The sequence below is a fragment of the Nicotiana tabacum genome, chromosome 23 (genome assembly GCF_000715075.1).
Source record: "Nicotiana tabacum cultivar K326 chromosome 23, ASM71507v2, whole genome shotgun sequence".
NCBI classification, from domain to species: Eukaryota; Viridiplantae; Streptophyta; class Magnoliopsida; order Solanales; family Solanaceae; genus Nicotiana; species Nicotiana tabacum.
In genome coordinates, this window is record NC_134102.1 from 110,004,882 (window position 1) to 110,076,970 (window position 72,089).

Genomic DNA, 72,089 nt, shown 5'->3' on the forward strand with positions numbered 1-72,089 from the left:
CCATAACGATCAAAGTCGAAGCGTGAGCCTATTAGTGAAGCAAATTCAATGAAGCAACAACTAGTACCATAGAGAAGCGGCCATAAACTAGAGAGCTTTGGCCAATTTGAAAGATCATTTAATGTAGTTGAAATAACTGAATTTTAGGTTGTTCGATCAAGTAAAGGAAACTGAATGAAATTCATAACTGTCTCAATCTTATTTTTTTTGTTTTTCTTTTTATTGTCTGAATATTCAGGAGCTAAGACCATTCCAATGCCCCCTTTCGCCATGCATAAACTAAACCAATAATTAAGATAACAACGAAAATGAAAGCTTCTACAAATACAGATACACCCAATATGTCGAAACTCATTGCCCATGGATAAAAAAATGATTTCAACATCAAAAACAACAAAAACTAGAGCAAACATATAATAATGGATTCGAAATTGTAACCAAGCATCACCCATTGGTTCTATACCCGACTCATAAGTAGAAAGTTTCTCCGGCCCTTTGCTAATCGGGGCTAACACTCCGAAAATTAAAAATGCCAAAATAGGGACAAGGATGGATGTTATTAGAAATGCCCAAAAAATCGTAAAGAAGAAACATAAACACACTCCTATGAATGTGGAAAATATATTGGATTCGATTGGTCGATTCGAATTGGAATTGTCAAGTCATCCATAACTATTTAGCCAAAACAAGAATTCATTTTGATCGAACCGTCTAGTTTGCTTTGTTTATTAGTTTATTATAGGGCATATCTCATTGCAAAATTCATCAACTAGAATCCGATTTTATTTCCATTATACTTATTTCTATTTTATTTAGTTAATAGAACATTCTAACTATATATTACTCTTGTACAAATTCTCTTGTTTCTCTTGTTTTAATCCAGCTTTTTCTCTAAATACGAAAAATTCTAAATTAATTACTTATCTTATTTCTTATTTAAATAGAAATTCTTTAAAGATTTCTATTTTTTCTACAAATAGAATCAGGAGGTCTTTTTGTATTTTTCTTATTTTTTCTTAGTGATTTAGAATAGAACAAGTAATCAAATAGAATAGAAAGTATAGGAATTTCCATCTCAAGATTTAGAAGATCTTGTCTTACTACTATTCCTATTATTATTATTATTATTATTATTATTATTATTATTATTATTATTATTATTATTATTATTATTATTATTATTATTATTATTATTTAATAATAGTATTAGGATTCGAATCCAGGTGGCGGGGTTTTTCTTGATTGAATACAGAAAAAGAAGACTACCCTTTTTGTGTTGTGCTTCGCTAGGTCGAGGTAAGTAAGGTATACGAAGGAAAAGCCTATTTGACAATGAAAGTGACCAAAGGTATTCGTTTTTCAAAAAACTTTAGCTTGTACACAAATACAACATGCCCATACAAATTAATTATGTGCCAGGAACCAGATTTGAACTAGTGACACGAGGATTTTTAATCCTCTGCTCTACCAACTAAGCTATCCCAATTATTCCCAATGTAGTATCCTCATTTTATTAGAGAACTGGGGTCTATGTCAATTAAAAGGACAAAAGTATATTAAATTTTTTATCAAAGCTGGGGAATTTCTTCGATTTTCAAAAAGATGACTTTGTAAGATTCAGCATGAATAATGATATTGATAGGGAATCATTCGACTAGGGATTCCTTGCTCAAAGATGTTCATTTATATGTGTATCATATATATCACAAGACTAGTGATAAGAGAAATCCATTTACGCTCAAATCCATTTCTAAAAGAATAGAACGAATGAGAAAGATAAGGAATTTGGAACCTGTAATGACCCAACCAGTCATTTTAACTTTTAGAACCCCCTTCCCTAAAATAAAACTTCTCGTATGTGCTTTTAATGATTTATGACTTGCAGGGATATTTTGTTCGGGATTTGAAAGTGTTTAGGTTGAAACCGGAACACTTGGTTCCTTAAGTTGGCCTTAAAGTGTTAAGTTTGACTTCGGTTAATATTTTGAGAAAACGACCCCGGAATAGAATTTTTGACGATTCTAACAGCTCTGTATGGTAATTTTGGACTTAGTAGCGTGTTCAGAATTTTATTTGGAAGTCTGTAGTTAAATTAGGCTTAAAATGGCTAAAATAGGAATTTAAGTTTGGAAGTTTGACCGGGAAGTTGACTTTTTGATATCGGAGTCGGAATCCAGTTCTGAAAATTTTTATAGCTCCATTATGTCATTTATGACTTGTGTGAAAAATTTGAGGTCAATCGGACTTGAATTGATATGTTTCTGTACATAATGTAGGAGTTGGAAATCTTAAGTTTCATTAAGCTTGAATTGGGGGATGATTCGTGGTTTTAGCGTTGTTTGGTGTGATTTGAGGGTTTGACTAAGTTCGTATGATGTTTTGGAACTTATTGGTATAATTGGTCGAGGTCCCGAGGGGCTCGGGTGAGTTTCAGACGACTAACGGATCACTTTTGGCCTTTGGAACATTATTGATAGCTACTGGTATTTTCTTCTGGTATCCTTATAAGCAATCGCGTAAGTTGGTCTGCGATCGCGTAGAGTAAGTTAGGCAGAGGTGGATTTGTTCTACGCGATCGCGTGAATGGGGTTGCGATCGCGTAGGGTTAATTTAGGCAGCTGGGAATTTGTTCACTGCGATCGTGTGGACACGTTCGCGATCACGTAGGATTGGCCAGTGTGTGTATCGCGATCGCGTATCATTGTTTGCGATCGCGTAGGGAAAATTTGAGAGGAAGCCGAGCCATGCGTTGTGCTACGCGATCGCGTGAAGAGGGATGTGATCGCGTAGAGTCGGAATCTAGTGCATCGCGATCGCGTGGGACTTGATGCGATCGTGTAGGGTTAATGTTTGGGCAAAAAAATTTGTGCTACGCGAGTCGCGTGAGGAAGTTCGCGATCGCGTAGAAGAAATCACTGGGCAGAGAGTTTAAGTTCTGAAAATGGGACTTCGTCCCATTTTCTATTTTTAACGATTTGGAGCTCGGATTTAGGCGACTTTTGGGAGATTTTCAGAGAAAATAACGGGGTAAGTGTTCTTAACTCAATATTGGTTAAATTACCTGAATCCATCACTATTTTTATCATTTAATTAGTGAATTGAGTTGGAAAAGTTTGAAAACCCTCTTGGATAGATTTGATGATTTGAGGGCCGAATTGTTATCGAAATTTTATAATTTTGGTATGGGTAGACTCGTGGTTGAGTGGGTGTTCATATTTCGTAACTTTCGCCGGATTCCGAGACGTGGACCCCACAGACGAATTTTTAATTAATTTCAGAATTTTATTGAAAATGTAGTATTTTCTTATAGAATTGATTCCTATAATTTTTAGTGATTGTATCGAATTATTTTTGGCTAGATTCGAGCCAGACAGAGTTGGATAATCGTGAAAAAGGCCTTCTAGTGGATTAAATTGGAGTAAGACGAGGTAAGTCTCTTGTCTAATCTTGTGAGGGAGAAATTACCTCATAGGTGATTAAAATTAAATAATTATTGCTAATTGTGGGGGCTACGTACGCACGAGGTGACGAGAGTCCGTGCGTAGCTACTATTAATGCTAAAGTCCGGGTAGTTTAGGACTCAAAGCATGAATTACTTGTGTAAATTATATTCTTTATTTAATTAATATTATTTGATATATATACATATTAATTGTGAATTATTAGATGTTAGGTAAGGTATTAAAGGATGGAAATCCCATATGCTTAAATGTTTTTTTTAAATTAATTAATTATTAAGAGAAATTGTTCTTCCTCCTGAATTTATCTTATAATAAATATACTCTCATTTCGGAGGTACATAAGAAAATGTCCTCATTTCTTGTGGAGCGGGCCGAACGCCTCGGCAGGATAGATGCATCTATGGATCGTGCCGCACGTCCCTCGGCAGTGTACACGATACTCTGGATCGGGTCGTACGTCCTCGGCAGAAATCGTGCTTAATAATAATAATTACACGATACTTTAATAGTTATTTCAGTTTGCGAAGCTAATTGATAAATTGGAGAATCCTTGAAATTTTATGAATTATTATTCCTGCTTGTTAAGGAATTAATTGTTATTCCTGTAAATGAGATTAATTGATAAATTAGAAATTATTTGAATTTAAGGAATTTAATTAATATATTGAGAATTGTTGCATTTGAAGGAATTTGATTATTTTCGCTGCTTAAATAAATTATTGCAAATTTTATAAATCATGCTGATTTAAATACTTTAATTGTATTTCAATTATTATTATTGACCCATAGTGAGTGTCAAAGTCGGCCATCTCGTCTCTACCACTTCGATATTAGGCTTGATACTTACTGGGTACACGTTGTTTACGTACTCATACTACACTTGCTGCACTTTTTGTGCAGGACCTGAGGCAAGTACTAGTGGGGGACCTATCGTCTTACACCCATGTTATCCAGGGGCATAGTGGTGAGTTGCACTTTCTGAGTCGTTCTGCAGCTACTAGTGTCTCTCCTTGTATTTTTTATTCTGTCTATTTTTATTTCAGACAGTATTTGAAGTTTTGTATAATCTACTAGATGCTCATACACTTGTGACACTAGGTCTTGGCACACACATTGGTAGAATTTGAGTTTTATTATTATTTTTGGTTTTAAATTTTCTCAATATATGCTTAAGTTATTAAGTTGGCTTGCCTAGCTGTAGTGTTGGGCGCCATCACGACCTATAGGTGAAATTGGGTCGTGACAGAACCGCTAAGGAAAAGGGGTCGGATAAATAGTTGGGGAGTGAAATAGTCTTTTTGGGGATTGAGGGATTTGAACCCTCACGATTTTTAAAGTCGGCAGATTTTTCTCTTACTATAAATTTTATTGTTGCCGGTATTGACATGTAGAACAAGACTCTATCTTTATTCTCGTCCGATTAATTAGTTCTTCAAAAGAGCTATCAGACTATGGAGTGAATGATTTGATCAATGAATATTCGATTCTTTCTTCAATGTAGAGTCGATTCACACTAATTCTTCTATTTTTTATAGAAAAAATACGGATTCGGGTCATCATTAATCATTTGATATAGTATTCAATACGTATGTATATACGTTTATCCTTCACTTCATTCTTTTTCTTTCTGAAGTTTCGATGTAAAGGTTCCTCTACCAACGCATTTAACTCCATTTATTAGAATAGCTTCCATTGAGTCTCTCCACCTATCCTTTTTTCTGAACCTTTGTTTATTTTTGGAAAATAGGATTTGGTTCAGGATTGCCCATTTTTGTTAATTCCAGGGTTTTTCTGAATTTGAAAATGATCATTTAGTAAGTTTTCATACCAAGGCTCAATCCAATTAAGTCTGTAGCGTCTACCGATTTTGCCATATCCCCCTTTCTTTTTGAGATTAGGATCTCGTTGTGATGTCATTCCTTTTTCTTTTTCTTTCATTTATACTGGAACCATTGAATTCATTAGATACCGATTCCTATCTCGAAAATGTGTTTTCTCCTCTTTGATTTTCTTAACTATCTTCTATAGGAGACCTTTTTTTGTCCAATCAAAAATAATTTTATCATTTCGGAATCCGCAATTCAATATAGATGGATATATACCCCATCTATATGTCTCTCTTCCTGCCATTTTGCCATTCAATTTGGAATACTTAATGGTCGATTCTTTTTTTTATCTTCACTTTCACCTGAAAGCGGAGGAATGTCTCATTAGTTATAACTAATTATTCCATTAAACAATTAGAATTTAAAATAAATATAGAATGAGAGATATATATGATATAGAATCAAATATAGAACTGTAATAAAAAATAAAAAGGATTTCAAATGACAAAAAAAAGAAATGAAAAAGAACATTTACCATTCAAATTGAAAATAAAAATAAAAGAATATTAACAATATTTACAATCACTATTTAAAAGGTCTGCGGCAATCCAACTACGAAGTCCATAGTGATGCGCTCTCATTTCCACTCAGGTATAGTCATCTGCTGAAGTAGGCCACCTGGCCTTTGGTACTCATACTTGACCTGCTGGCAATTTAGACACCTAGCGACATACTCCACTATGTCTTTCTTCATCCGCCGCCACCAATAATGTTGTCTCAGGTCACGATACATATTCGTAGCACTTGGGTGAATAAAATACCGAGAACTGTGTGCCTCCTCTAGAATCCTCTCCCTCAAGCCATCAACATTAGGAATACATAGACGACCCTGGAGTCACAGAACACTATCCTCGCCAATAGAAACTTCTTTAGCACCACCCTGTAGTACCGTCTCTCTAAGAACTGCCTAGTGCTAAGCATCAAACTGTCGGGCCTTGATATGCCCCAATAATGAAGACTAAGCCATAACACATGCAAGAACTCGGCTGGGCTACGAAATATCCAACCTCACAAGTCTGTTAGCCAAGGACTGAATGTCCAAAGCTAGTGGCCTCTCCTCCGCTGAAATAAATGCCAAGCTACCATACTCTCTGCCTTCCTGCTTAAGGCATCCGCGAGCATATTTGCCTTGCCCGGATGATAAAGAATGGTGATGTCATAATCCTTCACTAACTCAAGCCATCTATGCTGCCTCAAATTAAGATCCCTTTTCTTGAACAAATGCTGTAAGTTGCGATGATCAGTATAAACCTCACATGACACCCCATACAGATAATGCCTTCATATCTTAAGAGCATGAACAATCGCGGCTAACTCTAGACCTGTAGCTGCATGGGCCCCACCTCGAGCTGGCTGGGCAGGTGGCGAAGTAACTCGCGCTGTTTTATACGAAGACAATGCTGCATGCATAGCCCAATTAAAGGGAGGATTTATAAAAGGAGATAGAACGAAGCACATTTCACCAAAATTATTCTACGAACACGATCTTCAGAAAAATGGTGGCATCGATGTGCAACAAATCCGTTCAAATGACAATTCAGCAGATTTGTTCACTAAATCTTTACCAACTTCATCTTTTGAGAAGATGGTATACAAGATTGGAATGCGGAGACTCAAATATTTAAAATAAGGTTTTCATCAGGGGGAGTGAAATATGTGTTATACTCTTTTTTTCCTTACTAAGCTTATTCCCATAGGGTTTTTCTTGTAAGGTTTTTAATGAGGCATCTAAAAATGCGTATTACTAAATATGTGTACTCTTTTTCCTTCAATGGATTTTTCCCACTGAGTTTTTCCTAGTAAGGTTATAACGAGGCACATTATCTTTTAATGAACATCCAAGGGGGAGTGTTATGAAAATATTATATTGTGGATGTCCATTCATTACTCCGCTATAGATAATCTTTCTGAAAAAGATTATCCATTTAGTACTCTGTTGAAATTTATCTACAAGCAGCTGATGCAGGCAGGTTGCAAGCAACTCAATGAAATGATTTGCAGCAGCTTCTTATTAAACATGCAGGTTGCAAGCAACTCATGCAGACAACTTACAAGAAGCTAAAGAAAAGCCTTGCAACTGCTTCCTGAAAAGCTTCGCAGCTGCTTCCTTTATTCTATAAATAGAGAAGTTTTCAGTTCATTATGAATATAAGTTTGAAAGTTGAATAATATATAAGTTTCTCTCTATACTTGTCTTTACTTTACCGTCTTTATTTTATAATAAGTTGAATTTTTAGTTTGGATTTTTTCTATTTCGAGCGAGGACAAATTTACATTTCCTAAACTTCTTTAATGGCAAACTTTTAGCTATCAATGTGTACTAAACCCATACTATAGGGGCAAATCGAACTTCCCTTATTTATGAAGGGTCAAAACATTAATATTAATATACAGAATGAAATTGCGGATAGAGCACCACCACTCGCTCAGAGCAAAATTTTTTCCGCAAATCGGCGATCACCGGCTCTCCTCCTCCTCTGCCGTCGCCGCCGCGGTCGTCTTCATCGTTCTAAATGGCGACGCTGTTAAAATTCTATAAACCGTTGCTTCCCTCCCTCATCTCACCTCTCCCAGTTCGCTTCCACAACTGTAAAACGCTCATCGCCGCCGCCAGAAATCGACCGAGGATTCGGTGCCTGAGTACAATGGGAAATTCAAAAGGTAAAGTGAATATAAAGGAGAGTAACGGAGACGCCGTTGACGGTGACGGAACAGAAACTCAATTGCAGAAGCAACAACTATGGTTACACAACACAATGAGCAAACAAAGGGAACTATTTATACCAAAAGTGCCGGGAAAAGTTGGAATGTATGTCTGTGGTGTAACGGCGTATGACCTCAGCCATATCGGCCATGCTCGTGTTTATGTTAGCTTTGATGTTCTTTATAGGTGCTCCCAATAACCACCTTTATTTTCTTACGTACGTGTTAATATGTTTATCTCAATGAATTTCTGGCGCTATTTATTTACTATGTAAAGTACGATTATACATCAACAGTGCAGGGAATCACCTAAGTTCTCACCTCTATACCAAAGTTTTGATATTTTCTAGAATTTGATATATAAATGCACATCTTTGTATATAACAGTTTCAAACTTTCAACATCTGATCGAAGTCCTAAACTTTACTAAGATTTGATTTAGAGAGTGCACATCTTGTTGGTACTAACCCTTTCAAATGTGTCTTGTGTGTATTTATGAGTAACAATTTCAAACTTGTAACTTCTATATCAAAGTCCTAATCTTTTGTGTAAGCTGTTTCATAAAGTGAATATCTTTAGTTTTTTTCCCAACCTTTGTTTTTTTTCCTTTTTAAATTTTTTCTTATTATACATAGTGGGAAGTGAAGGGGAACCTTGGAGCAACGGTAAAGTTTCTTCATGTGACCTATTGTTCACGGGGTCGAGCCGTAGAAGCAGCCACTTATGCTTGCATTAGGATAAGCTATCTACATCACATCCTCGGGGTGTGACCCTTCCCCAAATCCTGCGTGAACGCGGGATGCTTTATGCACCGGGTTGCTGTATACGTAGTGGGAAGGGAAAGGGAAATTTGGGAGGGGATTACAAGGTGCGGAATCCAATCCCCGCCAACGAGGTGAAAAGTCTGGACTGCCAAGATTCCCCTTTCTCGACCTTTTAAAGTAACTATTTCAAAGACACATGCGCACACACATACACACATTCATACACACATTCATACACATATATTAATATTTATGTATACATAAATACATGTATACCTACATAAGTACGTGTGTATAACACTTATGTGTTTTTGTTTCTCTTATTGTGTGGGGGATAGGGGAAGGGAAAAGGAGAGTTAGATTTAAACTCATATACATACATATATACATATATACATATATATATATATGTATATATGTATATATATATATGGCTGTATAAAATACATTTTCATGATCGTGGCTGTGTATGTTTTCTATTTTAAATTCTTTTATTACATAGGGTGAGGGAATGGAAATTGGGACAGAGAGATTCAAACCATTAACTTTGCATGAGAGACTCCTACGGGTACCAATATGCTATAATTGGTAAAATGTGAAATTGTGAGATTCTGTGTATGTTTATATGTATGTAAGTGTGTGTATTTGTATGTAAATCAGGCAGGTAACTCAAACTAATGTTGATAAATACTTTCTTTTTTCTGGTGAAAAGTATCTAGTACAAGAAAAAGTTGCTGCTGTGAAGTAAGTTTGCATGCTGGTATAGAAAAATAGGAAGATTAGAATTATTAATTCCTCAATGATGATGGTCTGGGAAATTAATGTTTTAAGCTAAAATTGATTTTTAGGTCATTTCACTTCAACCTTTTAGGACTTAGTTGTTCTGGGAACCAAATCAAATTTGCTATCTACTATTTGTGGATTCCTAAATTATTTGTTTAGAAGTTTAATTTGAGTGACTAATCGCTATTTACTTGTACCCTCTTTTGCTATGCATCTTCTTGATGCCTTTAATGAAATTCTCTTACTTCATCAAAAAAATTTGAGTAACTAATCAGATACTCTTGCTTTTGTCTCTTTTGGAATATTAGGCAGATACCTGAATTATTTGGGATATGAGGTCAATTATGTGCGGAACTTCACTGATGTTGATGATAAGGTGAGCTACCGTTTTTCTTTCAAGAGTTAATTTTTTTCAGCTTTTCTCGGGCATTGCCTGCATTATGTATTGAGAAAAGGCTAGATCCTTGTGACAACATTTCCCACTTATCTTACTTTCTTCACAGAAATTTGTTTCTTCAAGGCACTATTGAAGTGCGTTCTTTGCCATTTTTTAATTAAATTTAGCCGCTTCGCATCATGCATTAGGCCTCTTCTCTTATCACTGTTTGTTCTGAAATCTGTGAACTTATCTACTCAAGAAGAGATTCGTTTCTTAGTTTGCGGATGTACATCCGTTCAATCATTAATTCTATCTTTTAAGCAATAAAGCTGGGAAAGAAATTGCAGTTTGAAGCTTCTGCAATTTTGGTTATTCAATCTCAAACCTAATACACCAGTACTACTTTCATGTTATATTCATGTCAAAATTGACGATTCTAGGTTCTTGTAGCCATGGAACTTGGTTAGGATTTCCAACTACTTTGTTTCATATGTATGCCACAGCCAAGTATAATAGTTTCAAATTCTGCAGATTATTGCTAGAGCAAATGAATTGAGGGAGGATCCAATTAAATTAAGCAAACGCTTCTGCGAAGAGTTTCACTTAGACATGGCATATCTTCACTGTCTTCCTCCTTCAGTGGAACCTCGTGTCTCTGATCACATGGCTAATATAATCGATATGATTCAGCAGGTTCTTTCTTGATCCTTTGTGCCTTTTTCTGTAATGACTTTGTTGGCTTGAGTAGTTGGGAAAAGTTGTGGCCTCTTATGGAGTTGGAGCATCCCTATTTATGTGATGTTAATTTTATTTTTGTTGCATCTTATTTTTGCTGCTTTTAGTTGAGTTTATTCCTGTTCAGTTGTATAAAATTATATCAGACGTTCCTTTGATGTACTTCTAGCTAGCACCATTTGTTTATTTTGCTTGTCTGTCTCTCTCTCTCTCTCTCTCTCTCTATACACACTCACACACACACACACACACACACCTGTCTTTCTCTCTTCCTCCTTTTCTTTTCTGGACATTAAGATATTTGGTCATAAACTAGTTATCATGGATTTGTGCATAATCATGGTTTCCAAGATTTGCAAGAACCTACTTGGCGGTAGCTAGGAGTGACTACCTTCTTAATGTGGAAAAATGGCACATACGACTTAAAATCAAGTTTCAGTTATATCATTCTATGAGCTAGTTTCTTTTTCTGCCTAGTCTTCCCCTCAGCCCCCCCGCTGTTGAAGTTTCTTTGGTAACGTCTCTTCCCCTACTATTGAGCTTTAACAGTTGGATGTGCTTCTGCCACAGATTCTCGATAATGGCTGTGCGTATACAATCAATGGTGATGTCTACTTTTCTGTAGACAAATTTCCAGAATATGGAAAATTATCTGGGCGAAGATTGGAAGATAATAGAGCAGGAGAGCGGGTGGCAGTTGACACAAGGAAGAAAAATCCAGCTGATTTTGCCTTGTGGAAAGTGAGTTTTATAATTATGCATGTTAAGTTTATTACCTTTGGCAGCATCATGTATTGGATTTTGAGCACATCTTGATAACTTTGACATTCACCGTATCCACTTGTTAAAAGAACAAAGCAAACTGCAAATAAGGGAAAAGGACACTATAAAGCAAAAATATGAAGAGGGTGTGATCATACAATGTGTTTCTATTGTTAAAAATTTTTGTTTCGCTTTCTGCGTGGGTTAGTGCGTGCTCACTTTATCTGTTTCTGATTGATACTTGACTGTTCTTGATTGACTTGGTTTGCGAAGCATTTCAGAGATTGGTATGTTTAATCCCAGGTTCCCTGCACGGAAATTATTAGGTAGTATGATATTTTTATATTATAACAAGTTTTTTTTTGAGAAGGATAACCAGAGACGGAGCTAAGATTTGATGTGTGTGGGTTCTAAATTTTAAAATAAAACACTGCTTTCAAAGGGAATCGAACCCCCATCTTTCCCAGAAAGACCCACAGTCCTTACCATTGAACCAAGACCTCTTTTGTTATTGGGTTCGGCAGTATATATTTATATAGATTTAGTAAATATTTCAATACAAATACAGGGTTTCGGAAAAAGTCACTGGGTTCGCCCGAACCGGCACCCACTACTGTAGCTCCGCCCCCGAGGATAACAAGTTTTTGCAAAATGGAGTTATTTATTTTGTCTTCGGTTTCAGAAACTTGGTAGCATCACAGGATAAATGGGTGCCCCTCTTTACCCCTTGAATGGATACTCTTCAGATGACTTGTTTGGGAAAGTTCATTTGAAGAGCTCAAGTTCAATCATGAAAGAACTCTTAGATTGTGCTAGGATATATCTTTACCCACTGCAATCTTCTTTAAGGCAAAAATGCTCATTTTATTGATGGTCTTGAAGTGTTCTTACATTTATTCATGATGTGATATATGCCAAATGCTAGTTTCATTTCCTCTAGATCTTTCAATTTTGTAAATAAAAGAAAGAATCATATGCAATGTTCCCTGCCACTGGAAGTGGTAACAGAGAAGCAATAATTGATGGTTGAATTGGCACAGGAAATTCTAGCTAGCACTCTGCTTCTTTGAATAGTTCATATGCAAGAAAGTTTACTTGTGGTTGATATAACAATCTCCTGTCATTTAGAGATGATCGTTATCCATTGTTTGAAGGAAAAAGGATGACCATTGTATGAGTTGTATTATCCTGAGTTTGGATTGACTGTTGACAGATTAATGTTTTAATAACCTTAGTATTGCCTCCATTTGTTTTTACTTTTCCCATCTGGTGATCCTTCCGAGCCAATTGTTTCACCTGAGCACTGATGTGCCAAAACCTAAGTTGCTCGGACTCGGGTGCGGTAGAGGTCAGATCCTTCATGATCTAAATTTAAAGATTCGGGGGTACGGATCCAGGTACGGATACGGGTGTGGGGATTCGACTAAAAATAATTCAATTATTTAAAAATAGAGTTATAAAAATATGTCTAAATTATGAGACATTATGTGAAAAACTTACAAGGTATTCCGAGAAGGAGAAAATATTGAACAAGAGTAGAATTTTAGAAGGAGATAAATGGAAAAGGACTGACATAGAAATTTATATATACAGGGTATTCCATTTTATTCCATATCACCCTAGCTTTTGATTTGTTTTCAAAAATCATTGTATCTGTCCCAAATTTCTCCGTTGATTTTGGTCAAAGTACCCAAAATCGGTTGACCAGATCCGACACGGATCCCACACCCATACCCACACCCACGTCGTGTCGACACGGGTGCGGCACTGAAAGTGAAGAGTCCGAGCAACTTAGGCCAAAACAATTTGGAGCTGCTTTCTTTCGACTTCATACGCTTTGATAGGAGAGTGTAACTGAGTCAGTGGTTGTTTGGTTACTGAGGATATGATTTTCTTTTTTTTGAGAAGGTAACATATCCAGTTATTCATAAAATCATCAAGCCAAAATACAAGAGTTACATCCAGTAAAAATAAAAATACAATCCTTGTTCTTCTTACAAGGAGCTTAAAACATCTAAGATTGATTCAGGATCGTCACAGAAAAATTGGGGAAGGCTAACATGTAATTCACACGTCAGGAGGCATTATCGGTCAAGTAAGAAGATTGTCCTACTAAATAAAGCCCGTCTTGCATTTAAAGCTGAATTGACTCTTGATTGGAGAGAAGGTATAAATCACAACTGGTGCTCATCGGAGAACTGGTGCTCATCGGAGGAGATGAGATCTGACTTCGGAGCTTCTAATGGTTTGTATTCTCTCTGCAAGTTCCAACACCACCACACGGCTCTCCTATCACCCGCGACCAAAACCCAGTGACGATCTCCGGCAGAATACCTCACACGCGCCGTCACGCGCCACCTGAAATTAGGGTTCCGGCGAGAGTGTCACTTCACGCGCCGGCGCGTGGGATCATTTCCAACATCTTCCAAGTCTGTTTTTTCTTCTAGGCTGGTCGCCTACCTTTTCCGACTCGGCCGTTCAAGATTTGGTGGATTTTCAGTTACCAGAAAAGTTTTTCCGGCGAGAGCAGTGGTTTTTCCAGCCATCTCCTTCTCATACTAAGGTCGCCTTTTTGATTGCAACCTCAGTCAGAATTAAATTGATTCCGACGAAGTACATTAATATCCGACGAAGTTAAGAACAGGGAGGAAATGCTCTCAGACACGACTTTCGAGGTAAAGTATGAATAAGCTGTTAGGAAGCTTTCTGATCATCGGAGATCACTGGAGGAACTGAGTTAATATATCATATTTGATTAAAACATGGTTCGTGATTATGGTAGCAGTGCTAAAAAGATTTTCTTCACGTCTGGGGACAAATCTTTTGATATCTTTTAGGACTTCTCGGCTCTGAAAGGTGGTACGATTGGGTTGAAAGGAGAAGGAATTCAATGTGTAGAATGACAATTAGTAGGAAGGCAATGCTGTGGATTTGCGATTTAATGCACCTGTCGTCTGCAGCCAGAGCTAATAAATACAATACTTGGAAATTAACTGATCATCTACATAACTACTTCTGTTCTCAAAAGTACAACAGATACGGTAGATTCATAAGTATTGTGGCAGTTCAAGGGGAGAGGAGATCAGTCATTATAATTCCTGAACTGTCTCCTAACAAAGGATGGGGAGGCATAGCTGCAAAAATTGAGAAGTTTATCTTCGAAAACCCAGTCAACATAGTTGTGCAGAATCCTCAAACCCAGGAGATCACATATGCAACAGCAACTAACCAGAGCAAATGGAAACCGAAGCAGGGGAACCTCACTTTCGTACATCAAAGTTAGCGTATCAGCATTCATGGATCTGCTGCTTTAACAGATAACGACACTCTCAGCAGATGTTTGGTTGGATCCTTTGCTGGGAAGACAGAAGTTCCTACTAGGTCAGAGCTAAGAAGATGGGTCGCAGATAGATGGAAGTTACCTTGCGGTGTCCAAATCTATGACCTAAACGAACATCAGTTTCTTTTTTAATTTCCCAACAAGAAGATGGCAGAACAAGTTATGCTTGGGGTCTGGAGATGGAAACAAGAACCCATCAAACTGATTCGGTGGTCGCCAGAGGCCAGCTGCTCTCCGACATGTCTCGTTAGCGAGTCTCTTTGGATTAGGGTTATCGGCTTACCTTTACATTTATGGTCAAAGGAGGTCATGGAAGAGATAGGGATGAAATGCGGCGGATGGGTTGAAACAGAAGAAGAAACGCTTCTGAGAAACCATCTGAAATGGGCAAGAATCAGAGTAAGAGGGCCAATTGAATCAATTCCCAAATGCATTGAAGTGGAAAATGATGGTCTGGTTTTCTCAATGCCAATTTGGTGTGAATCTACTCCGACGGTGACTGTTGATCGGAGGACTACTGAGGAAAGGGATTCTAGGGCTGGGGTCTGTGTATAGTCATATCTGGTGGCAGAAGATGTAGGGGCTAGGGTGGCTGGTCACGTGGGCGAGCATGGGGAAGTGTCACATCCTAAAACTGGACAGCTAAAGGGGCATGCAGAGCATGTGGAGGCTCCTGTTGCTGCTGGAACGAACTCTGGGGCCAAAGACTCATGTTTGGGCCTGACACAAAGGCCATTTATATTGCAGAAAGAAATTGGGCCAGAATTAATTTTGAGTAGCCCACAAAAGCCCACTCCTTTTATGACAGGTTATGGGGGAGAACAAGGGGAGTCATCTAATTTTAAATTGGGATTGTTATTAGGGCATGCTGAGCACGTGGAGGATTTAGTTTTAAATGGGCCGTCTCTTGGGGATAAAGAATCGGATTTGGGCCGGGCCAAAAGGCAGGAAAGTGGGCCAGACCAAATTTTGTGCTTTTTTCCTCCTCTAGGGCCTAGACCAGTGAATATAGTGGATTCTTTCCTCGTTGAGATCGAAGCTAACCAAGCTTCGCAGTCGTGCGATTCTTTATCAATGGTGGATTCCCCCGAGGTTGCAAAAGAAGAGGTTCATGTTAGTTATCAGAGTCAAAATCTTTTACGCATCTCTGAAGGAAACGAAAAATCTTACTATGATGCAGGACCGGATATCGAGGGAGCGGGAATAGAAAACCAAGAAAATTCTGGGTTACATTTAATTCGAGTGGAACAATCTCAACACTGGCCAATTGAAGATGTCCAACCGCTAGATATCCAGATTCAAATGGCTGAGTTAGAAGCTTTATTATGGGTTCACCGAAATGTCATGAAGCTAAGCAAGCAGTTCGGGGTGGACTTTCAGGGATGTGAATGGGAGGCGTGGTCTCTATTCATGAAATTGGACAAGAAGAGGCACGAGAAACGAAAGGAAACTAGTGGCTCTAACCCATATACCCCAAAACAAAAGGGGGTGAATGAAGTCAAGAATCTACAATTTGGCATCAAATTCAAAGAAAGTGGATCAAGGAGCAGGGGAACAAACAACTCTACCAGTTCTTGATGAATGTACAAATTATCTCATGGAACGTGAGGGGTTTGAATGATTTTGAAAAGAGAAGGATGATTAAATCTTTAATGCAAGAATGGAGAGCAGATATCTATTGTTTTCAAGAAACAAAGATGGAAGGGGAGTATGGTGCGGTGGTTAGGTCTTTGTGTAGCAACAGATGGGTAGACTACGTAGGTTTGGAGTCAAATGGGAGGAGTGGAGGTATTCTAATTATGTGGGACAAAAGGGTGTGGGCCGGGGAATTAGTTAATACTGGGTTACATTCCATCTCTTGTAAATTTTCTTCTCTGAATAGGAATTTCTCTTGGTTCCTTACCGGGGTCTATGCCCCAAACTGTAGAAGGGAGAGAGAGGAGCTTTGGTGGGAACTGGGTGCTATTAAAGGAGTTTGTGAAGGTGCTTGGGTGGTTTGTGGCGATTTTAACACTACTAGATATGCTACTGAAAGAAAGAATAGCAAGGGTATTACTAGAGCTATGAAGGATTTTTCAGAAATTATAGAAGACCTAGAGCTTGTTGACCCTCCTTTATTGGGAGGTAGATACACTTGGGATAGGGGAAACAATCATGATTGTTCTTCAAGAATTGATAGATTCTTGTTTTCAGCTGAGTGGGATGAGGAGTTTAACAATATTAAGCAGTCTCTTCTTCCTAGAATTGTCTTTGATCATTGCCCTATTTCTTTGAAATGTGGGGAATGGGATTTCTCAAAATCTTATTTCAAATTTGAGAACTGGTGGATGGAAGTGGAAGGGTTCAAGGAGAGGGTGGCAAGATGGTGGAATTCCTTTGAGTTCACTGGAAGGCCAGATTATATTCTGGCCTGTAAACTCAAAATGTTGAAAGTTAAGTTAAAAGAGTGGACTGTGCTTAATGGGGGGAGCTTGAAGAGGAAGAAGACTGAGCTTTTGAACAAAATTCAAAACTTGGATCTTTTGCAGGAACAAAGAACATTAAATGAGGCTGAATTACTTGAGAAGGCAAGCTTGCACATGGAATTCCAGGAGAATGCAAAGAATGAAGAGATATCTTGGAGACAAAGATTTAGAGTTGTATGGCTGAAACAAGGTGACAAAAACACCAAGTTCTTCCAGAAAATTGCTAACTATCATAGAAGAGCCAATCATATAGATAAGATGGAGGTTCAAGGGGAAGAAATTACTGAGCCACATGCAATTAAAACTGAGATAGTGTCTTTTTATCAGAAACTATATGCAGAAACAGAAATCTGGAGACCAGATTTTAACTTCCAAGGTGAATGGAGCATTACAGGGGAAGATAATGAATTGCTACAAGGAGAATTTGAAGAACAAGAAGTGTTTAAGACCTTGAAGCTATGTGGAGCTGACAAGGCACCGGGTCCTGATGGTTTCTCTATGGGGTTTTTCCATAATTGCTGGGAGATTGTGAAAGAAGACATCATGCATACCATCAGAAACTTCCACAACAATGAATATTTTGAGAAGAGTTTCAATGTTACTTACATAGCCCTTATTCCAAAAAAGAATGGTGCTAAGGAACTCAAGGACTTCAGACCAATTAGTCTTATAGGAAGCATTTACAAGATCATTTCCAAACTGTTGACAGAGAGGCTCAAGAAAGTGGTGGACAAACTAGTGAATGGGCATCAAAAGACCTTCATAAGAGGCAGACAAATCATGGATGCTTCCTTGATTGCAAATGAATGTGTGGATTCCAGACTTAAAGGGCAGGTTCCCGGAATTCTCTGTAAGCTTGATATTGAGAAGGCCTATGATCATGTTAATTGGAACTTTTTACTCAAAGTTCTTCGGGATATGGGTTTTGGTAGGAAGTGGATCAACTGGATATCTTTCTGCATCAGAACAGTCAGATTTTCCATTTTGGTGAATGGTTCTCCAGAGGGATTTTTTCCTTCTGAGAGAGTTTTGAGACAAGGGGATCCCTTATCACCTTTTTTTTTTCCTTTTTGCTATGGAAGGATTGAACCAAATGTTAAGAAATGCAAACAACAATGGTTGGCTGAAAGGTTTTAAAGCTTCAAACAGGGAGGGAGATAGTGTGGAGATCACCCATCTTCTATATGCTGATGACTCTTTAGTTTTTTGTGAGACAAAGGCAGATCAACTAAAGTATCTAAGAGTCATTCTTGTTATATTTGAAGCAGTCTCAGGGCTCCATGTAAATTGGAGGAAGAGCATGTTGTTCCCAGTTAAAGAAGTGGATGATATCCAGGCCCTAGCAGCTATACTGGGATGTGAGGTGGGTTCTCTACCAACTATATATTTGGGTTTATCTTTAGGCTCCAAGAACAAAGCTCAAGAAATATGGAATGGGGTTCTTGAAAGATGTGAAAAAAGGTTGTCAACATGGAAGAGCCAGTATTTATTCTTGGGTGGAAGGGTGGCATTGGTTAATAGTGTCTTGGATGCACTTCCTACATATGTAATGTCTTTGTTTCCCTTACCAAGCAAGGTGAGAAAAAGAATCGATGCACTAAGAAGGAGCTTTATATGGCAAGGAAACAAAGAGAAGGAAGCTATTCATTTGGTTAACTGGAATTCCCTTATCACAAGCAAAGACAAAGGGGGTTTGGGCATTAGGAACCTTAAAGCCCACAATCAGAGTTTACTCTTGAAGTGGCTTTGGAGGTACAATCTGGAGGCTAATGCTTTGTGGAGAAAGGTCATCTGTGACAAGTATGGACAAAATGGGCTATGGTGCTCTAACTCTGTTAATAGTTCACATAGGGTTGGGGTATGGAAGTCAATCAGACTTCACTGGAATACTCTGGTTGATAATACAACCATAAAAGTTGGTAATGGAAGGAAAACACTTTTCTGGAGTGATAACTGGTTAGGACATGGTCCTCTCAAAGAGCTTTTTCCTGAATTTTTCAGCATTGCAACATCACCTACATCCGCTTTAGACACTGCCTGGGGTCAACAAGGATGGAATGTTACTTTTAGAAGGGCCTTGAATGATTGGGAGTTAGAAAGGGCTGTAAATTTCTTTAATATCTTGGAACAATTCCAAGGTCTTGGAGAAACTGAAGATAAACTATGCTGGAATCTTTGCAGGAGTGGAAATTTTACGGTCAGATCCGCGTATACTTTACTCGCTGCTTCAAACCAACAGTTAGAACAATGGCCCTGGAGGAATATTTGGAAAGTAAAGGCACCTTTCAAGGTGGTATGCTTTTCATGGTTAGTTACAAGAAAGGCTTGTCTAACCCAAGAGAACTTGAGAAGAAGAGGTTTTCAGCTATGCTCTAAATGCCTATTATGCGGTACAACTATAGAAACTAATAGCCATTTGTTTCTTCACTGTCCTTTTACCGACCAACTGTGGCAACTATTTCTTAATATTGTGGGCCTTAAATGGAGCATGCCAGCTAACACTTGTGATCTGTTGAAGTGTTGGAATTACAATGGGGGTATAGTGAGACAGAAGAAATGGTGGCGATTGGTTCCTGCGTGCATATGGTGGACAGTCTGGAAGGAGAGAAATTTAAGAACTTTTGAAGACAGAAGCAATTCTTTACAGAACATCAAGATGAAGTGTTTACTTTTGTTTTATTTCTGATATAAAGAAAACTGGGTAGAGGAGGCAGAATCATTAGTAGACCTGATAGGTGCACTGTAATCTTAGGTTGTCATAGCTGGTTTCTGTTTCTATGTAAATATGGCTTGGCACTACTCTAGTGCTGTTTTATTTATTAATATATATGTTACCATTATCAAAAAAAAAAAAGGATTCAGGATCATCTATATACTCTGAACACCAAAAACTAAAAAGAAGAATGGCAAATGAACTTGTAGACTCCAGAAGGAAAAATAGAGAACCCGGCTTACTATGCAAGTTAGATCTTGAGAAAGCTTTCGACCATGTCAATTGGGAGTTCCTGGACTTCATTATGATGCGGATGGGGTTTGGGGAAAGATGGAGGGGATGGGTAAAGTTCTGCATTTCCTCAGTCAGATTCTCTGTCCTGGTTAATGGTAGCCCGTGTGGATTCTTTGGCAGCTCCAGGGGTCTCAGGCAAGGTGACCCCCTATCCCCCATGTTATTCATTCTAGTGATGGATGCTCTGAGCAAAATGATGGATCGTGCAGCGGGCGGAGGCTTCTTGACAGGATTCTCAGCTCCGATTGGGGTGCTCAGTGCCCGAAGAGTCTCACATTTGCTTTTTGCGGATGACATACTGATTTTCTGTGATGCCGATATGGATCAGTTGACCTACCTGAAGCAGGTCCTGCAGTGGTTTCAGTTAGTATCAGGACTCAAAATCAACATCGGCAAATGTGAGATTTTCCCGGTAGGTGAGGTTACTAATTTTGATGCCTTGTCTGGTGTTGTCAGATGCAAGGTGGGCTCCCTTCCCACTACTTACCTGGGCCTCCCTTTGGGCGCTTCATATAAGGACACTACGGTTTGGAATCCAGTGATCGAGCGGGTTGAAAAAAGATTAGCAGGGTGGCAGAAACGATATTTGTCAAAAGGAGGTAAGGAAGTGCTTATCAAAAGCACTTTATCGAGTATGCCAACCTATTACTTATCCCTGTTGCAAGCACCGGTGAGCATCACAGAAAAACTGGAACGACTTCAAAGGAACTTTCTATGGGATGCGGCGGATGGAACTAGAAAGTTTCATCTAGTGCATTGGCAAATAGTCACTTCCCCAAAGAAGTGGGGTGGACTTGGAGTTAAAGATCTTAGGGTATTTAACAGAGCTTTAATGGGAAAGTGGCTGTGGAGATTCGGGGTAGAAGAGCATGCTCTATGGAGGGAGGTCATAGTAGAAAAGTATGATTCAACGGGAGGGGTTGGAGGACCAAGGCGATCACAACACCTTTCGGGTGTGGCATGTGGAGGAGTATCATGAAGAATTGGGAAGCATTCAGTGGCAACATCACTTACAAGGTGGGGGATGGAAGGAGAATCAGCTTTTGGAATCATAGGTGGTGTGGAGAGGATTCTTTGAGGGTCTCCTTCCCCCAAGTCTTCAGAGTATCAAACCAGAAGGAACTGATGGTTGAACAGATTCGCAAGGAGCATGAAGGGGGTAGTATGGGACCTCTCATTTAGGAGGAACATGCAAGATTGGGAGATTGCGGAGCTTCAAGTTTTGTTGGCACTGCTATACGGGCAAGACATGCTCCAGCCATTCTGCGACTCTTGGAGATGGGGCTTGCGTGGCGATGGTTTGTTCACCGTAAAGTCCTTTTATCAAAGTATGTTGGTGAGAGAGGAGACCACTTTTCCATACTCCTCGATCTGGATTCCTAGGGCGCCCACGAAGGTGTGCTTTTTTGCATGGCTAGCGGCAAGGGGAGTGATCTTGACTGCTGAAAATCTCCGAAAGAGGGGAATTACACTTGTTAGTTGGTGCTACATGTGTAAAAGCTCAGGAGAAGAAGTTGATCACCTTATGTTGCATTGCCCTGCGTCCTCAGCTTTGTGGAGGGCAATCCTGAATCTCTTTGGTGTCCAATGGGTGATGCCAAGCACTGTAAAGGAAATGTTATATAGCTGGGGCGGTTTTCGTAGAAGAAGAAAGCAAAAGGCGTGGAAATTCGCTCCGTTAGCTCTCATGTGGGTAATATGGGGGGAGAGAAATAGGAGAGCTTTTGAGGATATTGAGTCTCCTTTTTCACATCTTAAGAATAGTCTTTTATCTTTGATCGCTTTTTGGTGCACTCACTTAGCCCCTACTTGTATAGAAGATTGGGCGTCTTTTGTAGAGAATCATGTTCTGATGTAAATTCTCTACGTCTTTGATATACTTTGTGTACACGGGAGTTCTCTCCCTTTTGATTAATACAATTTACCTTATCAAAAAAAAAAGAAGAAGAATACAATTCATCTTGCTCTTCAGTAGAGAGCTGCTTGTATCTTCAAAACATCTAGAATTCCTCTCTTTCCAGATTGTCCGCCAAACAGTTGCTGGACAATTTTCTATCTGTCCTTGTTTGTGGTAAAGTTTGTCCAGCATGATAAAAGTTCAAAGTTCTCCCTGGCATTACTCATCTAGAACCTCTGAGATTGATAAACAAATCCCATAGCTGGCTAGTCACTTTACAATATAGAAACAGAAGGCTGATTGTCTCAGCATCATGTCCACAAAAATAGCATCTTGAAACAATAGGTATACCTCTTCCTTAGATTATCCTGAGTGAGAACAGCTTCCTTAATCACCAACCAAGTAAAACATGCCACTTTATATAGAACCTTAACTTTCCATATGTGCTTCCAAGGCCATAAACTGAGTTGAGATCCCATCTGATTCAAATCTTTGTATGAAGAGCTAACTGTATAAATCCCACTGCTATGTTTTTGCCATCTGAGTGTATCTTCCCCCCTCCAATAGTCATCCTTTGCATTTTCCCAAAGTGTTATAGAAGTCTGTTATTCTGGGCATCTCCCAATCATATGAGCTATTTAAGCTGATGTTTCTCAACCTCTGCTACTATTTAAGAATTTTATATTCTCATGCAGTCTGCAAAGGAGGGAGAACCTTTCTGGGTGAGTCCCTGGGGTCCAGGAAGACCTGGATGGCATATTGAGTGCAGTGCCATGAGTGCTGCATACTTGGGATATTCTTTTGACATTCATGGTGGCGGGATGGATCTTGTATTTCCTCACCATGAAAATGAAATTGCCCAGAGCTGTGCTGCTTGTAAGAAGAGCAACATAACCTATTGGATACACAATGGTTTTGTCAACATCGACTCTGAAAAAATGTCAAAGTCCCTGGGGAACTTCTTTACGATTCGGCAGGTAGATGGGGGACGACACTCATGCTTTTCCTTCAGAATTGATGTGTGGAAGGTTATCTGTTTTTTTCGTTTCAGCTTTCTAGTACTTGAGATTGCTTCATGCTGTCTTTCTTCAGGTGATTGATCTTTATCACCCACTGGCCCTGAGGCTTTTCTTAATTGGGACACACTATAGATCTCCCATCAATTACACGGTTGCGCAGATTGAGAGTGCATCTGATCGCCTTTTTTACATCTATCAGGTACTTTGATTTTAAATCTCTAAATTGTCTGGTAAATTAACATTAACCTATTTGGTGACCACTCATGCTGCAATTGTCCTTGTTCTTTTTATGTCAATTCATTTTTGTGAAATTGTTGTCTGGCATGGTAAATAAGTGATAAGGTGCATTTAGGAGTCAATTTCTATGTGGATTGGTCCTTGTAAAAGAAAAGAAGTTTACGGGGCATGTAGGTGTCGCCTCAAAAAGAAAAAGATGGCTGGGATAGTAGAAAGACGGAATACATAGTCTTTTTTAGAAGGTAACGGATTTCAATATATTAATAAAGTAATCCTTAGCGCAAAGGTTGTGCTAAGGAGTAACATAGTTACAAGACCCAGAAGATGACAAAAACTAAACTTGTAACAGCTACAAGGATCCAATCAGATATACGAGAGACTCTACATCTTGTACAAGAGCTTCTTTACCCAAAAAGACTGAATACATAGTTCAAGAACTTCTTTGTTACAAACAAAAAGGCTCGTTCTGTCCAAATTCAGCTCTAATTTCCTTTTTCAGATTCCTTGTTTCAATGACATCCGAGAGCAGTTATTTCTGTGACTTTGGTGTTTGCTTACGAACTTATCTTTATATCAGCCAATGCACAGATATTAACCCCCGTCTTGTCTTTGTTCATAGGCTTTATATGATAGTCAAATTGTTCTCAGCCAGCGTGATGAGGCAAGTCGGAAGGATTCCATTCCTGCAGGAACTGCTAGTTGTATAAATAAATTCCAAGATGAATTTTTAGTTTCGATGTCAGATGATCTTCACACTCCTGTTGCTTTGGCTGCTATGTCGGATCCATTGAAATTGATCAATGATCTCTTACACACTCGAAAGGTATTTTTGCTTCAACTAAAATACCAATCAATATCCTCTCACCTGCCCAAAAGTTTGTAAAAGCACGTCGAAATGTGGTGTAACTAATGTTTTCTTTTTACTTTAATACTTTGTCATGGAAAAGTATTATTGAACTGCTTTTATTGTTTTCTTTTTCTATAAGTTAATCTGATATAAAGAGACAGATGATTGAAGATATTACAGTCCCTCATTAGCATAATTATTTTGGAAAGCGAACAAAAGTTTTGGGAGATTAATCATATGCCAGCACAATGGCCTATTGCCATCTGGCTAAAGACGAGTCAAGTTTCTGCATTCAGAAAAGATGAACATGTCATTGAGTTCCTTTCATCTTTTCTTCTAATTTTCACAGGCTTCAGCTAGTTCAAAGGTTAAAAACTTTCTCCTTTGGCCGCCGCATTAGAACTTTGAGCTCTATCCTCTTTGCCTCGGACAACTAGATCAGTGTAGACAATAATCACTGACAAAGCAGTTTCTTTGTGCCACATAACGGGTCATCTAGTTAACTACAGTAACAATGTTTCTGGGCCGCACATACTTTATCATCTGCTAAACAACACGGAGGGAGGTCCTTCTAATTTTCTGTAAAGATCATATAATTGCAACTCCTGAAAGCTCTACCATTCTACAAGATTGACGCTATTAGGTGCTTGGTTAGTCAGTGACAATATTGTAAAGGTTAATTGATAATATGCCATGTGTAACCAAGCTAGTGAGAGAACTTTCTAGGTATAGAAAAAGGAGAAAGCTAACCTGCCCACCATCTGGCTATACGACATTCTCAGTTGATAGGTGAATGATAAATCACCACGACAGGAATGTCTGGAACCCGCAAAAGGATGCAAAGAGCTGCCTGTACTTGGGAGGTTACAATGAATAGATTTGGGGTTTGAGGCTGAATTTGGTTAGTAGCTTCACAGCATGATGACATTGTATACATATGCTTCTATTGCGAGTGCCAGGTTATCTTAATCATTGTTGTTTATTATGGATGAAGGCTATTCATATGTCAAACTTTCCTTTTTCTTTTAACTAAAGAAGATTTTATTGATGAGAGGGAATCCTCGTGAAGAAGGAATTACAAATGTGCACAGAGATTGATGTCCTGAGTTCATAGAATGGCTCTGTTCAGTTGTGTTGCAAATCAGTTATCACGTCACTAAAGTGGCGATTGCCCTTGGTCTACAGATATATTAGAATATCGCAGATTGAGTTTTCTTGTATAGTATTTATTTTCTTCAGAAGTCCAACTTCCTCTCAAGCCAGATACAGCAAAGGTTTGTCAATAGAAGTATCCTGCCACATTTTTTTTAAGAAGCCCCAAAACCTCATTTCAAGCAATTTATAATTGATGTTAGAGCAACAAATTTTTACAACCCCAAATAGCCTGCTCCAAACGTCATATACAAATGTTTTTTTTTGTATGCTAAATGTACAGTGTAGGAAAATGCCATTATGGCCTTCATTGTTTTGGTGGCATGTGAGGCAGACATCAGGAGTGATTAACTCTTTCCATCTGCATATTTTTCACAAGTCATTTGTATTTCTATTCATAGCAAAAGGCCACGCGGCCTTTGAATACAGAGGCCTAATTGAAATCAAGAGCTGGTAATTTGTATCTATTCTTAGTTTAAGTTGGTCATTTGGCAATGGTGAGCTCCTGAATGCCTGATTCTGTTGTGAACATTAATCCCTTTTGTTGAAGAACTAGAGTGAATTTTACGGTCAATACTATAGAAACATTATATATCTGACTGATTAGAAAAAAACAATTCGTATGTCTAAATCAAGGTAAAAGTGGGAGAAAACTTATCTCCACATATTTTAACTTGTGATAGGTGCCATTGAGATTATCCTTTCCAGACACTACTAGGATCCAATTTCCATTTTTATCATTTGTCTATTACTAGAATTTATGTGTTGCACATGTATGGTATAACTTCCCTTCTCTTTGCATCTCCTGGTCAGATAAAATTTAAGGCAAAAGTTTCCTTGACAGTGACTTTCCAATTTGCTGCAGGGTAAAAAGCAAGGACTACGAATAGAATCGCTTGCGGCTTTAGAAAAGACTATAAGGAGTGGTCTAGAAATTCTGGGGCTTGTACCGACCAGTTATGAAGAGGTGTGAAATTTTATTTACTGTCATAAGCATTGTATTTTGTAAGCTGTAACTTTCTTACAGAGGAATTGCTGGTCTCAGTTGTGGTGCAGTTGGTGCATGCTATTTGCAGATGATATTGTGCTAATAACTGAGGGGTGTAAATCGTTTCTCCCCTCTAATCTTGCCTAAATTATCAAACTTTCCTTCCAATTTTACTCTCTAGACATTTTCCCGTTATATCTTAATATGTAGTCATTGATGGATGATTTTATAAAGTGATGTCAATTATCAATCGCTCTCTATGTATATTCTTTTATCATGATAATTTTAGTTGGTTTTCTTTAAATTTCACGGTAAGTGCTTTACCATTATTCAGATGATGAAATCTCTTCTGAATTGTATGCAAAAGCTCTTCTATAAATTACTGCAATGTACTTGTCATTCAACATTATGTAGCTTTTGGATGATAATTATATTATGGAATCTCACATCTTAAGCATGGTGTTGGTCTCTGTAGGCTTTGCATGAATTGAGGGAGAAATCTTTGAAGCGTGCAAAGTTGACTGAAGATCAAGTTCGCCAGAAAATCACAGAGAGGGATACAGCAAGACAAAATAAAGAATATGAAAGATCAGATGCAATTCGAAAAGAATTGGCTGCTGTAGGTATTGCTTTGATGGACAGCCCTGAAGGCACCACTTGGAGACCTGCTATACCACTTGCTTTGCAGGAAGAGCAGGTTGTAGCCCCTTGAATCTTTTCATATATTTGCAATAACCTGCCATGTTAAGTTTGGCAGACCAAGTTTACTTCCAATCCAAACTGCGAATAGAGTTTGGCTGTAGCATCATAGTTTATTAATCCTTCCAACTAGGAAAACTCAGAAGCTAAGTAAATTCTGTTAGTAGCAAAGTTGCAAATTTTGTAGAAATATGTTGATTTATTCTTTTAATGCAAGTCCGAGTTTTTATATATGTTGACTCCCCTTGATTTCATCACGTGTTTACTTATTTATATTTTGACTCCCCTTGTTAAAAATCCTGGCTCCGCCATTGCTCCCACAACACAACAAAAAAAGATGCTTTACCTTGAAGGCTTCCCTCTTTCATCTTACCTGCATTCTCCTAAACCCCCAAGGACGCCAAAACAAAAAGGAATGGCCTTTATTTGATTCTACGGAAAATGGCCAGAACTGTCCCTGAAGTATTGAAATTGGTACAAAACTGCTCTTCATCCACTTATTTGAATAAAAATGCCCCTACCGTTATTTTTTTGGCTCAACATTACCCTTATTACTAACAGAAAATTCATAAAAAAAGAAAATTTAATTAATATCCACGTGTCACTGTCCCATTGGCCTAACATAAACCCCAACCCGTAACCCGCCCAAATATTGACCCGCCCCAATTTTAAAATATAACTCTCTCTCTCTTTCTCTTTGCTATTTCATTTTAGTGAGCATTTACTTACGAGTGTATGTCTACTATTATTCATGAGGCAAACTCAAAATTGAGTTCTCTATTAGAATTATTTTTATGGAAGATGAAAGGAATTGTCATATTCTTCTTAATGCAAAAAGTTTAGATTCTTTTTGTTTATGCAATGAGTGTTCTTTATTATATAAGTTTTCTTTATTTAAAATTTGTGGAGGGTTTCTTCACTATTTTTTGTCGTTCCTCTGTGAAAATTTGAGGATGTTTTTTTCAATTTTTTTTTATTGTTTATGTGATGTGTATTTCTATTTTTTTTTATTTCACTATTTATTCAATTAATATGTAAGCTTTTCTACTCCGTGGAACGAGTATTGTGCAATTGTCACATTTCATACACACTGGGTTCATATGATGTACTAATAATAGTTAACAATTTTTTTAGATAATTTCTTCACTGTATTTGTTTTCTTATTTTGATTGTTATCATGGATTCAATTTTCTCGATTAGATTACTGTGTTAAGTCTAGTAAAAAAAGGATTTTCTACTCATAATTTGTAAATGAGATAGGCTACTGTGTACGTTGTTATTTCCGGCGGATCCGTTGGTGAATTCCGTCCAAGTAGCAACAAGGCAGAGAGAGAGAGAAAGAGAGTTGTGTTTTAAAATCGAAGCAGGTCAATATTCGGACGGGTTAAGGGTGAGTTTAGTTATATTTTAGTTGAAGTTTAAGTTAGGCCAATGGAACGGTGACACGTGGATATTAATTAAAAAAAAATTTTCCCAGAATTTTCTGTTAGTAATAAGGGTAATGTTGAGCCAAAAAAATAACGGTAGGGGCATTTTTATTCAAATAGGTGGACGGAGGGCATTTTTGTACCAATTTCGATATTTCAGGGGCAGTTTTGGCCCTTTTCCGTTGATTCTAAAGTTTTCTTATTAGCAGCATACATGTTTGACAGCAAAGATTCAAGTCGTTGAGAGACCTCAAATTTACATGAATTAGAAGCATTTTTTTCTTCTTATTTGGATACAATCTGAAGTGCAAGCAGATACCCGAGTTATAAGCATCTGAGCACAAATATAATAGAGCATGGATCAGCAGATTAGTGGGTGTTTGTAGATAGTACTAAATATAGGTGCCATTCCGAGCTCTGATACACGTACCTATTTGTGCATTAAAATATTACTAGTATTAGTTTTTGAGCACGACTAGTAGCAGAGATCTCGGCCAATGTTGAAATCTAAACAAAAGCTGTCTTGGCCATGGTGGTACTAATCAAGTAATAATCAGCTATTTTCAGTATAAATTTTTAAATATTAACGCCAAATGTATACTGTCTTTGACACGGCTATGAAAAGGCTTCTAGTCTTTTCAACTTTATAAGGAAGATGTTTCATTAATTTCAGCATAAATTACTTATACAAACGGGGTGTATATAATTTAAATGCTAAAAATAAATGACAGCTAACGTTGAAATTCATTTGACTCTATTTTCATTGGATATATAGTTATGACAGCAAACCGTTTCTCATTCTCTTTTTCGTTCTCCAACCCTTCCCCTTCCTTTTCACTTTCGACGGCGAAAGTGTAATTGTGATTAGGGGTGTGCATGAGTCGAGTTGGTTTAAATTTTATTAAAATCACACCAAACTCACTACATTGATTTGGGTTTGTTCAGTTTTGTTGCTACAATTTTGTGCATAAATATTATTTTGGTCTCACTTTGTTAGAGTTATAGATAAAGTTTTGATAAGTGAATATATGTTTAGTAAAAATTTAAAAAAATTGGTAAACATATGATCTATTAAAATATTATTAAGGGAGATTTTTTTAGTAACACATGATAATTATTTTCGTAGTCTAGCAATAATTTTTCATTGATGTATATTTTCAAGCTTAACCAAATTCTAATAATTAAACGCAAAAATCAATATGAAACTTAAATAATGACATGTCTATTTAATTTTAAAAATTACCGATAAAATATCATTTCAAATTCAAAAAAATATAAGAGTTTGTCACGCCCCAAACTAGGGGAGGCACGACTGGCACTCGATACTATATTCGATCGAGTTAGCCACTAAACATACTAGCTAACTAGACTGGGGGCCCAACAGATCGGGCAGCACAACATCTGAAATACTAAGCCTGGATCGTAAGGTTATGGCATGAATAACAATAAGCCATATAAACATAGGTAGACAAGCCAAAATAATAAAATACTAGCTGGCTGACGAGGCCGCGACTGAAGACATACATGCCTACACACCTATATATACATGCCAAGCCTATGGGCTGGAGACTGAAAGCAGCAAAAAGAAACCCAGAATATTGTGTCCACAATAGCCTCTAAGAGTATCATAAGCACTGTCGGGATAAGGCCCCAACTATATCCAAACTGTACAACAAAAGTAACCATCCTATGAAAGCTCCAGGAAGAGGTGGAGCTTACCAACTCACAGCTGAACCCCGAAATCCTAGCGGAGGGGTCGATCAGAGTCCCTACCTGGACCTGCACGCACGAAACAAAAATGCAGTGTCCCCAGGCAACGGGACATCAGTACGAATAAAAATGTACTAGTATGTAAGGCAGAAAGTAGAATCATACATAGCTGATGTAAAAAGGTAATAAAGATACCACCTGACACTGAAACTCTGATAGCCTCCATGGCCGACATCCGACCTCATAGTAATAAAATATGCATGGTATGCTCGTGTAATCGTATGTCGTGAATACATATATATTGATGTAAATGCATGACATACCCAACCAAATGCTAGCAATGGCGGTCTCTCCCGATAGCTAACCGGTATCATATTGCCAACCTGTGGCCATCTGTACAATATATATAGTCTTTCGGGCAAATAGGCTCCTTACCTCCGATTATAGCTCGAAGTCCATGCATAATATGTCATGTATGATATGAACTTTGAATGCACATAATAGGCCATAACAAGAACTTAGCCAACCTTGGCTCATTGGTACTCTTATTCTCATAATCTCATAATCACCTTCGTATCGCATACAAATGTCTCGTGGAACCTCATATCTTTTTTAATAAGTTTGAAAACTTAACTCGACTTTTAGAAAGATAACTTAAATCTGAATATGTTCATAAAAAGCTTAAGGTGCTTCACTTAGTCCTTATACCTGATTTCTTGATAATTAGTAAAAGAAAGTATTTAAAAAAAAAATCAAATGTTTTAGTAGTTTAAACATAAAAATTATATGTGAGAATTTTGAAATCGACGTGTCACTTTAGAGATTTTAAAATACACTTTAACAAGGAAGAAGGACTGATCGCAAATACTAAATGCCTTTATTTTTAAGTTACACAACCCAAAGACGAATAAGAATTCATATATATGGACATATATTTAAGAAAGCCGACAAAATGACATATATAGATGTCGAATATCCTTTTTAACCGAACGAGTGGAATATCAACCTAATAGCATCATGAAAATACTTCAGCTACGATACCAATGCCTTTCACAGAAGGTCTTTCTAGCAACAGAATAGTAAAATATCACATTTGGCGTCTTAGGAATTTCCCAAAATTCGTGCTAAAAGGAAGGACGAAACTTAGCCTTTACATACCTCTCCAACGAACGTCCGAATGCCTGTAGTTCCTTCACGAAAGTTGTTCCTTACGTCCTAAGCTTCGAAACCACTATATATATGCAGCTTATACGCACCTATAAACAGTTCATAAATGAGTTTAAATCGGCAGATTTGCCATATGACCCTAACTTGACGAAACGCCCGTAGAACTTTGTAAAAACGATCATAAAAGAGTCCCAAGATGATTACCTTGGCAAACCAAGTATAAATCCTGAAGAACCAGCAAGAACAACAATTTCCCATCTTCCAAAAATAGCTCCAAACACAGCTAATAGAAGGGAAAAACGATTGCAAAGCGTAGAGATTGCGCTTCTAGGCACGGGGCCAAACTTTAACGATAGAAATCGTTAAAAACGCACCTTAATCACTAAAGAATACCATGAAACCCTCTCTTAAGCTTTCTCACTGTTTTGGGACGAAGATGAAATATTTTGGGGTCTTAAAAGTCGGATTTTCCGACTTATACCACTTGTTTGACCCGACCCAGTTTGCGACCCGATTTCAGCCCGGACAGTCCGCGGTAAAACAGTCATAACATTTTACTCCAATGTCGGTTTGATGTGATATTTCTTTGGTTGCAAACTAGACTTGTAGACCTTCGATTTGGTAGGTTGTGGATCCCATAACTCTTTATATATTGGGAGAAATGATCTGATACATTTGACCCAAAGTTTAGAAAATTTATTAGAGAAATTTACGATAACTTTTGCCGACCTTTATTTCGCAACTTGCTTGACTCCAAAACTTAACATGTGACCAGTGTGATATTATAATACCTCATAAAATATTATTCTTAGCATATTATACACTCTTAGTCTTATCCCACAGGTGCAAGTTAACTTAAACTTTCCGAACGCGCGGGGTGCTACCCGAGCCATTTCTTTAACCATGAACCTTTGTTTAAGGGATTCCTTTGACTTAAAGCTTTAGTTTAGTTCCTTGATATTACCACACATTTTCAGTCTTATTCTCCCAATGTGCTATACCCAATCATATATACCTAATATAACCACGCCACGTTACGTATATTACGTAAGAGAAGAGAGAAACACCTGGGGTCTCACAGTCTCCCCCCTTAAGAACATTCGTCCGCGAATGGGTCAAGTCAATTCTTTGGTTTCATTTCTTGTCCGCTAATACGTTATTTGCGAGGCTATATTTGTTACATTTGCAAAGCATAAATCAAATTCTGAAGATTCCAACTACTAGGCTTCGTATAGCTATCTCGCAATAAGAAATTTAAATTGCACTTTCAAGTCATTTAAAATCCAATTAAGTTGCTGTAAAGAAATAATTGGCAATTATTTAAATGCAACTCACCTTAATTCGTAAATAGGTGGGGGTACTTCTTCCTCATTTCCTCCTCAGCTTCCCAGGTCATTTCCTCGATATTGTTATTTCGCCATAACACTTTCACGGAAGCCACTTCTTTAGTTCGAAGCTTCCTTACCTGCCGATCTAAAATAACTACTGGTACCTCTGCATAAGATAAGTCTTCAGCAATGTAAATGTCCTCAATGGGCGTAATACGTGAAGGATCTCCAATGCACTTCCGCAACATAGATACGTGAAACACAGGATGGACTGCTTCCAATTCTAAAGGAAAATCAAGCTCGTACGCCACCCTACCAATCCTCCGAATAATCTTATACGGTCCAACATACCTGGGGCTGAGCTTCCCCTTCTTTCCAAATCGCATGACGCCCTTCATAGGCGATACTTTCAGGAAAACCCAATCTTCTACATCAAACTCTAAGTCTCGTCGTCGAACATCTGCATAAGACTTTTGCCGACTTTGTGCTGTACGCAGCCGGTCTCTAATAAGTTTTACCTTTTCCATTACTTGCTGGACTAAGTTAGGACCTAGCAACTCTGCTTCCCCGACCTCGAACCAACCGATCGGTGACCTACACTTCTGCCCATATAGTGCTTCGTAAGGAGCCATCTGAATACTAGCTTGGAAGCTGTTATTATAAGCGAACTCAATAAGAGGTAGATGATCATCCCAACTTCCTTTAAAATCTAGCACGCAGGCACGTAACATATCCTCAACTGTCTGAATAGTACGCTCTGCCTGTCCATTAGTTTGCGGATGAAAAGCGGTGCTAAGATTTACCTGCGTGCCTAGACCCTTCTGAAAATATTTCCAAAAATATGCTATAAATTGAGCCCCTCGATCAGAGATAATAGATAATGGCACTTCGTGAAGGCGAACAATCTCTCGAATGTAAAGCTTGGCATAATTCTCGGCTGAATATGTCGTCCTGACTGGCAGGAAATGAGCAGATTTTGTAAGCCTATCAATAATTACCCAAATAGAATCATACCTCCGTGGAGTGCGAGGAAAACCAGTGATGAAGTCCATATTTATCATGTCCCATTTCCATAATGGAAGCTCAATACACTGAGTTAGGCCTCCAGGCCTTTGATGTTCGGCTTTAACTTGCTGGCAGTTAGGACATTGGGCTACCATCTCCGCGATATATTTTTTCATTCCATTCCACCAATAGATCTGTCGAAGGTCCCGATACATCTTTGTCGCTCCGGGATGAACTGCATATCTAGAATAATGGGCCTCCAAAAGAATCTTGGCACGGAGCTCTCCTACTGACGGTACTATAAGCGGCCCTGGTATGTAAGGACTCCATCTCCAGTTAGCTCAAATAAAGGTTGTCGCTGCTGTGGAATACTTTCCCTCAGTTTTATAAGCTCAGGATCCTCGTGTTATCGCTCTTTCACTTCAGTAACAAAAGAAGATTTTGCCATATTCTGAACGAGAATGCGTCCACCCTCTGCATCTACCAAACGCACCTGCAAACTAGCTAGCTGGCATAGATATTTGGTCATCTTGACCTTATCAGCTTCAACATGGCTTAGACTGCCCATGGACTTCCGGCCTAGGGCATCAGCAACAATATTAGCTTTGCCGGGATGATATAAAATATCAACATCATAGTTCTTTAGTAATTCTAGCCATCTTCTTTGTCGTAGGTTCATCTCCCTCTGTTTAAATAAATACTGAAGGTTCTGGTGGTCGGTGAAAACATCAATATGAACCCCATATAGATAATGCCGCCAAATCTTTAGGGCAAATACAACTGCGGCTAACTCAAGATCGTGCGTAGGATAGTTCTGTTCATGTTTTCGCAACTGTCTGGAGGCGTACGCGATAATCTTACCATGCTGCATAAGAACACAACCTAGGCCAATTCTCGAGGCATCACAATATACAACATAACCCTCGGTGCTATCCGAAAGAGTCAAGACAGGTGCCGTAGTAAGCCTTTTCTTTAGTTCCTGAAAACTTTGTTCACATGCCTCAGTCCACTGAAACTTAGCTCCCTTATGTGTCAGTTTCGTCAATGGTGCAGAGATAGAGGAAAATCCCTCCACAAACCTTCGGTAATACCCTGCCAAGCCTAAAAAGCTATGAACCTCTGTCGGATTCAAGGGCCTCGGCCAAGTCATCACAGCTTCAATCTTTTGGCCATCAACCTTGATACCATCGCCGGTAATAACATGACCAAGAAAAGCTACAGAAGTTAGCCAAAATTTACATTTAGAGAATTTAGCATATAACCTGTAGTCCTGGAGAGTCTGCAATACAGCTCGCAAGTGGTCCGCATGCTCGGCTTCCGATCGTGAATATATCAGGATGTCGTCAATAAACACAATCACAAATTCATCCAAGAATGGTTTGAATACCCAGTTCATAAGATCCATAAAGGCTGCTGGGGCATTTGTAAGCCCGAAAGACATGACAAGGAATTCAAAATGGCCATACCTCGTCCTAAATGCTGTTTTTGGGATATCAATATCCCTGACTCGTAGCTGATGATAACCGGATCGCAAGTCGATCTTCGAAAAGCATTTGGTACCTTGTAACTGGACGAACAAGTCATCAATCCATGGAAGAGGATACTTATTCTTGATAGTGACTTTATTTAGTTGCCTGTAGTTAATGCACATCCGCAAAGACCCATCTTTCTTTCGAACAAAGAGCACCGAAGCACCCCATGGGGATGTACTTGGCCTAATAAAGCCTTTATCGAGCAAGTCCTTCAGTTGTTCCTTCAATTCCCTTAGCTCTGCAGGAGCCATTCTGTAGGGAGGAATGGATATAGGCTGCACATCAGGAAGCAAATCTATAGCGAAATCAATTTCCCTTTCGGGGGGAATTCCTGGAAGCTCGTCAGGGAATACCATCGGGAATTCATTCACAATAGGAACCGACTGAAGAGTCGCTGGCTCCTTATCTATATCCCTAACATGAACCAGATAGTATATACAACCTTTAGCAATAAACTTCCGAGCCCTAAGGTATGAAATAAACTTACCCTTGGGCGTGGCTGCATTACCTTTCCATTCAAGGACAGGCTCACCAGGAAAATGAAATCGGACCAACTTTGCACGACAATCAATATTAGCATAACAAGCTGCCAACCAATCCATACCCATAATGACATCGAAGTCTAGCATAACCAATTCAACTAAATCAACAGAGATTGGACGGTCATTAATTAACACTGTACAATCTCGATAGACATGATTAGCTACAATAGAGTTGCCAACGGGCGTAGACACCTCAACTGGCTGTGGCAACAACTCAGATCTCATGTCAAGCTTACCAGCAATAAATGGAGTAATATATGAAAATGTAGAGCCGGGATCCATCAATGCATAAATGGCATGAGAATGTATTGTCAATATACCTGTGACAACATCTGGGGATGCCTCTGAATCCTGTCGGCCTGTGAGTGCATAAAAGCGGTTCTGGCCACCACTAGAACCTGAGGTGTCTCCTCCACCTCTCCCCCTACCACGGCCCTGAGTAGACTGTGGACCTTGTTGGGGAGCACAGACTGAGGGCGAAGAGGCTGCTGTGAATCCTGAAGGCTGAGCTGGTGTACCTCTGCCTAACCCCGGGCACCGGCTAATATAATGTCCTGTCTACCCGCAATGAAAACATGCACTCGAACCCTGTCTACATTGCCCGGTGTGCAGCTTACCGCACTGAGTACATGAAGGAGTAAGTTTTCTCATCTGTGCAGAACGCTCCTGTCGACGGCCCTCAGGCTGGCCTGAGCTCTGCCCCGGTCCTGACTGAATATAACGATCAAACTGCTGGCCCTGCATCTGTGGTGGGAAACTACCTACTGACCGAGGTGGATATCGATGGAGTGGGGGCCTAAAATCAACTCGTGGCTCCCTATAAGACCCTATAGTACGAGCCCTCTTACTCTGCTCCCTATCCTTACGAGTATCACGAATCCGACGGGAAAGGTCCTCTGTAGTCTGAGCGAAAGCCTGTATGCGGGAAATATCTACATCATCCGATAGGGATGCAACCCTACAGTCTCTAATCAGATGATCCCCCAAACCATCCACATAATGATGAACTCTAGCCCTCATGGTACGTACTATATCTGGTGCATACCTTGCCAAAGAATTAAACTTATGGCTATAATCCTTCATACTCATATCCCCCTGCTTTAGGCTAAGAAACTGGTCAAGACGGGCCTCCCGAACCTCCCGTGGTAAATAATGGGCTAAAAAAGCCTCAGAGAAGTCCTCCCACTCTGCTGGCGGAGCATCAGGTCCTCTAGATCTCTCCCATGCCTCATACCATAGGACGACTACATCACGTAGTCGAAAAGAAGCCAACTCCACAGCCTCGGTGACGGAGGCATGCATCACCCTCAATACTCTATACATATGGTCTATAAAGTCCTGGGGATCCTCAGTGGAACTGGATCCTGTAAATAATGGAGGGGCCAAAACTCTCGTACCGTCGAGCTTCTGATCCGATCTCTCCGGGCATCTGCTCCTGACTCTAGCTGTCGCTCATAAATAGAAACCATCCTAGTCAGCAACTGAACAGCCTCCCTCATCCCCTGCTCCACAGTCTCTGATGGGGGAACAATAGGTGCTGGAGGTCCTGTGTCTCTAGCTGCCTCAGGTACCAATGGAACTGGTGAGGCTGGGGGTACTGTATCTCCCTGGGCTCCAACAAGTGCTGGGGAAGCTGAAACTAGGGGTACTGGAGACTCACTGTGAGCCTCTAAGGGAAATCTATCCCTCTGACCCGGTGGGGAACGACTGGTACCTTCTCCCGGATCCATGCCTATCTCTCGCTGTGCCATCTCCTGAGCGTAGGTAGCCTGTTAAATAGGAAACACAAAGCACGATTTAGATTTCATATGTTCTTATAACTTCGCTCTATAGCACGATCTATTTATTGAAAGAAATGTAACTATTCCTAAATGCCTCATAGCCTCCTGATTATAAGTGTGGTACACAACACACCCATAAGCAAGACTCTACTAGACACGACTTGTGGACTCCCTGGGATACGACCTGCTCTGATACCAAGTTTGTTACTCCCCAAACTAGGGGAGGCACGACTGGCACTCGATACTGTATTCGATCGAGTTAGCCACTAAACATACTAGCTAACTAGACTGGGGTCCCAATAGATCGGGCAGCACAACATCTGAAATACTAAGCCTGGACTGTAAGGTTATGACATGAATAACAATAAGCCATATAAACATAGGTAGACAAGCCAAAATAATAAAATACTAGATGGCTGACGAGGCCGCGACTGAAGACATACATGCCTACACACCTATATATACATGCCAAGCCTATGGGCTGGAGACTGAAAGCAGCAAAAAGAAACCCAGAATATTGTGTCCACAATAGCCTCTAAGAGTGTCATAAGCACTGTCGGGATAAGGCCCCAACTATACCCAAACTGTACAACAAAAGTAACCATCCTATGAAAGCTCCAGGAAGAGGTGGAGCTTACCAACTCACAGCTGAACCCCGAAATCCTAGCGGAGGGGTCGATCAGAGTCCCTACCTGGACCTGCACGCACGAAACAAAAATGCAGTGTCCCCAGGCAACGGGACATCAGTACGAATAAAAATGTACTGGTATGTAAGGCAGAAAGTAGAATCATATATAGCTGATGTAAAAAGGTAATAAAGATACCACCTGACACTGAAACTCTGATAGCCTCCATGGCCGACATCCGACCTCATAGTAATAAAATATGCATGGTATGCTCGTGTAATAGTATGTCGTGAATAAATATATATATTGATGTAAATGCATGACATACCCAACCAAATGCTAGCAATGGCGGTCTCTCCCGGTAGCTAACCGGTATCATATTGCCAACCTGTGGCCATCTGTACAATATATATAGTCTTTCGGGCAAATAGGCCCCTTACCTCCGATTATAGCTCGAAGTCCATACATAATATGTCATGTATGATATGAACTTTGAATGCACATAATAGGCCATAACAAGAACTTAGTCAACCTTGGCTCATTGGTACTCTTATTCTCATAATCTCATAATCACCTTCGTATCGCATACAAATATCTCGTGGAACCTCATATCTTTTTTAATAAGTTTAAAAACTTAACTCGACTTTTAGAAAGATAACTTAACTCTGAATATGTTCATAAAAAGCTTAAGGTGCTTCACTTAGTCCTTATACCTGATTTTTTGATAATTAGTAAAAGAAAGTATTTCAAAAACAAATCAAATGTTTTAGTAGTTTAAACATAAAAATTATATTTGAGAATTTTGAAATCGACGTGTCACTTTAGAGATTTTAAAATACACTTTAACAAGGAAGAAGGACTGATCGCAAATACTAAATGCCTTTATTTTTAAGTCACACAACCCAAAGACGGATAAGAATTCATATATATGGACATATATTTAAGAAAGCCGATAAAATGACATATATAGATGTCGAATACCCTTTTAACCGAACGAGTGAAATATCAACCTAATAGCATCATGAAAATACTTCACCTACGATACCAATGCCTTTCACAGAAGTTCTTTCTAGCAACAGAATAGTAAAATATCACATTTGGCGTCTTAGGAATTTTCCAAAATTCGTGCTAAAAGGAAGGACGAAGCTTAGCCTTAACATACCTCTCCAACGAACGTCCGAATGCCTGTAGTTCCTTCACGAAAGTTGTTCCTTACGTCCTAAGCTTCGAAACCACTATATATATGCAGCTTATACGTACCTATAAACAGTTCATAAATGAGTTTAAATCGGCAGATTTGCCATATGATGACGAAATACCCAATGTGCTATACCCAATCATATATACCTAATATAACCACGCCACGTTACGTATATTACGTAAGAGAAGAGAGAAACACCTGGGGTCTCACAAGTTTGATAGATCTTGACATATGATTATGAAAGAACAAAGAGGTTGATGCATTTCAATAAAATTTGATAAGAAAGTGATGATACAAGTCAGAATCAACCATTATTTAACGTAAATAAAAATAGATGCATTTTATAGTTGTTTTAAATATTATATCCCATTAGAGGATCATAAATATTTCTAGATATTTTTTAAAAGAAAATGTTATATAAAGTTTTAAAAGTATATATTTATATGCCGGTTTGATTCGTTTTTTTTTTACTTAATACCAAATCAAACCTAATCGAATTATTTAATCGATTGTTGGTTTGACTGTTCCATTTGGTGCGATTTTTCGGTTTGTTTAGAACACTAATGGTAACACTCATTTACATTTTTATCCATCAAGTGTGACCAAATCTCTCTTTTCATACAGTTTTAGATAAATATTAATATGCAGAATTTGGTAATGACTTCAATTTCAGTGGAGAACCCTACTTACCTAAGGTACCTAGTTTCAAAAGGAAATAAGGGGGGAAAAGGAATGTAATTGTTTTTTTATTCTATTTTTCTTTTATTTTCCTTTTTTTCCCCATCTTGATGCAGAAAAGTAATTTTATTAATATTAAATTTGACAACATCTCTCTCTTTGTGCAGTTTTAGATAATATTTAATGAGCAGAATTGTTATGGTAAATACTAGTAATACTGAATCATCTCTTTAGGAAACCAAATTTAAACGTACCTAGCATAGAACCTCCTTTTCATTATATATGTTACCTAAATCATTCCCACATAAAATATCTATAAATTTGAAGTTGTTAGGCATCGGAAAAACATAATAATTCAAGTAAAGAAATACACAAACTTAAGAGTCACTAACACAAAATTTTCAATGGCAGCATTCACCAAAGTCCTTGGCTTAGTTCTTTCTCTTGCTTTCATTGCTGAAGGTATATATTAACCTTTCTTATTCTTCTTTTATTCCTTCTCTCTCTCACACACAGACATTCTTCTATCTCTCAAATACTCAAAGCAGAAATTAGATTTTCTCTTCTCTTTATATTATTTTGTGATACTTTTGATTATGTTATGAGAAAGGTAGCCTTAGAGCAAACAGTAAAGTTGTCTCCATATAATCTATAGATCACGCATTTGAGCTATAAAATCAGCCACCGGCTCTTGCATCAGGTATGATGCTTGCATCACACCCCTTGGGATGCAACCTTTCATGAACGCAGGATACCATATTGGCTTTATATATTATTATTATTATTATTATTATTATTATTATTATTATTATTATTATTATTATTATTATGTTTGTTATTGATAATACTGAATAATTGGACAGTCTTAGCATTAATATATGATTAATTGAAAAATAATCACCCTTCATCCAGTTTTTAGATGATACTTATTACTTTTGGTACCTTAGTAGTAGCAGTAGGTGCAATCGCACTATTCTATTGCCTTTAGTTCGGACTTCGGACCCATATGTATGAAACAAATTTTAAAAATACATTGATACTTAATTAAAATCATCTGACTCTAAAATACCCAAAATATTCAAGAATTAGAAGAAAATGAATACAAACAGCTAATTAATTCTTTTCTTCCTTTTTCAGGAATTGATGAGGGTTTCAGATGCAATCCTGGAATTGTTATTAGCCAAGAAAAACTTAACGGAACTGTCAACGGACAACAAGTATGGAATGCAACTGTGGAAAATACATGTGATTGTGTTCAACTTCATGTTTCACTAAGCATTCCCAATTTCGATTCTGCCGTTAAAGTTAACACTGCCGTTATCTCCAAATCACATGATGATATCTATGACGTTAATGGAGGTCTTCCAATTTACCCACACAGTGGTGTCTTCTTCACTTATGCTGGCCAAAATCTTAACGTTACAACAAATGATCGCACAGAGGCTTGTTCTTGAAAATATTATTATAGAGAATTTATTTTCCTTGATTTCTATTGGTTTATACTGTAAAAGAAAAATTATTTCTGCTTGAGGGAAATAAATTAAATTGCTTTGTATTGTTTAAGTTTAAAATGGAGTACTAGAATGATTTGTTGAGTTTGCTGTTTTATGGATGCTTTATATATTTCCAAATAAATTAAGTTTGTTACGGTAACATTGAGTTTGATTTTTATTAAAATATATTTGTCCTTCTATCCCAAAGATACGTGAGCACACATGAAACTAGTGTTTGAATATAGATTTTGTTGGAAAAAAAGTTAGGTGAGCGGAAGAAAGTTTTTACCAATAACTTCCCTAAATCATTTTTGGGAACTTAATTTTTTTCCCCAAAAATTGATCATATTCTTGAACAAAAAAACTTTCAAAGTTTTTCGAAAAAAGTAGCCAAAATCTATAGCCAAAGGGGAGCTTTATAAAAGGTGGTTTAAAATGGTTTTTTATGTCCTACATACCCCTAAAATACACTAGTTGGGGTTAAAACTACAATCTTTTAAAATCTATGAAGACTGCGAAAAGTAAAGTAAATAGAAGAAAAAGACTCATACAAGCGATACCAACTAGTTGGGTTAAAACTTTGTGTTGTTTATGCACCCGCATTAGTCTAATAGTTGCCAGGAGTTGTTTTATATATTTTTCTTGAAGATTTGTGTATATATCAGTAGAAAATGCAGAAAACTTTTAAGGTTAGATAAATTTTGAATATTGGAATGATATATATGTCTAAATGAAGCGAAATGGATAATGAGGATTTATACAGTTCACCTTAATTAACTTGAGATCGAGGCTAGTTATGTTCTATTCAAAAATAAGTTTTTCTTTTGACTGTTATTTTTCGCAAACATCTTAAATAAATGCTGACAACGAGAAACAACAATCTATTATTAATTCTACTTTTTATAATTGCTTAACTCCAAAGTTTTCATTCTTCTTCTGATGAAGGAGAAAAATTTACAGATCTTTCCGACGCTTGGAAAATTGTTTGTTCCTTTCTTTTTTATTTTTCAAAAGGAAGCTTATAAATATTGCAGACATCTATTGTTTTTCATGCCTTCCGGTGCAGGTGTTTATCCTTAATTTCACAGGCTATTTGGAAAATATTTATCTACATTTGATGTTGCTGTACGAAACCATTAGAGCGAGCTCAAGTTCCAAATTTGCATTTTGAAACATTAGTTTTGATTATGTTCATTTTGAAACTTGACATCCTTTTTGCATGATTAAGATAACAATGGAATATATGTTTTAAAAAAAAACATTAGTTTTGATTTAGGAAGTTAGACCTCTTGTAAATTGATTAAGGCATTTGGTGAAAATTAAATTAAATTAGTCTTGGCCATGCTGTACTAATCGCGTCGCATTGGCTAATGGCTATTTCCAGTACGATCTTTCAGATAACATGACATGAATAATTGGCGTTAAATGAATATTGTTCTATCTCTCTATAACAACATCCTTATATAATAATCATTTTCTATAAAAGTCAAGTTTTATCCGGAACCTATTTTTATGTTATATTTTATCTCTATATAATAACTTTTTATCTATAAAAACAACATCCATCTTTACAACAATACGCTTTTTATTAAATTACCCCTTTATAACATTCATGTATAATTTGTAATAAGATCACTAATAATAAGTTTAAATTTTTTGACCTCAACCTACTGCCACTTGGACCGAGAGATTCAATTGTTAACCTCTTAGATTGCTTTCAAGGGAAAACTATTAGGTATTCTTTTGCTGAAAGTTTAGACACAAATCTTTGCTGATTCAAGCGTTATATCGCCAGTAAGAGACTGGAATCTACTAAACAAGCTACAATTACGTAGTTTTTCCATCAATCTTGAAATAATTTAATCTTCTAGTAGCTTTACAATGTATGTGATGCTAGGCTAGAAATCCGTATTTTAGTCATAGTTTGTACTCTAATCACTGTATTTTACTTGTGTTTGAGCTTAAATAATAGTGAATTGCACTTATTATGTATTTTATGTCTTGCAGGAAGTGATTCTGAGTTGAAAAGATAATCGGTGCTAAATCGAACAAGTTGGAGCTTTGAAGTATGAGTTTGTCTAAGAAATTAAACTGGAATCGCGTTCGGGGGTCGAGAGCCAAGTCTGGATATCAAAACACGATGAAAAAGAATTGCTCTATTAATATACACAGCCGCGCCGCATGGGGCGGTGCGGTAGTGGATGGCTAAGCCTATCAGAAACAAGTCCCTGTAATTGTCCACTGGCGCACCGCGTGGGGCGGCGCACACTGCGACGTGCCAGTGAAATTTTCGTAGAGTGTTTTCCTGTTTCGGTTTGGAAAGGGTAGTTTCGTCCGGGCCCACTCCTACATGGTTTAAATACACCAAAAATACGATTTTGAGGGGACTGTTTTTGGAAGTTTTGGGAGAGCATTGGAGGCTACAGGACATAGAATTTTATCATCTTTCCACCAATTCAATACGAGAGTTTGGATTGTAACGTTAGATTGATGTTTTCTCGCTCTTTAATATTTTTTGTGATGACTTCTTCCATAATTATAGAGTAGTTTACCTTAGGGTTTGACATGATCTGGTGACTTGGTTGTTGTTTATGGATTGACTAATATTTAATTGCTTGAATTTATTGGAGAAGCTTTAATATAGTTGTGATTTTATTCTTTATAGTGTTTAATCGAAAGAGGAACATCTTATTGAATATCACTGCAGCGTATGTCTTAGTTTATTTTGGTGATTCTTTGAAGTGATCGAGAGAGCTTCTTGAGTTACCGTTTAAATTAAGATTGACAAATTTTCGCGAGAAGTTTCTCTTAGATTAGTCCTACGAAAACAGTGACATTTAGAAGGGAAATTCACAACTTCTACAAGAAGGACACTGAAACAGTTTTCGAGGCTTGGGAAGATTCAAGGAGATAGATAGAAAGTGTTAGCATAATGGGATTGAATTGTAGATGCAACTCCAGGACTTTTGGTATGGACTGACATCTTCCTCATGACGAACTCTGAGTACTGCAGTTGGAGGTCCTTTAATGAAGAAGACTCCTGAGGAGATTGTTGTAATTCTTGATGAGTTCTCTGAATATGCTAACCAATGGCCTGCTGAGATTAATGATAGAAGAAAATCAGCTGGGTTCATTAAGTAGATTCTAACGCATCAGTGCAAGCCCAGCTAGATGCCTGACCAAAGAAATAAGAAAGTTGACCTTAGCCAAGATCCAAAGCCAACCATCATTAGTTTGTGACTTATGTGGAATGAGTCATCCAACGCATGATTGTCAGGCCTCAACTGTAGATGAAGTGATAAATGCCGTGGTAAGCTTTGACAGAGGCAACTACCAGAGTGGTAGTAATTTTAACTCTATGGAGTAGAGGCACCCAGGCTTTTCTTGGAGTTCACCAAATGGTAGTCTAAACTTATGGCAGCTGAATAATCCGAGACTCTAAGGACAAGGAGCTCCAGGATTTTAGAATCAGCAGAGGCAGCAATACCAGCCTCCACATTCTAATCAATCTAGCATGGAAGATCTAATGACGACTTTCATTATTAAGACCAATGAGAGATTTGAAACTCATAGTGCAGCTATTCGAAACTTAGAGATACAAGCGGGCCAGATTGCTAGACTGTTATCTGAGAGGTCTCCAGGAACCCTCCATGCAGATATTGTGAATACCTAATTTTTGACCATGCTTAAATTTTCTCCACTCATCTCCCCAATACATAACTTTCCACTTCCCCCACTCTTACTCTTTACAACTCACACTCCCACTCTCTCTTACACATACAACAAAAAGTCAAAAAAGGGAGGAGGAAAGAGGGGGACAACGAGGGGAAAAGGGTATGAAAAGAGGAGGAAGGAATCATCTTGCACCCAAAAAATCAGTCTCTAAAGCTCATGAAAGCGTGGTCACTTTCCATCTAACTTCAGCCACAAAAAAGCTCCCCAAAATCTGCTGAAATCAGCCCTAAAAAACCACCAATTTCCAGCCCCAAAATCACGCCAAAACATCCCCAAACTTTGCACCAAAACACACCTGAAACCAAGCTCTAAAACCAGCTTCATCTCCACCTCATTAAGCTCCAAAAATGCTGCCCTCAATCACCCCAAACCAGTCCCTCTTTTTTGTCAAAAAATGACACCCAAAGGCAGCCCAGAAACATCCCCGAATAAGCTGAAAATATCACTGATCGAGGCCAAACCTACACCACTATAGAGTAGCGAGGATGGTCGATGCAGTTTTACCCAATGAGGTCGGGATCGATTTCCACAGTGAGTTAATTTGGCTTGGAGTTGGGTATCTAACTAATCTAGATGTGCGTGTTGTTCCTAATTGCACTTCCAAACATTGTTGCGATTGATTCTATTCTAATTTTATACTATTGTATGCTAAGTGTAAGCTAAGTACAATATTTTTGGTGAAAGTTTTCAAGTGTTAAAAGGCACTAGGGAAGTGACTTCTGCCTAGGTGAGTATCTAATGGGTATCAAGAATCTAGGACAATCTTGTTATGATTGGGGTCGTGATATAACCATCACACATAAGTTCTCACTCTATACCTCTCGGTAGTTTGAGTGACTTTGCCCGATTTTGCTTTCTCAAGCCCAAATGGGTGTTCATACAATACAAGTGAAATTGGCTCAAGTAGGGTATTACTATCTCTAGGTTTAACCCTTTAATTGGGGCTATCAATCTCTTGAGTTCACACCAATTCCTTGTTAGCCTAATTTTTCTAGACTTTGTCCCTCTTTCTCAAGAAGAGCCTAAGTCATAAAGGCATGAGCCAGTGTTTGCAACCACTAATTCTACAATTTTAGCATGAATTAGGTTAAATATCACTAACCCATAAATAATTAAGCCCTAAAATTCAAGACCCGTTAAATACCCACACTAGGGTTGGGTCACAACCCTAGCTATCTCATAATAACAGCAGAAATCAAAGATAAAAATGAAATATAAGCCATAATATTAAAGTACAAGATGAAAATCTAAAGTTTGAAGGTAAATCTACTCTAAAATTTCCCAAAAAGGAAAAAATCAGCCGTTCACGTGATCTCCTCAACAAAACTTAACCTAAAATTGATAAAAGGATCTATTTATACTAGGCTGGAATTTCTGGACAAAAATGCCCCCTACGTAGGATTCGCGAACGCATAATTCTGACCACGTCCGCGCTTGAGCTTTCGCGGCCGCATAATAATGAGCGCGGTCCGCGTTTCTTCAATGCTGGGCTTGGATTGGGCTTAGTTTTGTGGATCGCATAATTTCAACCGCGTCCGCGTGTGCTTCCATCGCGGCCACGTAATTTGGACGCGGACCGTGTTTTTCAGTTAAGCCCGACTTGCAGGGTCTCTGAACCTCAAGATGTGCTCTCAGCGGAATTCCCTTTGCGTCCGCATAAGATCAATTCGCGGCCGCGTAATTTGGATGCGGGCCGTATTCTTTATTTGAGCCCAAACTGTAGAGTCTCTGAACCTCGAACCACACTCTCAGCAAAAATCCCTTCGCGGCCGCACCTTTCCAATGCGACCATCGGTGATTTTAGTACTCAAAGCAGCTTCTATGAATCTACTTTCGCGGACCGCGTAATAGTGGCCGCCTCAGCGGTGGTCCTTACGCGGCTGCACTTTTCTGCCGCTCTCAGCGCTCCAGTCTCAGCCTTGGATTCGTGCAGGTTTGACTCCTTCATGAATTGATTATGGCTTCTTTGCCTCATTTTGACCAAACCCTGCAAGCAAGCACATTAAGTTAGTTTTCGGGAATACCTTTACGCATTTTGACCCAAAACCTAAGCAAAAGAGAGCAAATAATAGGCTAAAACTCCTAGTTATCAACTCCCCCAAACTTAAGCTTTTGCTTGTCCTCAAGAAAACAAGGTAATTCCAACCTCCACAAGAAAAAGAAAGGAAAATTTCAGCTTTCCTAAGGTGACTTCATCAAGCATCAATTGGGACTAACAATTACCCTCAACACAAATGCATTATCAACAACATCATGCTATGACTTTTTGAGTTCCATTGTTCTAATGTGACACAAAAGCATCAAGAGTTGACTCAATTCATCAAGGAAGCTCGCCTCGCTCTCTCACGTAGGTCATTGTGGATCCCAAACTCCTCCTCTACTTTCCATGAGCAAATCTCACTTTATAGAATGTGACACTCAAAACAAGGATTGTAAAGAAGTGCGCTCATCACTCTAAAAACAATGCCACAAGTCCGGCTCTAAGTACCATAAGCTTGCCCCTTATGTAACCACTAATGTAAGCTCACTCAACTTGAAATCATATAGGGCTTTAGCGGGAAGTAATGAAGGCTTTTTGGATCAAGGTAGGACATAATGAACTATGATGGTTTCATCTTTCCTTAAGCACTCCATTTTCTCATTTCGGTTCATACTTTCTTAACTCTTTGAGTCATTTTCTTCTTCCTCAGGGGAACTAGAGAGACACATTGTCACTCTTTATTGTTCATGAAAATCATTTTTCTCCTTTTCTCATCATTCCATGCCTTTCAACATTATTTTCTTTGAATTCCTTCAACCTTTTCTTTCTTTTTGACATATTTCTTTTTAACTCTTCATCCTTTTCTTTGCCTTTCCTTTTCATCAATTCTTTTTGTTCTTTGTACCTTTCATCACTTTGAAATTCCTCGTCTCTCCCCCAAACTTATGTTTTTGCTAATTGCTCATCATGAATGCTAAGGAAAGATTGGGTGCCAAGAGAGGGTCATTATAAAACGGATGAAGGCTTGTAATGTGGCTATTGAATGAAAAAGGTTTAGGCTCAAATGGGCTGACTAGGGATATCATATTTGTAGGCTACGAAATCTTTCACAGTTCAAATGGGACCAAGAAGAGCCTACAATCACTTCTCAAGTCGAGCTACACTTAGAATTTCGCCTAGACAAACATTCAGGGCAAGTTCTAGACTTATTGGCACGGGACTTGGACTTGCAATTCAATACTTCACCTCTCTCTCAAGCTAATGGACTGTTAAAGAGAACAGAGTCAAGGGCCCACAACAACCCTAGCTAAGATTGAAGATCACAGATGGCTCAAAGAAACCACTTGATGATAGTTTTAGTCAACTCAAGAGTCTAAAGGTCACAACTAGAGCTATTCTTTGTCAATCAACTTGTTTCTAACCATGAGGTCGAAGGTAAATGTGTTAGTACCAAGTGAAGCCTGCTTGAGACACTTTTATTCATTACTACTACATATCAGAGCAAAAAGAAAAACAGACTCAATCCCTTAAAAAGGTTGTCACATCATCCATCATTGGGAAGAGCCACCCGGTTCACTCAATATCCACCTTTAGAAAGAACAGTGGCATTAAGAAAACCAAAGGCTTATTGATCACGCAAAAAATGTGAAAAGAAGCTAAAAACTCAAAAAGAAGCTACTAAAGGAAATAAGAAGCTAAGCTATTAAGGAAAAATACAAAAGAAGTTATAAAGTAAACTACGAAAAGTAAAATGAATATGTACAATAATGGAGTGAACCGAATATATACAAAATAGAGATGAATATATACATGGAATGGTAAAGTTATATACTTACCAAAAGTGAAAAGTAACAATGATAAAGTTATATACATACCAAAAGTGAAAAATAACGAAAGTGAAAATAACGATAAGTAAAAATAAAGAAAAATAGTATCATAATTATTACATGCCAGTCATCAAATCAAAATAAGACCACCAATATAAGTAAAAGAGAGAAAATAATGCTAAAAGCAAAAATAAGAATAGGGACGAGATAAAGAGTAAAGAAAACTCCCTATGTGGTCTCTGCCTGCATGGGGTCAGGCTCACTAGTGGGGACCTCGGACTGCATAGGGTCATCAACTCCCTCCGGGTCCTCCAACTGTATCTCCAGGTCCTCTGACTGGGGCACCACAAATCCTCTCACCGGCTCTCTGTCAGCCTCCTGCTCTGATGCCTGTGCTGTCTGTGCTGCAGGGGCAGTCTCCTCCATAAGCAGGTCCAGTGGAATATCTCCGGTAGAAGTGAACTTCTCTACCTCCTTCTTCAGCAGCTCCACGGACTCATTTGAAGCTTGAGTCTTCTTTATCTTTTTGACCTACTTGTCCAGCTCCTTGATCACCTTCCCATGATTATCTAATGTCTCCATGATTTTTTTTTGGTTGTCCAGGAGCTTCTTCTGGTTGTCCAGAAGCTCCTTCAATGAATCCTCCATTGATGGAGGTACCTGAAACTGTGCTAGGGCTGCCTGTGCTGCGAATGCACTGGATAAGACAGACAACTTTGATGTAGCTACCTGCAACCAGTTGTTGACGCTGGATAGCGTCTGAGAGACCCGCAGTGAAGTCTGAGGATATGCGGAAGATGAGGGCACAGATAATATGGCTGTGACAGATGGCCCGGATGAGGGAGGTGGCATAGCAGCCGAAGAACCCTTCGTTATGGAAGGCTCGGAACCAGTGTCCACTACCCTTGGCTCTTCAGACTGGCCAATGGAGGTAGTGGCTTTGCCTTTGGACTTCGGGTTGTCTGCTCCCTGAAGGCTGTACCAAGAGAAGGGCTTTTTCGGCTTCACCTTCGTGTCAAAGTGTCTCCCCTCAACCCCCTGGTCCTCTTGGTACATAGTGATGAAATTGGGGTAAGGGTAGGAACTTTTTTCCTTCCCGGTTGCCTTAGATATGTTCTGGGCCATGAGGTTCCCTACATTTATTGGGTACCCCGCCATGATGGACGCTATGCGGATCGCCCGGGAGAGTGGAATGTCACTGTCATGCTAGCACGGATCAAGGCGGCTGTAGACGAAGGTGCACTACCCTTTGGCTTCAAAGCTAAGGGTGTTTCTGGCAATTGAGACTCCCGGTGTAAGCCAGGCCGGTGTTGTCCATGGTATGGCTATCACCTCTGCTAACCATGGATGGGCTGCTTCATCTAATGCTAACTTCTGTATGTATAGAGCAACGTCTACATCATCAAACCCGACATATGTATTCAAAGTTTTGCCATCGAACCAGATCTTCTTATTTAGTACCTTAGTCACATAGATACCCTTTTTGATGTGGGCAACATTGGCGTAGAATTCCTTGACTAGGTACTCATTTGCTTCTGGAAACTTACTAGTGAAGAATTTCCACCCACTCTTTCATCAAATTGTCTCTTCACATTCAGGTTGTGAGGGAGAAGGTCTCTTTCTATGAAATGTCGCTCAAGGTTGAGCTTCCTTTGTGGCCACCATTCCCGAAATTTGTGGTAGGCCTTCTCACTCACGAACCTATCTTGCCACACTACCGGCTTCCTTGATCTAATCAACTCCCCCTCATGGGTATCACCTCCTCTCCCGTCATCCGGATCCTCTTCTTCATCATCAATATCAATAGGAGCAGTTGTTGAGGCCGGAGTTGCAGCAGGTGGGGGAGATGGTGCTGAAGTCTCACTACATTCTTCTGAGCCATTAGATAACTCAGATGAGGAGGTGTGTTGATTGACAAGACGGAAAGGTTGAGATTGAGCCTCGGGTTGTTCTGCAGATTCTCCCTCGAAAATCTCCCGGGAAGGGAGGTATTCACTAGTGTCCGAGGAGTCAGCCTGAGGTCTCACAGGTGGGGCCTTTTTGCTAATAATCTTCTGAGGTGCTAAGGGTGCAGTCTGCTTCCCTTTGCCTTGGCCTCGGGAGGATTCTCCCCTCCCTTTTGATTTGTCGGAACCACCACGAGATTGCACCATTATCTACACACACAATTAGTGATAGATCATTAGTATTGTGGTTCAATGAATCCATAAAGAAATGTAGATGAAATGAAATAGTGATTCTTAAAGCAGGGGTCTGATGACAGCGTAAAAAGGAGCGCGACCGCGGAAGGGTCAGCGCGGTCCACGTAAAAAGGAGTGCAGCCGCGAAAGAGTTGGGACCAGACTACCAACTCTCTGAACATTGGTTTTCGCTGACCACAAAATAATGGGCGTGGCCACAAAATAACAGACGCGGACCGCATAAAAATGAACGCGGCCGCGAAATCAATTTGTTAATTCTCTGAAGCTCATGAACGCGGTCTGCGAAATTATGGATGCGGCCGTGTAAAGTTAACCACTGACCGCGGAAAAATCACCGCGTCCGCGAACATATAAGCCTACCCAGTTCACACAAAAGCATGAACACAGACCGCGTAATTTGGACCGCAGTCCGCAAAATTCAAATCATACTTGCACTGGTGAATTATTTAAGACTTAAGGTTTCACTTAGTGCAAATATTTATGCAATTAACAGGCATAATGAACAACCCTATCCCCCATTAGGCATTAAACATTACCCACATGTAATTTTAGCATCAATCAAACATCATTTTGAAATCATGACATGTGTTAAACCCTAAAAAAAGAAAAAGTAAAACTAGAAGCAAAGAAAATCAAAAGATGAAATTAATGTAAAGATTTGTGCATACCAGATGTGGATTTGTAGTAGGAAATTGCTTCTTGATTAATAAGATATGAAATTGAAAGTGTAAGAAGGGGAAGATGAACATTGGTCTATTTCGGTGAGAGTGTGGGGTTCAAAAAGTGTAAAAGTCCTAAGGACTTCCTATTTATACCAACCCCAAAGGTCCCACTGACTTACCTGAGCGCGGTCCGCGCTTTTTACCTTTCGAAGAGCCTTTTTAGAAACAGGTCTGCTGAGAGTGGATTAACGGGCGCGACCACGTAAGATCAATGTGGACCGCAAAATTACGAACGTGGATGCGAATATAACTTCAAAGAGTTGATATTCTAGACTTTTCAAGTCCGCGTCCGCTGACAATTTGCGACCACGCGAAAAGCTCTCGCTAACCGCAAAATTTTGAGCGCGGTCCGCGTAATTCCCCACACTTAGGCAAATTTTTCCTGCAACAGTCCTGTACTGCACAAACAATTCCTACACAAAGCTCATAAATAGTTAGTTCGAAATAAAGCCTAATCTAAGAAGAAAATCAAAAAAGAAAGAAAAATACATAGGTTGCCTCCCAAGAAGCGCCTGATTTAACATCGCGACACGACGCATGTTACCAACATCATTGGAAATTGATCAAGGCCACCACATGGCTGTCATCAAACTTGCTGAGGTAATGCTTCACTCGGTGCCCATTAACTCTAAAGATTTCACCATTTTTGTTTTTCAAGTCAAGAGCACCTAACGGAGTCATGTGCACCACCTCAAAAGGGCCACTCCATTTTGACTTGAGCTTTTCCGGAAACAGTCGTAACCGAGAGTTGAATAGAAGAACCAAGTCACCCTCCTTGAATTCTTTGTTCCGGGCATAGTTTTCATGTAAGTACTTCATCTTGTCCTTATACAAGGACGAGCTGGAATAGACATGAAACTAGAATTCATCAAGTTCATTGAGTTGCTCTACCCGGAGATTGCCTTCTACATCCCATTCAAGGTTTAACTTCTTAAGCGCCCACATGGCCTTGTGCTCTAACTCAACCGTAAGATGTCATGCTTTCCCAAATACCAACCAGTACGGAGACATACCAATTGGAGTCTTGTACGCAGTTCTATAAGCCCACAAAGCATCATCAAGTTTTCTTGACCAATCCGTCCGGTTTGCATTGACAGTTTTTGATAATATGCTCTTTATCTCCCTGTTGGAGACCTCAACTTGTCCACTAGCCTGGGGATGATAAGGGGTTGATACCTTATGATTGACACCATACTTGGAAAGTAAAGTGTCGAAGGCCTTGTTGCAGAAATGAGAAGCCCCATCACTGATGATCGCCCTAGGAGTGCCAAACCTTGTGAAGATATTTTTCTTTAAGAATTCCACCACACTCCGTGCCTCATTGTTGGGCAAAGCTACAGCTTCAACCCACTTGGAAACATAATCAACAACAACCAGAATATAAGTGTTACCACACGAACTCACAAAAGGCCCCATGAAGTCTATGCCTCACACGTCAAAAATATCGATCTCAAGAATAGTTGTGAGAGACATTTCATCCTTCTTGGAAATTCCACCAGCTCTTTGGCATTCATCACACCTCTTAACAAGCTCACTTGCATCTTTATACAGGGTAGGCCAATAAAATCCATAGCTAAGAACCTTTGAAGTAGTTATCGCCCCACCATGATGACTACCGTAGGGAGAGGAATGGAAAGCATCAAGAATATTCATTTGCTCCTCTTCTGGGACACATCTCCGGATCACACCATCATTGCAAATTTTGAAAAGATAGGGCTCGTCCCAATAATAATCCAAGCTGTCCCGTTTGAGTTTCTTTCTTTGGTTAGAAGAGAGCTCACTCAGGACAATGCCGGTCACAAGAAAGTTAGCCACATCGGCGAACCAAGGCATACCATTCAAAGACACGGAGAGGAGTTATTCATCCGAGAACGAATCATTAATTTCGAGGCCATCGTGGGGCCTCCCCTCCTATTCTAAGCAGGACAAGTGGTCCGCCACTTGATTATCACTTCCTTTTCTATCAATGATTTCAAGGTCAAACTCTTGAAGCAGAAGAACCCATCTTATCAACCTAGCCTTCGAGTCCTTTTTAGTCATCAAGTAATGGAGTGCCGCGTGATCGGTGTGCACAATCACTTTGGCACCCATGAGATATGGCCTGAACTTTTCCATGGCGAAGACAATGGCTAATAACTCTTTCTCGGTCACCGTATAATTGACTTGGGCATCATTCATCATTTTGCTTGCATAATAGACCGGATGAAATATCTTGTTGACCCTTTGCCCCAAAACCGCTCCTACCGCAATATCACTAGCATCGCACATGAGCTCAAATGGTAAGTTCCAATTGGGTGTGGTGATGATGGGAGTGGTTGTCAATTTATACTTGAGAATCTCAAAAGCTTTCATGCAATCTTCATTGAACACAAACTTTGCATCCTTTTCTAGCAGCTTGCACAAGGGGTTCACTACTTTTGAGAAATCCTTGATGAACCTTCGGTAGAACCCTATGTGCCCAAGAAAGCTCCTAACTCCCTTGACGGAAGTAGGAGGAGGGAGTTTTTAAATAACTTCAATCTTCACTTTGTCCACCTCAATACCGTTCTTTGAGATCTTATGGCCGAGGACAAGGCCCTCCTCGACCATAAAATGGCATTTTTTCCAATTAAGCACTAGGTTGGTCTCTTCACATCGGGCCAACACTTTGTTAAGATTATCCAAGCATTCTTAAAATGAGTCCCCCAAAACACTAAAATCATCCATGAACACTTTGAGGAAGTCCTTCACCATATCCGTAAATATTGCCATCATACACCGCTGAAAGGTAGCCGGTGCATTACACAAACCAAACGGCATCCGTGAGAATACAAATGTGACATACGGACATGTGAAGGTGGTTTTCTCTTGGTCTTCCGGTGCAATGAGAATCTGGTTGTACCCTGAGTACCCATCCAAAAAGCAATAGTAGGCACGCCCGGCAAGTCTGTCCAACATTTGATCAAGAAAGGGCAATGGAAAGTGGTCTTTACGGGTCACTTTGTTCAGCTTTCTGTAGTCCATACATACCCCCCATCCGGTGACAATACGAGTGGGGATCAACTCATTTTTCTCATTTTTGACCACAGTCATACCCCCTTCTTCAGCACACATTGTACCGGTGAAGTCCATGAACTATCCAAAATAGGCTACACAACCCCTACACTAAGCCACTTGATAATTTCCTTCTTGACGACCTCTTGCATAGCCTCGTTCAACCTCCTTTAATGTTCCATGGAGGGTATGGTATCATCATCTAGTATAATTTTGTGCATGCAAAAGGAGGGGCTTATACCCCGAATGTCAGCCAAACTCCATCCAATTGCCTTTTTCCTTCTTTGAAGCACCGCAAGGGTGGAGTCTACCTGCACGTTAGTTAGGCAAGTAGAAAGAATAATAGGTAATGTGGAAGAAGGGCCTAAGAATTCATACCTGAGGTGTGAAGGCAAAGGCTTCAACTCCAATGTTGGTGGCTCCTCGATTGAGGGCTTTGTTGGTGGAGTCTTCTGGTTTTCCAAGTCCAAGGAAAGTTTACGGGGCCCATATGAGTAGGATCCCATTCCTTGCAATGCATTTTCACATTCAACCAAGCCTTCATTTTCATCATCCTTATGGTTTAACAACACAACTTCCAAAGGGTCTTCCATATTGATCATGGCACTCGTGTCATCAACTATCACCTCCATCACAAGATTCACAAAAGAGAAAACTTCATTGCTATTTGGTTGCCTCATTGATTTGCACACGTGGAATACAACTTTTTTATCGCCCACTCGGAAGGTGAGGTCCCCTGCTTCCACATCAACCAATGCCTTCCCTGTTGCTAGGAAAGGTCTCCTCAATATTATAGGCACCTCATAGTCGACTTCGCAGTCGAGAATCACAAAATCAACAGGCAAAATAAACTTATCGACCCGGACTAGAACATCATCAATAATACCAAGCGGCCTTTTCATTGTATGATCCGCCATTTGTATTCTCATGGAAGTAGCTCTTGGTTTCCCAATACCTAGTGTCTTGAACACGGAATATGACATCAAATTAATACTTTCTTCCAAATCACACAAGGCTTTTGCAAAATCGGTGCTACCAATGGTGCATGGAATTGTAAAGGCACCGGGATCTTCAAGCTTTGGAGCCATCGAGTGCACAATGGAACTCACTTGATGAGTCATTTTGATGGTCTCACAATTCATAGATCTCTTCTTAGTTACCAAGTCCTTCATGAACTTGGCATATCCCAACATTTGTTCGAGAGCTTCCACTAAGGGCACATTGATTGACAAACTTTTCATCATCTCAATAAACTTCTTGAATTGGTTTTCATTATTTTTCTTTGCAAGACTTTGAGGATACGGTGGAGGAGGCCTTGGAAAAGGGGCCTTGGATTTAGGCACTACCATTTATGGTATGTCTATCACGTGTTCCCTAGACGGGTTCACATCATTTTGAGTCTCCTCCATGTTGTCATCAATATCGATCCTCACTTCATCATTCACATTCTCATCACTGGCTTGAATCTCATCATCTTCTTGCAACACAACATCATCACTCACAATCGTCTTTGGATTAGAGGTACTTGCATCTCTACCTCTACCGCTTCTTGTGGTCACCGCCATAGCATGGCCTGTATTGTTCCCACCCTTCGGGTTTACTACCGTATCACTTGGTAGTGCCCCCTTAGGGCGAGTATTCAATGCTTGAGAAATTTGACCCATTTGTACTTCCAAGTTGCGAATAGAGGTAGTATGGGAGGCTATTTGGGCATCGGAGTCAGCATTCCTTTCCATTATTTGTTTGAACATACTCTCTATCCGCCCCATCTCATTGTTTGAAGAACTTTGCCTTGAGACGAATATGGAGGCGGATTGTTGGGTTGTTGATACATCGGTGGCCTTTGAAAGCCCGACCCCCGGTTGCCTTGATTATTATTATTCCAACCCCCTTGGTTTTCATTACCGCCCCAATTGTTGTTGTTGTTCCTCCAATTGTTCGAGTTGTTGTTGCCATTGTTCCAATTTCCTTGGCCTTGGTTACCCCAATTTTGATTGTTCCCTTGCGATCTCCATTGTTGATTTGGAGAATTGCTCTGTTGACCTTGGTAGTTATTGACATATAATACTTCCTCACTTTGATCATCATAAGAATCGTCTTGATTGTAACCACTACCACTTTGCTCATATTGATCTTGATTGTTTTGCACTTGTTGACCACGCTGTATCCTCTTGTTGACCATGACATTTACCCCTTCCATGGCATTTACTTGATTTGTCCCTTGAACTTGCTGAAGCTAGGCCTTTGCTAACTGATTCATAATAGTTGTCAACTCAGCTATGGCTTGTCCATGATCATAAAGTTCCTTGTGAAGATGGATGACATTAGGGTCACCCTGAGGAACATTTTCCCGACTCTGCCAAGCTGAGGATGTGTTAGCCATCTCATCAAGTATGTCACAAGCATCGACATAAGGCATTTTCATAAAATTTCCCCCAGCTAGCTGAAATACCACACACTGGCTGGTCGTGTTGATGCCCCTATAGAATGTCTGTTGAATCATTGCTTCAGTCATATCATTGTTTGGGCATTCCTTGACCATTGTCCGGTATCACTCCCAGATTTCATGTAGGGGTTTGTTAGGTTCTTGTTTAAAGGCTAAGATCTCATCCCTCAATGCTTCTATATGACCCGGTGAGAAAAACTTGGCTATAAACTTTTGTGCCAACTCATCCCACGTGTGTATGGAGTGGTTGGGTAGCCTCTCGAGCTAGTCCAAAGCTTTCCCTCTAAGTGAAAATGGGAAAAGTCTCAATCTCAGAGCGTCCTCCGACACGTTCGTCTGCTTGCTCCCCCAACATATGTCTACAAAACCCTTTAGATGCTTGTATGCGTTCTGATGAGGAGCTCCGGTGAAAAAGCCCCTTTACTCTAATAGGGTCAGCATGGCATTTGTAATTTGAAAATTGCCTGCCCGAATCTGGGGCGGGACAATTGCACTTGCGTAACCTTCATTGGGTAGCACCTGGTGTGCTGCCCGTGGAGGAGGTAGGGGAGGGTTTGGAATGTTGTCATTAGCTTGGCAGCCTCTTCTTTGGACTTGAGGTTCTAGATTAACCTCATCCTCAACATTGTCATCTACCTCCTCCCCCGGAAGAACATGTCCGAGAGCATCATTATGAGCCATTTGGTACCTAAAGCGATTGATACACAAAAGTTAGAAAAACAGAAGAAAAGAAAAACAAGACACAAAAATAGTTAGATAGATAGCCAACACCGTCTAACTCCCCGGCAACGACGCCAAAAAGTGATCGAGGCCAAACCTACACCACTATAGAGTAGCGTGGATGGTCAATGCAGTTTTACCCAACGAGGTCGGGATCGATTTCCACAGAGAGTTAATTTGGCTTGGAGTTGGGTATCTAAGTAATCTAGATGTGCGTGTTGTTCCTAATTGCACTTCCAAACATTGTTGCGATTGATTCTATTCTAATTTTATACTATTGTATGCTAAGTGTTAGCTAAGTACAATATTTTTGGTGAAAGTTTTCAAGTGTTAAAAGGCACTAGGGAAATGACTTCCGCCTAGGTGAGTATCTAATGGGTATCAAGAATCTAGGACAAGCTTGTTATGATTGAGGTCGTGAAATAACCATCACACATAAGTGCTCACTCTATACCTCTCGGTAGTTTGAGTGACTTTGCCTGATTTGGCTTTCTCAATCCCAAATGGGTGTTCATACAATACAAGTGAAATTGGCTCAAGTCGGGTATTACTATCTCTAGGTTTAACCCTTTAATTGGGGCTATGAATCTCTTGAGTTCACCCCAATTTCTTGTTAGCCTAATTTTCCTAGACTTAGTCCCTCTTTCTCAGGAAGAGCCTAAGTCATAAAGGCATGAGTAAGTGTTTGCAACCATTAATTTTACAATTTTAGCATGAATTAGGCTAAATATCACTAACCCATAAACAATTAAGCCCTAAAATTCAAGACCCATTAAATACCCACACTAGGGTTGGGTCACAACCCCAGCTATGAGGTCTAGCTACTCATAATAACAGCAGAAATCAAAGATAAAAATGAAATATAAGCCATAATATTAAAGTACAAGATGAGAATCTAAAGTTTAAAGGTAAATCTACTCTAAACTTTCCCAAAAGGGAAAAACCAGCCGTTCACGTGCTCTCCTCAACAAAACTTAAACCTAAAATTGATAAAAGAATCTATTTATACTAGGCTAAAATTTCAAGACAAAAATGCCCGTGCAGAGGATTCGCGGATGCGTAATTCTGACCGCGTCCGCGCTTGAGCTTTCGCGGCCGCGTAATAATGAGCGCGATCCGCGTTTCTTCAATACTAGGCTTGGATTGGGCTTAGTTTCGCGGACCACATAATTTCAACCACGTTCGCGTGTGCTTCCATCGCAGTCGCGTAATTTAGACGCGGACCATATTTTTCAGTTAATCCCGACTTGCAGGGTCTCTGAACCTCAAGATGCGCTCTTAGCGGAATTCCCTTCGCATCCACGTAAGTTCAATTTGCGGCCGCGTAATTTGGAAGCGGGCCGTGTTCTTCATTTGAGCCCAAAATGTAGAGTCTCCGAACCTCGAACCACGCTCTCAGCGAAAATCCCTTCGCGGCCGCGCCTTTCCAACGCAGCCAGCGGTGATTTTAGTACTCAAAGTAGCTTCTCTGAATCTACTTTCGCGGACTGCGTAATAGTGGCTGCCTCAGCGGTGGTCCTTACACGACCGCATTTTTCTGCCGCTCTCAGCGCTCCAGTCTCAGCCTTGGATTCGTGCAGGTTTGACTCCTTCATGAGTTGATTATGGCTTCTTTGCCTCATTTTGACCAAACCCTGCAAGCAAGCACATTAAGTTAGTTTTCGGGAATACCTTTACGAATTTTTAACCTAAAACCTAAGCAAAAGAGAGCTAATAATAGGCTAAAACCCCTAGTTATCAACCACCCAATCACCAGCAAAACAATTGCGAAAATCAGTCCAAAATAACACCTGAACACACAAATTTCGATCGAGCTCGAGTTTCGTCGATAAGTTTTCCATTCGAGCTCCGGTGGCGGTTCGAGTCTGTGAGCTATTTCATAACAATTCTTCATTTGCTTATCCATTGTATTCAACGACGTTTTTGCAAATAAAGTTTTTCTCGAAGAAATTGGTCTTCTTAAAGATTTAATACTAAAACTCTTATTCATCATTCAAACTCTAGATTTTCTTCTAGTTAATATTTTATTGAGATATTTGTTTGGCTTTGAGTTTATTCTTTGCCCTCAAATGAGTGCCTTTGTTTAGTTTAAACAATGATGTAACGACCCAGCCGGTCATTTTGAGTATTACAGCCCCGTTCCCCTATTTACTGCTCAATTTATGCTTTACAGATGATTTATGACTTATCGGGTTAGTTGGTTCGGGTCCGAAAAGAATTCGGAGTGAAACGAGACACTTAGTCTCATAATTGAAAATTTAAGTTAGAAAAGTTAACCGGATATGGACTTATGTGTAAACGACCTCAAATTTGAATTCTGATAATTTCAATAGCTCTGTATGGTGATTTTGGACTTAGGAGCGTATCCGAAAAATTATTTGGAGGTCCGTAGTGGAATTTTCCACGATCGCGTAGGTTCATTTTCTGGGCAGAATAATTTGTGCTACGCGATAGCGTGAGTTGGTCCGCGATCGCGTAGAAGAAATCACCGGGCAAAGAGTTTAAGTTCTAAAAATGGGACTTCGTCCCATTTTCTATTTTTATCGATTTGGAGCTCGGATTTGGACAACTCCTGGGAGATTTTTAGAGAAAATAATGGGGTAAGTGTTCTGAACTCAATATTGGTTAAATTACCCGAATCCATCACTGTTTTTATCATTTAATTGGTGAATTGAGTTGGATAAGTTTGAAAATCCTCTTGGTTAGATTTGAGGATTTGAGGGCCGAATTGTTAGCGTAATTTAGTGATTTTGGTATGGATAGACTCGTGGTTGAGTGAGCGTTCATATTTCATAACTTTCGTCGGATTCTTAGACGTGGGCCTCACGGGCCATTTTTGAGTTAATTTTGGATTTTTATTGAAAAATATAGTATTTTCTTATGGAATTGATTCCTATAATTTTTAGTGATGGTATCGAATTATTCTTGGCTAGATTCGAGCCAAACAGAGTTGGATAATGGTTGAAAAGGCCTTCTATTGGATTAAATTGGAGCAAATTGAGGTAAGTCTCTTGTCTATTCTTGTGAGGGGTAAATTACCCCATAGGTAATTAAAGTATTAATTGTTGCTAATTGTGGGGCTACGTACGCACGAGGTGACGAGGGTTCGTGCGTAGCTACTATTAATGCTAAAGTCCGGGTAGTTTAGGACTCAAAGCATGAATTATTTGTGTAAATTGTATTCTTTGTTTAATTAATATTATTTGATATAAATATATATATTGTGAATTATTAGATAAAAATATTAAAGGATGGAAATCTCATATACTTGATTTTCTGTTTAAATTAATTGATTTTTTAGAAAAATTGTTCTTCCTCCCGAATTTATCTTATAATAAATATACTCTCCTTCCGGAGGTACATAAGAAAATGTCCTCCTTTCTTGTGGAGCGGGCCGAACGCCTCGGCAGGATAGATGCATCTATGGATCATGCCGCACGTCTCTCGGTAGTGTACACGACACTCTGGATCGGGCCGTACGACCTCGGCAGAATCGTGCTTAATAATAATAATTACACGATATTTGGATAGTTTATTGCAGCTTGTGAAGCTAATTGATAAATTAAAAATATTTGGAATTTAAAGAATTAATTATCTCTGCTTGTTAAGGAATTATTGTTATCCATGTAAATGAGGCTAATTAATAGATGGGAAATTAATGCATTTGAAGGAATTTAATTATTTCTGCTGGTTGAATAAATTATTGTTAACTCTGTGAATCATGTTGATTTAGATATTTTAGTTTTATTTCAATTATTATTATTGACCCATAGTGAGTGTCAAAGTCGGCCATCTCGTCTCTACCACTTCGAGATTAGGCTTGATACTTACTGGATACACGTTGTTTACGTACTCATGCTACACTTGATGTACTTTTTGTGCAGGATCTGAGGCGGGTACTAGTGGAGGACCTATCATCGCACATCCATGTTATCTAGAGGCGTAGTGGTGAGCTGCCTTTCTGAGCCGTTCTGCAGCTATCAGTGGCTCTTCTTGGATTTTTATTCTGTCTATTTTTATTTCAGACAGTATTTGGAGTTTTGTATAATCTACTAGATGCTCATACACTTGTGACACCAAGTCCTGGCACACACATTGGTAAAATTTGGAATTGTATTATTTTCTTGGATATAAGTTAATTAGTATCTTTTCTAATTTCTTTAATATTGCTAGAAAAAAATATTTCTTAGAAAATTATTCTAAAAATAATTGATATATGTTTAATTGGTTCGTTAGCTTGCCTAGCTGTAGTGTTGGGTGCCATCACGACCTATATGTTAAATTGGATCGTGACAACATGGTATCAGAGCCCTGGGTTCTCGTAGGTCTCACAAGTTATGAGCAGACCTAATTGAGTCTTGCAGATCGGTGCAGAGACGTCTGTACTTATCTTTGAGAGGCTATAGGGTGTTAGAAAACTACCTTTCTTCATATTCCATCGTGCAATTGATGTAGTACTAAATATCCTTCTCTTATTCTCTCACAGATGGTGTGAACACGCTCTAATGAGGTTCCAGACCAAGGAAGAGCTACTCCCCCAGTTGCTAGAGTCCGAGGGAGGGCTCCGGCCCGTGGTAGGGGGAGAGGACGTCCCAGGACTGTTCCAGTTATGCTGCCAGTGGGTCCAGCAGAGAACCCCATTGTTGAGGAACAAGGTGAGATGCCTGTGGCAGAGCCAGCTCCGGTGGATTTCACATCTTCATCGGGATTTCAGGATATCATGGGTCGTATGCTGCAGTTCTTAGACAATATGACTCAGGCCGATTTATTTCCGGCAGACCCAACCATATCTCAGGCGGGCGGGGGAGCACCGACCCTTACCGCGCGAGCTCATGGACATGCAACTGCTATATATCAGACCCAGGGTGCACTACCTATGGGTGGAGCCCAGCCAGTGGCAGCAGCTACACCTGAGCCCAGGCTAGCTGCAGCCGCTGATCCTTAGAAACTATTGGACAGATGGACTAGACTACATCCTCCTGTCTTTGGGAGTGAGCGACATGAGGATCCCTAGGATTTCTTTGATCGGTGCAAGGATAGACTGTATAACATGAGGATATTGGAGTCTCATGGGGTAGACTTTGCTACTTTTCAGCTAGAGGGCAGAGCCCGTAGATGGTGGCAGTCTTATGTTCTTGGCAGACCAGCAAATTCTCCTCCCATGACTTGGGACAGGTTCACCCGTATCTTTCTGGACAGGTATATTCCACCCTCTCAGAGGGAAGAGTTGCGGTTTCAATTTGAGCAGCTCCAGCAGGGTCAGATGTCAGTGACCGATTATGCGGCGAGATTTTCTGAGTTATCTCGCTATGCACTTATGATACTCCTTACTGAGGCGGAGAGGGTGCGGAGGTTTGTTGTGGGTTTACATATTGGCATTCAGGCCACTATGGCTCGAAAGGTTGAGATGGGTACTTCTTATGAACTAGTCATAGAGATAGCCCGCAGGATTGAGGGTGTACGTCAGCGGAGCCGAGAGCATATTACTAGAGATAAGCGGTTTAGGCATTCTGGAGAGTTCAGAGGTGCTCCGTCTGGGGGCAGAGGTCAGTTCGTGAGAGGGCAGTCCAGCAGGCCCCCATATCCAGCATCACTGCCTCCTGGAGGTGCTCCAGTGCGACCCTATCTCAGTGTTATACCAGAGAGTTCTTATCGCCCACCAGCTATTCAGGGTCATCCCAGTGGGTATTCAGTTCCCCAAGGCCAGACACTTAGTCAATAGGCCATTGCACCAAAGAGTTGTTACGAGTGCGGGGATCCCAGTCACATACGGAGATTTTGCCCCAGGCTTCGGGGTAAACTAGTGCAACAGGGTCAGCAGCCTATGATTATCGGACCAGTTGCTCCACCAGTTGTCCGACCACCAAGAGGTGGAGGACAGATGGGTAGGGGCTGTCCTAGAGGTGGAGGTCAGCCAGGTGGAGGCCAGCTAGTTGGCGCTCTAGCTCAGTTCTATGCTTTTTGGGCCAGACCAGATGCAGAGGCCTCAGATGCCATGATTACAGGTATTATTTCTATTTGCGGCAAAGATGACTCAGTATTATTTGATCCAGGATCTATGTATTCATATGTGTCCTCTCTATTTGATCAATTTTTGAGTGTTTCTTGTGAGTCCTTGAGTACTCTCGTTTATGTGTCCACTCCTGTGGGCGATTCTGTTATTGTGAATCGGATCTACCGGTCCTGTATTATTACAATCTATGGTTATGAAACTAGAGCAGATCTCCTATTGCTTGAGATGATCGATTTTGAAATTATTCTGGGCATGGACTGGTTATCTCCATATCATGCTATTCTAGATTGTCATGCCAAGACTGTTACCTTAGCTATTCCAGCATTGCCTAAGCTGGAGTAGAAGGGTTCATCTGTTAGTTCATTTAATCGAGTTATTACTTTTATAAAGGCTCAACACATAGTTGAGAAGTGTTGTTTGGCTTATCTAGCCTATGTTCGGGATACTATTATAGAGACTCCGGCTATTGATTCAGTGCCTATAGTTCGGGAGTTCTCCGATGTATTTCCTTCAGATCTTCCAGGCATGCCACCTGATCGTGATATTGATTCTGTATTGACTCGGCTCAAGATATCCAGCATATATCTTTCCCCCCGTATCACATGGATCCAAAAGAATTGAAGGAACAACTTGAGGAGTTACTAGCCCAAGGGTTCATCAGACCGAGTGTATCACCTTGGGGTGCACCGGTATTATTTGTGAAGAAGAAGGATGGAACAATGAGGACGTGTATTGATTATCGCCAATTGAACAAAGTCACTATTAAGAACAAGTACATGTTGCCGCGTATTGATGTTCTATTTGACCAGTTACAGGGTGCTAGGGTGTTCTCTAAGATCGACTTGAGGTCGGGGTGCCATCAGTTGAAGATTCGGAATTTGGATGTTCCAAAGACTACTTTCCAGACTAGATATGGTCATTATGAGTTTCTGGTGATGTCCTTCGATTTAACTAACACCCCGACAACGTTTATAGATCTGATGAACAAGGTATTCAGGTCATATATTGATTTGTTTGTCATTGTCTTCATTGATGACATTTTGATCTACTCACGCAGTAAGGAGGAGCATGAGCAGCATATGAGAGTAGTGCTTCAGATGTTGCGGGAACAAAAGCTATATGCTAAGTTCTCTAAATGTGAGTTTTGGCTAGAGTCTATAGCATTTTTGGGGCATATTGTATCAGGCGAGGGCATTAAGGTTGATCCCAAAAAGATTGAGGCAGTTCAGAATTGGCATCGTCCCACTTCGGCGATTGAGATCAGGAGTTTTCTCGATTTAGCAGGTTATTATCGTCGGTTCGTGGAAGGTTTTTCAATCTATTGCAGTACCTTTGACCAAATTAACCCAGAAGGGTGCTCCGTTCCGATGGTCCGATGACTGTGAGGTGAGCTTTCAGAAGCTCAAGACAGTGTTGACTACAACACCAGTTTTAGTGTTACGTTCCGGTTCAGGGATGTATACAGTGTATTGTGATGCTTCACGCATTGGCTTGGGTTGTGTATTGATGCAGGAAGAGCGAGTTATTGCTTATGTTTCACGTCAGTTGAAGCCCTACGAGAAGAATTATACAGTGTATGATTTGGAGTTAGCTGCGATTGTTCACGCTCTTAAGATTTGGAGGCATTATTTTTATGGGGTGTCTTGTGAAGTTTACACTGATCATCGCAGTTTGCAATATTTATTCAAGCAGAGGGACCTAAATTTGAGACAGCGCCGATAGCTTGAGTTACTAAAAGATTATGATATTACTATCCTGTATCATCCTGGCAAATAAAATATGGTTGCAGACGCCTTGAGTAGAAAGGCAGAGAGTATGGGTAGTTTGGCTTTCATTTCAGCAGAGGAGAGGCCAATGGCTTCAGATATTTAGTCCTTGGCCAATAGACTTGTGCGGCTAGATATTTCAAAGCCCAGCCGAATTCTTGCATGTGTTGTAGCTCAGTATTCACTATTTGAACAGATCAAGGCTCGCCAGTATGATGATCCGCACTTAATGGTTCTTCGAGAAACGGTACTACGGGGTGGTGCCAAGGAAGTTACTATTGGAGCAGATGGTATTCTGCGACTCCAAGATCGTCTATGTGTTCCTAATGTGGATGGATTTAGGAAAAAGATCCTAGAAGAGGCACACAGTTCTCGATATTCTATTCATCCAGGTGCTATGAAGATGTATCATGACCTGAGGCAGCATTATTAGTGGCGATGAATGAAAAAGGACATAGTTGAGTATGTAGCTAGGTGTCTAAATTGCCAGCAAGTTAAATATGAGCACCAGAGGCCAGGTGGCCTACTTCAACAGATGATTATACCGGAGTGGAAATGAGAACACATCACTATGAACTTTGTAGTTCGGTTGCCACGGACCTTGTAGAAGTTTGATGCAGTTTGGGTCATTGTCGATAGGTTGACCAAGTCGGCACACTTTATTCCTGTTGTGACTACGTATACTTTAGAGAGGTTGGCCCAGATATATATTTAGGAGATAGTTCGGTTGCATGGTGTGCCAATTTCTATCATATCATATAGAGGCCCTCAGTTTATTTCACATTTTTGGAGAGCAGTATAGAGTGAATTGGGACCCGTGTAGAGCTCAGCACAGCCTTTCATCCGCAGATCGACGGGCAGTCAGAGCGGACATTTCAGATTTTGAAGTATATGCTCAGGGCATGTGTGATCGACTTTGGAGGTCAGTGGGATCGTTTCTTGCCTTTGATCGAGTTTGCTTATAATAACAGTTACCAATTCAGCATCGATATGGCTCCATTTGAGGCTTTATATGGTCGGCGATGTCGTTCACCCATCGGATGATTTGAGCCCGGTGAGTCAAAGTTATATGGTACTGATTTAGTGAAAGATGCCTTGGAAAAGGTAAAGTTGATTTAGGAGCTACTTCGTACAGCACAGTCCAGACAGAAGAGTTAAGCAGATCAAAAAACGCGTGATTTATCATTTATGATGGGTGAAAAAGTTCTCTTGAAGGTTTCGCCGATGAAGGGAATTATGAGATTCGGGAAGAAGGGAAAATTAATCCCAAGGTTTATAGGCCCATTTGAGGTGTTGAGACGAGTTGGGGAGGTTGCTTATGAGCTTGCATTGCCTCCTAGTCTATCGGGAGTTCATTCGGTTTTCCATGTATCTATGCTCCAAAAGTATCATGCCGACCTATCACATGTGTTAGACTTCAGCACAGTTCAACTAGATAATAGTTTGGGCTATGAAGAAGAACCAATAGCCATTGTTGATAAACAGGTTCGCCAGTTGAGGTCCCAGAGGATTTCTGCAGTAAAAGTCCAGTGAAGGATCCAACCAGTCGAGGAAGCAACTTGGGAGGCCGAGGAAAACATGTGGAGCAGATATCCACACTTATTTAGCACTCCGGGTATAATTCTAAACCCGTTCGAGGACGAACGTTTGTTTAAGAGGTGGAGAATGTAATGACCCAATCGGTCATTTTGACTTTTAGGACCCCGTTCCCCTAAATAAAACTTCATGTATGTGCTTTCATTGATTTATGACTTGCGGGGATGGTTGGTTCGGGATTTGGGAGTGTTCGGGTTGAAATAGGAACACTTGGTTTCTTGAGTTGGCCTTAGAATGCTAAGTTTGACTTCGGTCAACATTTTGAGAAAATGACCTCGGAATCGGGATTTGACAGTTCTAATAGCTCCGTATGGTGATTTTGGACTTAGGAGCGTGTTCGGAATTTTATTTGGAAGTCCGTAGTTAAAATATGCTTGAAATGGCTAAAACATGAATTTAAGTTTGGTAGTTTGACCGGGGAGTTAACTTTTTAATATCGGTGTCGGAATCCAGTTCCGAAAATTTTTGTAGCTTCGTTATGCCATGTATGACTTGTGTGCAAAATTTGAGGTCAATCGGACTTGATTTGATAGGTTTCGGTACCGAATGTAGAAGTTAAAAAAATCTTAAGTTTCATTAAGCTTGAATTGGAGGATGATTCGTGGTTTTAGCATTGTTTGGTTTGATTTGAGGGTTAGACTAAGTTTGTATGATGTTTTGGGACTTGTTGGTATAATCGGTTGAGGTCCCGACGGGCTTGGGTGAGTTTCAGACGGCTAACTGATCATTTTTGGCTTTTGGGAGATTGCTGATAGCTGTTGGAATTTTCCTTTGATTTCCTTATACGCGATCGCGTAAGTCCGTCTGCGATTGCGTAGGGTAATTTGGGTAGCTGGAAATTTGTTCTATGCGATAGCGTGGGCAAGTCCGCGATCGTGTAGGTTTGGCAAGCCGTGCTATGCGAACGCGTGGCTAAGACCACGTTCGCGAAGAGGAAACGAAGCAGAATCTGGACCACGCGCTTAATGCTTCGCGATCGCGTGAGGAGGTTCGCGATCGCGTAGGGTTATTTTCTGGGCAGAATAATTTGTGCTACGCGATCGCGTGAGTTGGTCCGCGATCGCGTAGAATAAATCACTGGGCAGAGAGTTTAAGTTCTGAAAATGGGACTTCGTCCCATTTTCCATTTTTAATGATTTGGAGCTCGGATTTAGACGATTGTTGGGAGATTTTCAGGGAAAACAACGGGGTAAGTGTTCTTAACTCAATATTGGTTAAATTACCTGAATCCATCATTGTTTTTATCATTTAATTGGTGAATTGAGTTGGAAAAGTTTGAAAACCCTCTTGGTTAGATTTGAGGGCCGAATTGTTAGCGGAATTTAGTGATTTTGGTATGGGTAGACTCGTAGTTGAGTGAGCGTTCATATTTCGTAACGTTCGCTGGATTCCGAGACGTGGGCCCCACAGACCATTTTTGAGTTAATTTTGGATTTTTATTGAAAAATATAGTATTTTCTTATGGAATTGATTCCTATAATTTTTAGTGATGGTATCGAATTATTCTTGGCTAGATTTGAGCCAAACAGAGTTGGATAATCGTTGAAAAGGCCTTCTATTGGATTAAATTGGAGCAAATTGAGGTAAGTCTCTTGTCTAATCTTGTGAGGGAGAAATTACCCCATAGGTAATTAAAGTATTAATTGTTGCTATTTGTGGGGCTACGTACGCACGAGGTGACGAGGGTTCGTGCGTAGCTACTATTAATGCTAAAGTCCGGGTAGTTTAGGACTCAAAGCATGAATTACTTGTGTAAATTGTATTCTTTGTTTAATTAATATTATTTGGTATAAATATATATATTGTGAATTGTTAGATAAAAATATTAAAGGATGGAAATCTCATATACTTGATTTTCTGTTTAAATTAATTAATTGTTAAGAGAAATTATTCTTCTTCCCGAATTTATCTTATAATAAATATACTCTCCTTCCGGAGGTACATAAGAAAATGTCCTCCTTTCTTGTGGAGCGGGCCGAACGCCTCGGCAGGATAGATGCATCTATGGATCGTGCCGCACGTCCCTCGGCAGTATACACGACACTCTGGATCGGGCCGTACGACCTCGGCAGAAATCATGCTTAATAATAATAATTATACGATATTTGGATAGTTTATTGCAGCTTGTGAAGCTAATTGATAAATTGAAAATCTTTGGAATTTAAAGAATTAATTATCTCTGCTTGTTAAGAAATTATTGTTATCCCTGTAAATGAGGCTAATTAATAGATGGGAGATTGATGCATTTGAAGGAATTTAATTATTTCTGCTAGTTAAATAAATTTTTGTTAACTCTGTGAATCATGTTGATTTAGATATTCTAGTTTTATTTCAATTATTATTATTGACTCATAGTGAGTGTCAAAGTCGGCCATCTCGTCTCTACCACTTCGAGATTTGGCTTGATACTTACTGGTTACACGTTGTTTACATACTCATGCTACACTTGCTGCACTTTTTGTGCAGGATCTGAGGCAGGTACTAGTGGAGGACCTATCATCGCACATCCACGTTATCCAGAGGCGTAGTGGTGAGCTGCCTTTCTGAGCCGTTTTGCAGCTACCAGTGCCTCTTTTTGCATTTTTATTCTGTCTATTTTTATTTCAGACAGTATTTGAAATTTTGTATAATCTACTAGATGCTCATACAGTTGTGACACTAGGTCCTGGCACACATATTGGTAAAATTTGGAATTGTATTATTTTCTTGGATATAAGTTAATCGGTATCTTTTCTAATTTCTTTAATATTGCTAGAAAAAAAATAAAAAATAAAAAACAATTCATAGAAAATTATTCTGAAAATAATTGATATATGTTTAATTTGTTCGTTGGCTTGCCTAGCTATAGTGTTGGGCGCCATCACGACCTATAGGTGAAATTGGATCGTGACAGACAGATACCAAAACGGAATCCAAAGGAAACAATAAATGCAGTGTATTTGAGGAATGATAAAGTATTGCAAGATCCGTTGGTAGCAGAGAAGAATGAGTTGACGGGAAATCAAGTTAGGAATGAAGTGATGGCAGAGCAAGATGATGATCTGAAGAAGAAGAAGAACAAATCTGAAGTTCCAACAAGGAAGAAGAAAGACAAACAAAGACGTAATGGTGAGATCGAAGAGAGTAAATATATGGCTACTCTACCTTTCCCTCAGAAACAAAGAAGAGAGAAGCTGGACAAATAATTTGGGGGTTTCTAGATTTGCTCAAGCAGGTGCATGTTAATGTACCTTTCACAGAGGTGCTTTCACAGATGCCAGCATATGCCGAGTTGTTAAAGGAAATATTTTCCAACAAGCAAAAGTAGAGGAGACATCGGTTGTCAGGCTCACAGAGCATTGTAGTGCAAAATAAGCTCCATCAAAAGTGTGGAGATCCAGGGAGTTTTACTATACCTTCATCTTTAGGAAGTACTAAGTTTGAAAAATCTTTGTGTGATTCAGGTGCTTCTATTAACCTTATGCCTTTGTCTATTTTCAGTAAATTAGAGGGAGAGATTAGAGAAATCATATCTATAGATGTGTCATTGCAGCTGGTGGATCAGATGACAATCATACCTGAAGGAATAATGGAAGATGTGCTAGTTCGGGCGGACAAATTTGTGTTCCTTGTGGACTTTATCGTGGTGAACATGGAAGAGAATAGGGAAGTTCCTCTGATTCTAGGGAGACCCTTCTTGGCTACTAGCAGAGCGATTCTGGACATTCAGGCAAGGCAACTCATGCTCTAAGTGTGGGAAGAAAGGGTGGTCCTTAAGATGGAAGGAGCAATGGGGACCCTAAAAGAACTAGCTAGAGAGAGTAAGCATGATAAGTGTAGGGTGTACACAGAGAAGGCAGAAAAGAAGCTCTCATCATGGATGTGTTCACTGGGACGGATGTGCGAAAGAGATCCCGACTTTGATCCAGACCCCGACTAGATGAATCAGGGGAGTTTTTTTTACCTCTTTCTTTTTATTTGTGTGTCATGGGGATATGCCACAATTTAAAGTGTGGGGGTGGGGATGTAAATATGCACATGTATGTTTGTTTTCTTGTGTGTTGTTTGATTTTTTTTTTTTTTGACTTTTCCGATGATGGATTTCCTCGACTATCTTCTTGAGGGATCAAAGTAGAAGAAAAAAAATATTTTATTTTTTCTAGGTAGTGTAACAATTCCCCCTTGGTTTTTTTTTGTGCCGCGATTCTTTTCCAAGGATTTTGTTTGAACCGAGTATAGTTAGTTTTTCTTTTGTTAGGAATAGAGAAGTCTTGTGCTCTAGTGTTAAATGGAGATGACTTTTCATGACTTTGGTGTGCCTTGAGAGTAGTGAGTGCCTTAGTTGTGACGACTAGGCTCAGTTCTTGACTCATGTATAAGTGTTGTAAAATGTTTGATTTTGATACTGCTTAACTGCTTTGACTAGAGAGTTAGGATTGATCAGGTCTTAAGTGAGT

General features: G+C 39.6%; 2 protein-coding genes across 4 annotated transcripts; both read left to right on the forward strand.

Moving 5' to 3' along the window:
• Nucleotides 1–7,737: 7,737 nt before the first annotated feature.
• LOC107818984 (cysteine--tRNA ligase, chloroplastic/mitochondrial) lies at nucleotides 7,738–27,355 on the forward strand. Of its 3 annotated transcripts, none has more exons than XM_075245968.1 (9): nucleotides 7,738–8,237; nucleotides 9,910–9,973; nucleotides 10,508–10,669; nucleotides 11,282–11,452; nucleotides 22,878–23,159; nucleotides 23,275–23,400; nucleotides 24,058–24,261; nucleotides 26,303–26,404; nucleotides 26,901–27,355. In XM_075245968.1, the coding sequence occupies exons 1-9, from the start codon at nucleotides 7,861–7,863 to the stop codon at nucleotides 27,135–27,137; spliced, it is 1,725 nt and encodes a 574-aa protein (XP_075102069.1). In that variant the 5' UTR covers nucleotides 7,738–7,860; the 3' UTR covers nucleotides 27,138–27,355. The 3 variants fall into 3 exon arrangements, with proteins under 3 accessions (XP_075102069.1, XP_075102071.1, XP_075102070.1); XM_075245970.1 differs by having other exon boundaries at nucleotides 7,740–8,237; nucleotides 9,906–9,973; XM_075245969.1 differs by lacking the exon at nucleotides 22,878–23,159 and having other exon boundaries at nucleotides 7,740–8,237.
• Nucleotides 27,356–40,491: 13,136 nt separating this feature from the next.
• Nucleotides 40,492–41,641, forward strand: LOC107831525 (uncharacterized). Its single transcript, XM_016659297.1, has 2 exons — nucleotides 40,492–40,583; nucleotides 41,259–41,641. The coding sequence occupies exons 1-2, from the start codon at nucleotides 40,526–40,528 to the stop codon at nucleotides 41,573–41,575; spliced, it is 375 nt and encodes a 124-aa protein (XP_016514783.1). The 5' UTR covers nucleotides 40,492–40,525; the 3' UTR covers nucleotides 41,576–41,641.
• Nucleotides 41,642–72,089: the final 30,448 nt, after the last annotated feature.

Coding starts and splice junctions, on each gene's coding strand:
- LOC107818984 (XM_075245968.1), top strand. CDS start 7,861: ATGGCGACGCTGTTAAAATTCTATAAACCGTTGCTTCCCTCCCTCATC. Junction 9,974..10,507: donor TCACTGATGTTGATGATAAG/GTGAGCTACCGT, acceptor CAAATTCTGCAG/ATTATTGCTAGAGCAAATGA. Junction 23,160..23,274: donor ACTTCTTTACGATTCGGCAG/GTAGATGGGGGA, acceptor GTCTTTCTTCAG/GTGATTGATCTTTATCACCC.
- LOC107831525 (XM_016659297.1), top strand. CDS start 40,526: ATGGCAGCATTCACCAAAGTCCTTGGCTTAGTTCTTTCTCTTGCTTTC. Junction 40,584..41,258: donor TCTTGCTTTCATTGCTGAAG/GTATATATTAAC, acceptor TTCCTTTTTCAG/GAATTGATGAGGGTTTCAGA.